Source organism: Spinacia oleracea, chromosome 5, assembly GCF_020520425.1.
Source record: "Spinacia oleracea cultivar Varoflay chromosome 5, BTI_SOV_V1, whole genome shotgun sequence".
Taxonomy (NCBI): Eukaryota; Viridiplantae; Streptophyta; class Magnoliopsida; order Caryophyllales; family Amaranthaceae; genus Spinacia; species Spinacia oleracea.
In genome coordinates this window covers 79500400-79565670 of record NC_079491.1, presented here as the reverse complement: position 1 = coordinate 79565670, position 65271 = coordinate 79500400, and the positions used below count along the sequence as shown (strand labels likewise).

At 38.3% G+C, this 65271-nt stretch overlaps 3 protein-coding genes and 1 pseudogene across 3 annotated transcripts; 3 read left to right on the top strand and 1 right to left on the bottom strand.

Annotated features, from left to right (window-relative positions):
• Positions 1–24762: 24762 nt before the first annotated feature.
• On the top strand, positions 24763–25882 carry LOC130460889 (uncharacterized). Its single transcript, XM_056828649.1, has 2 exons — positions 24763–25034; positions 25323–25882. Exon 2 carries the CDS (start codon positions 25324–25326, stop codon positions 25771–25773), a length of 450 nt encoding a protein of 149 aa, XP_056684627.1. The 5' UTR covers positions 24763–25034; position 25323; the 3' UTR covers positions 25774–25882.
• Positions 25883–26161: 279 nt separating this feature from the next.
• On the bottom strand, positions 26162–31107 carry LOC110788469 (uncharacterized). Its single transcript, XM_021993109.2, has 5 exons — positions 30652–31107; positions 27965–30128; positions 27734–27877; positions 26725–27591; positions 26162–26621 (listed from the first exon to the last, which is right to left on the bottom strand). Exons 1-5 carry the CDS (start codon positions 30729–30731, stop codon positions 26349–26351), a joined length of 3528 nt encoding a protein of 1175 aa, XP_021848801.2. The 5' UTR covers positions 30732–31107; the 3' UTR covers positions 26162–26348.
• LOC110800044 (senescence-specific cysteine protease SAG39-like) lies at positions 30822–49199 on the top strand (annotated as a pseudogene).
• Positions 49200–50198: 999 nt separating this feature from the next.
• LOC110800043 (uncharacterized) lies at positions 50199–50633 on the top strand. Its single transcript, XM_022005330.2, has one exon. The coding sequence runs from the start codon at positions 50199–50201 to the stop codon at positions 50631–50633; it is 435 nt and encodes a 144-aa protein (XP_021861022.2).
• The last annotated feature ends 14638 nt before the right edge of the window (positions 50634–65271 follow it).

Genomic DNA, 65271 nt, shown 5'->3' with positions numbered 1-65271 from the left:
TTTAATGATTCATAAATTCATATTGTTTCCCAGTTTTTGTAACCTTAATTAATGGTGATTAATTTGACTTATAGAAAATCTCGTGGAAACAGAGATGGAGTACCAATCTACCATGGAGATTTCGTGCATGCACGTAGTTAACCACTGAATTCAATTCTTAATAAAACGCTGGTGATATGATAAGAGTTTAACTTGTAATTGTTCTGTTATGGTGCATTTGTTCAACCCGAACCCATAAAAAAGGTATCTAATAGTAAAAAAAGGCGTTATAAAAAAAGGCGCTAAAAAAGCTTTAAACCCGTTGGGTCAACCCGAACCCGAACACTCTGGGTCCTGAACAAGCATTCGTCAACCCGAACCCGAAAGTGACCGACCCATTAAAATCCGAACCCGAAAGTGACCGACTCTGACCCGACCCGACCCGACCCGTTTGACAGGTCTACCGATAATCCATTAACAGTCCCACCTATGAGGTATTCCTAACTGATCCAAACTTTGGTACCCATTTTCTTTCAACAAACCCTTTTACCGGTTACCTGAAAGAAAAAGTCAACCAACTTATAATTGACTCAATTAAGATTGCGTGGCATTTTCTTTTTTTAAGTTTTATGCTGACTGGGAAATAACCCTTCATTTCCTCCCTTTCCCTCTCAGTATCTGATATCCATAACCATGTCTAATTAAGCGTCGAAAATTCGATAATACTGGTAAAATGAAAATTCCAAATTTCTACTCCACTCTACAAAATTGGCAACCAAAAGAGGGAACATCCAGGAGAGAAAAACCCAAAGCCCTTAATTCTGAATTTCTCCAGCCATGTCATCAACCGTAATAGTCCTCGACTGGAAGCCTTGGTACTCAATTCAGTTCTCGTTTATTACAAGGACATAACCCTCTGTTAAAACTCTGATCCTTGTATGTGAGGACATATTCCTATGTTCTGAATCGATTGTCATATGGAGATCACTCAACCTTAGTTTTCGGCTCCTCGGTTTTTTGCTTGCCCTTCCTATATCTCCCCTGTTCAGATTCTGGTTATTTAAATGAAGAAAAGATAACTTGTGATAAGTGTAGACACCTACTTTTGTCCCCATTCCCGCAAGGGAAAGGTTCGATGATGAAAGTATAAAAACTCCACTTGACAACGCATCTCCTATAAAATAAACGAATCTCGATTCCCCATTTCATTTCACCCGAAACCTGCTATTTATGGAAACCTGCTAAAAATAGTAACTGCCGTAAAAGGTAGCGTCTAAAAGTGGCAAATCATAAAAGATAGTAACCTGTCAGAATTAGGTGTTGCACTCCAACATAAATACTAAATGAGATAGAAAACTGCTAGAATCCTATTCCTAATATGATTCGGAAATAAGAGTTACGTATTAATTGAAATCCTAATGAGCCTAGAGTTCGTAACGGGCCCAGACGCATTCGGTCACAAAACTAATACGCGCTAAAAGACTCGAATTAATATCAAACTCTACGGATTTCAGGAATCCGAATCCGACAAAGAATTCGGCCCAGACATTACTTTCAACGCCCAGAGCTGGGCGCCGAAATCTTTGACGCCCAGCCCTGGGTGCTGAAATTGCATGGATCTCTATTTTCAACGCCCAGCCCTGGGCGCCGAAATCTTTGACGCCCAGAGCTGGGCGCCGAAATTACATGGGACGTGTTTTTTCCTAATTCTTTGTGGATTAGAACTCTGCAATTCTATCTTTCCACGAACTCTTACCTATAAATAGGCCCCTAGTTTCAACGTGAAACAAGACACAACAACACATAATATATTCTGAGTATTGACTCTAAACCCCTTAGCCTAAGCCTCTCGCTGCGAAACTGTTCACGCGTTCTGTCGCAATCGATCCATAAATCGAACAGAACGTATCCTGTCCCATAATCGAGATTCGATAAATAAAAAGGAGAAATAGCAAAGTCAAAGTGGTTAGTTTTCTGAGAACTGTGACGCACCTCTCAAGGGTGGGTCGTAATGTGTCCCTTTTCGATGATTTAACTGCATTCCTTGCCCTTTTTATGAACTTGTTAAACTAACCTAATTTGAATGTTCTATCACGCCTAACAAATATAATATTTTGGGAAATCGGATTATCATGCTAGGTCCCTTAATGCTATTTAAATCAGATAATCACGATCGAATTAGTATTATATGTTGCACATTGCTAAAATCAACTCAGATTAGTTTAATAGTTAACGCATGCCCCTTCAATTATTTATCCTGAGCTAGTAAGGATATCCTGCCTCTGGAGTTATCGACGAGCGAATTACTCCTCTCGGTAGTTACAGTCCCCCGAACCCTCAATCTCTACCTTGCGGGTGTATATTGAGAGATCCCCACACCAGGGATCACAAGGGAACCTACGGCCATCGTGGTCAAACATAATTGCACTACCTTTATGTCACGATAACCGGGTTTTGTCAGTTTTTCTCATTGTCGTTAAAAACTGAATGGCGACTCCTATATTACTAGTCAATTGAGTGTATACTCACAGGAAATCCAATTACACTTGATTGAATAAAAAGAATCGTCACACCCACGAGGGACAAGGTCACGCATTAGCCTTGCTCTTTTTCGACCCCCTCACAGTGGCGACTCCACTGGGAGAGTGAATGAAATACTCGTGCTTGTAGGTAATCAAAATAGCCGAAGGGTGAAACGATCCTACCCCGCGTTTATTTCCCCATCAAGTTGGGACGACCTGAAAATCAGCATATTAATGTGAATGGGCAGAACATCATAACGAATCTCGGCTCCCTCGGGAGTTGGGACTAAGGATACCTTTTTCGCCAATAGGGGGGTGCATACGCCGCGCATGTTTCCCACTCGGTACTTGTGCAGGTAGTACACCTATCCCGAACCCAATCGCTCGCTCATTAGGTCCCTCTCGCCTGCATGCCCCCTTGGCTTGCACTTGCGGGTTGGCCTCTTGAGCGAAATTCGTCTGTTGAAGACACTACCTCGACCGGGGCATGTGTTGGATCTACGATAGAAGCGGTACCAAGCCAGGCGTAAATAAAATACCCATAGAAGCCTATCATAGACTACGTGGCATATTTAATTTTCAAATCCATGTTTGTAATGTAGTTATGTGTAACGAAATATGTGATTGTGTGTGACAAACTATCCTAGAAAACCAACGACCTTAAAAATTTCCCAAACATTCATAGACTAATTTGCCAAAGAGTTATACCGAAACACGTGTTCCGCAAACCCGAATGATCGCCACAAAAATAAGCGACGCTCGGGATGGCCTGTAACAAATCCCAAAAACGCTGCACAACGCGTAAAGGACGTTATTAGGCAAGCACGCAAAATTAAGTCGCATAAAACAAAAGAATACACACGAACAGAAAACGAGTACCAGTCAGGGACGCATTTTCAGCGCCCCTGGCTGGGCGCCAATATTTCTCACGCCCACTGCTGGGCGCTGAAGTTGCTGCCTGGCCTTTTGGTCAGGCACATCAGCCTCGGTGCCCACGCATTAAGAAAATACGTAGCAAAAAAACAACTTTTCGTAAAAACAATTGCTACGAGGGCGTATGAAAAAGCACTCGATTCTAAAAGCGACTTGTAGAAAATAAATAACTCTTTGTGTCATTGTTAGGCCTCCTACGACGACGATGTTCGGCACCAAAGCCGAGCATGCTAATTAAACCTTGAATGTCACGTGGGCGAAGTATTCAAAAAATAAATGTTCGAATAAAGTCTTCAAAAAAAATAAATGTTCAAATAAAAAAATACATAAATCCGAGTCTAGACTAGGCTATGCCGAAGTACAATCTAAATCCTAAGTGTTAGTTGTGTTATCCATAGAATGGGTCCTAATACTTGGTGTTGTTCTGCAAGCTAAAAGGTTAAACCATATTGAGTCTCCCTTCCTAACATTTAAATCAATAAGCACCCATATGTAATTGTCATCCCTTGCTAAGAATCCACGGTCTCAATACTCTCTCTCACCAATAAAAATAATATTATAGTATTTGCAAAATGGAAACAGTCACATTCTGGAAATCATCCCCATAGTCGCACAACCCCAAAGGGAACCTAAGGTGTCAATACCGTTGGCAAGAAAAATTAATGGCCTCAAGGCTTGTAATCACATTGGGTCACGACTATCATAGTCCTCTCGAGTCACTCGCTCCTTGAAATACTATTAAGTACGGACTAAAAGATTTTTCATGAATGCAACATGACCAACCATGAAAATACCCAAATCGGCATACCAATAGGGCTACCATTGGGGTAAAGCAATACACACTAAGAGAGAAGCCGCACTAATGATTCTAGTCTTGCAAAAACAAAAAATTCGATCTTCCCAATTAACTACCTTGCCAACATTAAGCAAAATGGCGCATGACAAATGAACACCCAAGGGTTAAAATCTAAAGTGTCAACCAACGAAAGTTATGGTCCAATTAACCTAAGTCTGAGAGTCGCTTGGTCAAGTATTATAGGCTTACGCCACGTCATTATTTTGAATCTAGGCCACCTCCTTATATTCATATACGGGTTATAAACAGAAAGATTAATGAAAGTTCGAGTCTAAATCACAACTTCCAATTAAATCCCGAAAATTAGAATCTGAAAAGAAGCAAAAAAAATTATTTTCGATGTAATTCTTTCGTTAAATTTCAATAAGGTAAAAACAACATTTTGAATCTACGCTATTTGCACATTTTAAGGAACGACTAAATACGCTTGCAAAGTAAGACAATTTAAAGGTCCACCCTAGGCCTACTAAAATTAAAGGTCCACTATAGGCCTACCAAACGAGGCTCACTCAGTCTCGCCTCGTGACTCAAAGACCACAACCATCTACCTTTTAGCCCAAATAAAAAAATTATGTTGGGGAGAAATCCCGAGCAAAAAGAAAAAATAGAAAGAGAAAAGGGAGAGCGAAAAGAGCGAGCCATGAAATACTTAGCCCGTACCTCCCAAAGTGCGAAATTTACCCAAGTAAACGAAAGAAAAGAATTGAGTTAACCAATCCAAATCATAAAATTCTACGATGTCTACCCTTTCCAATCCTTATGCTCTTAGACGCCTTCGCTCTAGGGTCCCTGTTCAACTCATTTAACCGATCCATGTTCTCATTGCCATAACCCAAAAAACATTACCTCAACTCTTGTTTTTTGAACTTGTTATCAACCGCAAACCACGCACGGCCATTGACACGTGCGTCATACCCGTTATTTCCAAAGCCCAAACCTGTTCTTACACCACCATTAGCATAATGACCATATAACTTGTGTGGATACATCCTGTTGATATCCCTTGAGCCGTCCCCATGCTACTCATTGGCCTTGATTGATGTAAACTCGTGACACTAGCTTGAGGCTGCAAATTGTGAGCGCTAGCAGATATAATCCTCATGCTTGACCAATACCTATACAACTTATCCTATCTCATTCAACCCGTCTTTCAAACCGTCTTGAGTCACGAATAAAAAAGGAAGACAAATGAAAAGTACAAAAAAGTAATAAATAATAAAGAAGGAACTTTGCAAAGCGCCTCTAAAGAAAAAGAAGCATTTAGCGCACCAAAAAAGATCCGCCCAGAAAACATTTTCAGCGCCCAACGCTGGGCGCCGAAATCTTTAGCGCCCCAGCCTGGGCGCTGAATCTCCCTGCTTGCTAAATTTTGTCCAGAAGTGCTCGTCATTTTATCCGCACATGCACGGAAAAATAACGAACACTTGGAGGGGTACATCACGTATTCAGATATACGTACCACCAAAAAATATACATGTACTCAAAAAAAAAAACAAATAAACAAAATTTTGGCCTATGGCAAAGCAGCAAAGGGACATAATAATAAACTTAACTTATTCCACCGTTTCAAATAATATGTTTCCACCTCAGAACGTACTTGTTTAAAATCGGCATTCTAAGAAACCATTTTCTAGGCTAAGAACTACGCAAGACCTGATTCAAAATTAAATCTATTTAAGGCGGATACGTAGGCAATCCATGATTCGGTCCAACCAATTTGTGAAAATATTAAAGCCCATAGAATAACAAGAATAAAAATAGAAGTCCCTTATTGAAATTTAATTACTTGCAACCCAAGTCGAAAGAAAGATTTAAGTCAAAAGAAGAATCCAAGTCATAAAGATGCAAAAATTAATGAGCACACATCGAAAAATAATAAGGGCACGTACCCTTGCCAGAAGGAGCACTCACACTCCTAGGCACTTAGCCAAGACTCAAAAGATCGCTTTGCCTCAATTGAATGGGGGCTAGCGCAAGCGTCCATGACCTCTAAAGTACTCGACTTGACCCCCCCCCCCCCTAAAGCGGACTAACTCACTTAAAGACTTTCTTTCACCACTAGACATAGTCGTTCGCTTAAAGACCTTCTTTCACCACTAAGACACAGTCATAATCGCCAACAAGTAATAAGGGCAGTAAGCTTGCAATAAAGAGGATTGTTCTACGGCGTCGCCCCATCGTTCCTTCGAGCTCAGGGCACCCGTTCATGGTAACTCAAATGCTCGCGAATCCCCTTTGAAAAAAAAAATCAGACATTGTCAATAGGACTTGGCACTTAACCAAGGCTCACCCTACTCAGACATATGACACGGGCATCTAAAATCAAAATCTGAAAGCATCATTAATGGGAAGACATAATAGCAACTGGGGGCTGAAAAATTGAAATAAAAGAGCTAGGGAAAGAACTAAATATACCTTGACCTTTTGTACGGACATACACCAAGTAAATCTAAGTCAATTTGAAAACGGTTTATATTCCCGCAATTCTGGAAAAGATGGCCCTAAAAGCCTAAAGCATATGCCAAACGGGCACAAGTATATCTTGACGCCTGCACCCTGGCTTCCAGCAAATCCTTAGACAACATTCAGAAAATCGTAACAGTATTTTGATTCACTCATGTAATCCTGTACGAACCCTTCTATAAAGTCAACCTACTTAGGACACCTCGGATTGTACATAGTAGGACTCGGATTTTAAATAATTTTCAAATGATTTTTGAAGACTTCTTCGAACATAATAAAGTGTCGTTGGTTTAAGCTTAGTTAGTCAAAAAGATTTTTAAATATGATTATGGGTAAAGAAAGGCACCTAGCTTTTGGTCAAGGCACACTTCGACATGTGACTACCTTGACCATGGCAATGTCGCACAATACGACATTTACAAGAGAAGCAGCAAAATCACTACTCGAACATACCTCGCACTAAACGAGTCTGGTTCAAACTATTCATGATACGTGTCACCATGAATGCATAAAAACGTATGCAAGGCATTATAGCACCAAGCCAATCCCGGAGCTACAGTTGGGGGCTTGAGAAAAACACTCTAAGAATGCTCGAAATGACGATTTTATCGCAAATTCTCGACGCTAATGCTATACATACATCATAGGGGCACAATCCTAAGCTTTAATCGTGTAAGACGAACCTTAGAATGGCTACAACCCCTCCCAAATTCTAAGCGCTACTTAGAATATATAAAGTCACCCCACTAACAAGGGTAACTGAAAATCGCGAGTCACCAAAACTCCGATCAAACCACTGCACATAACGCTCGCCCTATAAAGCGCCTGTTACACAGTCTACATCGTTCCAAAGAAAAAGCGAAAGAAAAAAAATCAAGGATAAGAACTGTCAAAATATACCCAGAAATCAATTTCAACGCCCAGGGCTGGGCACCGATATCTTTAACGCCCCAGCCTGGGCGTTGAATCTTTCTGCTAGCCAAGTTTCGCCCAGATATAAAAATAAGAAAGAAACACCTATGAATCCTCGCATCGAACGAAGTAATAAGCCGTGCAAACCCACGCAGAAGGTGCTACAATTATTCGAGCACCTGAGCGAGGCATGATGAAGTACTCCAATGCAAAAATAATAATGATATCCTAACGCTTGGAGGAATGTTCTAAGACACGCCGTTAGGCCACACGAGCCTACGTTGCACCATAAGTTCAAACATCCCATGATACAAGTCTAAAAAAGAGAGTAAGGCACATTGCACTAATGCAAGCACGACCAAGAGTAAGAGGCAAAGACTACTTATCGCCCAAATGCAAGTCACACGACTTCTACATTAAGGATTAAAGGTAGCAAAACATTACCTACCACGGAAGGGATAGCTCGCACCTACACGAGCGAAACCCCAAGGCATCTTTCTCGAAAGAACCTACAAAATCGTACGCCAAAAGGAAGCATCCCAACATGCATACTTGGGGGCTCCAAGCTACGAAACAACCACAACAAAATAAAAAATCTCGAAGCAAATGTTTGAACAATCAAAAGGGCACGATGTTTGAGACCACTTCATGAGTGGACCTGACCCCTATCAAGCTTCTAAGCAAACTATTCAAAATCAGTCATTGCTGGAAAAAAAAATGATTCAAGCAAACTGATTAATGGACCGCACACAACGGCCATTCTATGAACGCTCGTTCGCACATACATATCATCATTCACGAACACGTTCAAAAAATATAAGAGCGGTCAAAGTCTTACACCTCAAGGTATGTTCCTCGAACCATATAGACTCGCCCGACTATTGCAATAACTGAACACCTTAAGAGCAACAGTTCCTTAAAATAATTTCCCCAAAGAGACAAGCACCGTAGTCCACCAATCGGCTACGGCTTCTCAAGAAAATCATCACGTTCTAAAAACAAAGAAAAAAACAAAAGAAAAGAGAATACATAGAACTTCCAAGTGAAATAAACGAATGAACAAGAGGCCAACTGTGTCATCAAAAGACCAGCCCAAACAACACTTTCAACGCCCCACCTGGGCGTGAATTATTTCAACGCCCAGGCCTGGGCGCCGGAAATGAAACCAGGCTCAAAAAAGGCTCTAACTTCTATTGGGCCTTGCCGCATCCATTCGACTCGAAAATTGCTGATTTCCTTACCGAAAGTCGCACCTCACGACTTTGTCAAGAGTAGCACACCACTACAAAGATCGCTCGCACATACGAGCGTGACCCCAAACATGATTACAAGATACAAAAAACAACCGACGAGCCCCAACGCTTGGGGGCTCGCAAAAAAAATGGACTCCCACAAGGAGCGCGCAATCAAAATCACATTCCCAGACTGCGCCACACACCATATCATGTTTGGATATCTCAAAAAAAAAAAAAATTGTTAAACCAAAAATATACACAGTGTGGACCCACTTATAGGACACATCTAATCAGGAAATATTACGACCCACCAACAGGTTGTAATCGCCAAATGCTCTTCTACATAGGCAAAATAAGAAATTCAAAATGGGCTCGCCCACCCTCAGCGGGCGGGGTCTGCGTCACTATCCGCGCAGGTCCTCAGTTTCGAAAAATAAAGTCTTCAAATTTAAAATAGGCTCGCCATCTTCAGCCGGCGGGGTCTACGTCACAAACCGCGTAGGTCCTTATTTTCAAAAATTTCAAAACAGATTCGTCCACTTCTATCGGACGGGGCGTCCACCCTCAGCGGACAGGTTCGCCACCTTCAGCGGGCGGGGTCTACGTCACAAACCGCGTAGGTCCTTATTTTTAAAAATTTCAAAACAGATTCGTCCACTTCTATCGGACGGGGCGTCCACCCTCAGCGGACTGGTTCGCCACCTTCTGCGGGCGGGGTCTACGTCACAAACCGCGTAGGTCCTTATTTTCAAAAATTTTAAAACAGATTCGTCCACTTCTATCGGACGGGGCGTCCACCCTAAGCGGACAGGTTCGCCACCTTCAGCGGGCGGGGTCTACGTCACAAACCGCGTAGGTCCATATTTTCAAAAACATCAAACAGATTCGTCCACTTCTATCGGACGGGGGGTCCACCCTCAGCGGACAGGCTCGCCCACCTTCAGCGGGCGGGGTCTGCGTCACTAACAGCGCAGGTCCTTAGTCGCTGTAGCGATAACTTTTATTGGTTTTCCCTTTTTCCAAAAATTAAAGGATTGGTTTGTTGGATTTTCCTTCGTTTTACGTCCTATAAAAACAAGGGGGTTTTCTCGTTTAGCTAGCCCTGAAAATGAGAATCTTTAAAAACGTTTTACCTCGTGATTGGGCTTGGCCAGGCCCAATTACACTTTACAACTTTAATTTCGAAAACATCTGTAGTTACTCCCAATGACAAAGTGAGGGAGTTTCTACGCATCTTTAGATCCTTCCAATGACAAAGTGAGGAAGTTTCTATACTATCAGTTGACAAATCCCAATGACACGTGAGGGATATGTAGACACTTCAAGTGATGACCCTTAAGTCAAATGTTATCACTCGGGGGCTCGTGAGACCCTCGCAAAACAGGTCACATACACCATGGCTTGTGTGACGCACTCCGTCTAATACTTTGACCATCGTCTTACTCCAAGACTCAGTCAAAGTGGGGGCTAACTGTAGACACCTACTGTTGTCCCCATTCCCGCAAGGGAAAGGTTCGATGATGAAAGCATAAACACTCCACTTGACAACGCATCTCCTATAAAATAAACGAATCTCGATTCCCCATTTCATTTCACCCGAAACCTGCTATTTATGGAAACCTGCTAAAAATAGTAACTGCCGTAAAAGGTAGCGTCTAAAAGTGGCAAATCATAAAAGATAGTAACCTGTCATAATTAGGTGTTGCACTCCAACATAAATCCTAAATGAGATAGAAAACTGCGAGAATCCTATTCCTAATATGATTCGGAAATAAGAGTTATGTATTAATTGAAATCCTAACGAGCCTAGAGTTCGTAACGGGCCCAGACGCATTCCAACACAAAACTAATACGCACTAAAAGACTCGAATTAATCTCAAACTCTACGGATTTCAAAAATCCGAATCCGACAAAGAATTCGGCCCAGACATTACTTTCAACGCCCAGAGCTGGGCGCCGAAATCTTTGACGCCCAGCCCTGGGCGCTGAAATTGCATGGATCTCTATTTTCAACGCCCAGCCCTGGGCGCCGAAATCTTTGACGCCCAGAGCTGGGCGCCGAAATTACCTGGGACGTGTTTTTTCCTAATTCTTTGTGGATTAGAACTCTGCAATTCTATCTTTCCACGAACTCTTCCCTATAAATAGGCCCCTAGTTTCGACGTGAAACAAGACACAACAACACATAATATATTCTGAGTATTGACTCTAAACCCCTTAGCCTAAGCCTCTCGCTGCGAAACTGTTCACGCGTTCTGTCGCAATCGATCCATAAATCGAACAGAACGTATCCTGTCCCATAATCGAGATTCGTTAAATAAAAAGGAGAAATAGCAAAGTCATAGTGGTTAGTTTTTTGAGAACCGTGACGCACCTCTCAAGGGTGCGTCGTAATGTGTCCCTTTTCGATGATTTAACTGCTTTCCTCGCCCTTTTTATGAACTGTTAAACTAACCTAATTTGAATGTTCTATCACGCCTAACAAATATAATATTTTGGGAAATCGGATTATCATGCTAGGTCCCTTAATGCTATTTAAATCAGATAATCACGATCGAATTAGTATTATATGTTGCACATTGCTAAAATCAACTCAGATTAGTTTAATAGTTAACGCATGCCCCTTCAATTATTTATGCTGAGCTAGTAAGGATATCCTGCCTCTGGAGTTATCGACGAGCGAATTACTCCTCTCGGTAGTTACAGTCCCCCGAACCCTCAATCTCTACCTTGCGGGTGTATATTGAGAGATCCCCACACCAGGGATCACAAGGGAACCTACGGCCGTCGTGGTCAAACATAATTGCACTCCCTTTATGTCACGATAATCGGGTTTTGTCAGTTTTTCTCATTGTCGTTAAAAACTGAATGGCGACTCCTATATTACTAGTCAATTGGGTGTATACTCACAGGAAATCCAATTACACTTGATTGAATAAAAAGAATCGTCACACACACGAGGGACAAGGTCACGCATTAGCCTCGCGCTTTTTCGACCCCCTCACAATAAGAAGCATAAAATTTACTCACACTATATCAACAAAGAAACGCAGCTAAAAATCTACAAATAGAACAACACTAATCAAGCGAAAAAACAAAACAAAATAGACTACTAGTTTACTACTTTAATTAAATCTAAAGCACCCTGCAAATAGTCACCTACTAGCACACAATCAACCACCCACTCGACTACAATGCTCATGACCCGCTTGCCTGCAACCTTTAGCTTTCCCAGCCAACACCTAACAAACACCTAACAAGCAGCAAGGTCGATGTTGTGTTGATTTACCTCGCCTCAACTTGACCTACGACTGTTTGATGCAACAATGGCTAGTTTTAAGAGTAGAATCATGATTAAATGCAGGAAAAACACCAAGCTAAGGAGAACAAAACTCTCCCTGATGTTAACCATAATAGGCTTGAGAAAACACCGCTCAAGAAAATCTATGGAGCAGGAAAGAGGAGACTATTCTCAAAATATTTCACCTATTCATAGGTGCCACAGGCAACCAAGACTCTATTTTCAGGGGAAAATCATGGCTCGAAGTAAAGCTAATCAATCATCTCAATACAAACACATAGATGAGGAAGAATTAAGAATTTTGGGCTACTCATGGAAGGTGAAAATATAGATATAGTAGTACATATTTTATCGTTCATTTATTTTAGAAGTAGATAAAAATCTTAGAAAAGTAAAAAATATAATGAAATTAAACAATCATAAAATAGGAGAATGTACAAATAACAAGCCAAACTCCATTATTCTCATCTCAACCTTGTAAACCTGAAGTAACAACATAAACTACCTCATATTAGTTGATCATTCAAAAATTTTACCATAAATGTTTTGTAAATAAAAAACAAAAATATGTAAAAAAAACAAGAAAAAACAGATTAAAACCCTAAAAACTAGAATGCTAAAAATTCAACATTAGAAAACCCCCATTTTAGATACTATAATCGCAAATAATGGTACAAATTCGCAAATTTAAAAGCATAAATTAATTCCAATACTTGTTCAATTAAACATTAATTCAACCAAAACAAAACTGAATCCCTAAGTTATTGACAACATTTCGATACAAATCAGAACTTTAAATCAAAAAATCGAACAAATTAATTCTTGAAGTTCAACTAATTCCTGCGCGACTTGAGAGAGAGATGAAATCGCAAGAACGTTAAGCAATTGCAGGAACAAAGAAAATTGAAGACATTGAAGAAGATGAAGTCGGTCGAGAGAATTTCCAGGAAGAGAGAGAAAACGAGAGGAAGAGAGAGAAAGAAAGAAAACTGAAAATCGAGAAAGAGGGGATGTCATTCAAATCGTAAAATTACCAATCTACCCTTATTTTTTGATTTATTCGGGCGAGATAATGGCCGTTGGATTGAATTGATCAAGGGCTGAGATTAGTTCTCAGTTCTCATCTTAAGGGGTGGTTCTCACCAGATCCCGATTCTATATATATATAGAATCGGGATTTGGTGAGAACCACCCCTTAAGATGAGAACCGAAGGGATGTGTGTGTGTGTGTTTTAAACTCGTAGGAACCGAAGGGATGCAGTATTATTATTATTATTGTCATGAAAATTACTACCTTACCCTAACAACATTTACAAATAAAGGGTGCGTACGTTATATTTACGTACTGTTCACTAATCTGATTTTAACTAAACTAATTTGAACATATTAGTCATAAATAAGTGAAAATATTGTAAAACACACTCAGTATATATTCTCCTCTTGATGGGTGCGAAGTCGAACCAGTCTTATACTACCTCAGTTTCAGAAAGATCTTTACCGTTACAATTTGCAGAAATATTAAGACAAAAGTACAAAGTTGGTTGAATATAATAAATGTGGATAAAGTAAAAGAGAAATGTATAAAAAGGTAGGTGGGTATAAGAAAAAAAAGAACAAAGTAAGAGAAAGTAAGTGTAAAATTGTAAATATTATGGGGTAAGGAAGGGGGTAGTAAATTTTCATGTCCAAAAATAGAATAAATCAAAGTCTAAATAACATTATGAAACATACTAAAACATAAATTGTAAAGATCTTTTTGAAACGTATGTAGTATTTAATAGCTTCAAACCATTTACTCCTAATTATACTCTCTTCTCAAACGTACCTTAATTAACAAGCTAAGACATGATGAGAGTATAATTAGGTGTAATTTGTTTGAAAATGGTAAAAACTACATTTTTAGTTATAATTTTAGCCCGTCTCGAAAACCTCGATATTTAGGCCCGAAAATAGCGGGTTTGGGCATGAAAAAACCGATCCGGTTTTTGACCCATCTCGGGCCGACCCGACATACAGGCTAATTTTTAAGCTTTGGCCCGAACTCGATCCGACCCGCCTTTTTAATCCGGTCTACTCTCTTCTCAAACGTACCTTAATTAACAAGCTAAGGCATGATGAGAAGAATGTTCCAACATAATTTTCTGGTCAAATGACCTTGCAACTTACGCCCACTCGTCAATAAGTCAAATCCTGTGTATGGTGTATGCAGTTGCGCTTAACTTGTCAAACAATATTCAAACATTGGAGAATATTTTTTTTTTGGAAATTTTGTGCAACACTACCTTTAAGTTTGGACGTTTTGTGAATTACTACCTGTTATTCCAGTAGGAACACGCACAAGAGGGGGGGGGGTGAATTGTAATTAGAACTTTGATAAAGTTTCTTGCGGAACTTAAGAAACAATCAAGAAACTGAGAATAGAGAAGACAATAACAATAATTGTGAAAACTTCTTGATACTAATCAAGAAGAGAATTCTTTTATTATGGTAATGCCTCGATTACAATAATCTCTCCAACACAAGTTCCTCTCAAACTCGTGTTCCTCACAGTAATCTACTTCGATTACAACTCCTTGACTTCTCTCTCTCAGACTTAAACTCTAAGTCTAAACAGGATAACTCTATCCTTACTAATACAAAATATAATTCGTGTTTGGATAACTCTAGATATTAATAATGCTTTTGTGTGGATATAAGGAACTTAGGAACTTTGATATTAACTAGGACACAAACTGTTTTAGAAAATCTTAGACAAAACGTTTTTAGGAAAGCAAAAACTCTCAGAATGTTTGTGTGCTTTAAACCAAAAACGATTTCCCTTTTATAGTGTTTATCCTTAGGGTTAGTTCCCTTCAAAACCTCAACTGCTAACTGCCAGCACTTTGGTCTCCACGTCCCTTGACTTGAGGAACAAGGGGAAGACCACTTCCCACGTTCAGCCACAAAGCAGTTGGTGGTTTGACTCAATCAAACCCTAAAATATTTCTTTAAAACAGATTTTATTTATCTACAAAAACTTAGGAGAATATTTAGGAAAATAAGTTTTGTTTAAATAAAAATGTAAAACTTGTTTTTTATTTATGAAAATGTTTTCCATAAAAATCGCTTCCAATAAAATAAATGGCCTAATTAAATCATAAGTTCCTTGAGTACTCTATATACCATTTGCATAATTAATATTTACATAAAATTCTAAGTACAGTGGACTACCTAGACTTTATGTCTTCCCTTTGTCTGGAACTTGCAACTCAGAAGCTTCAGACGTTCCAGCTAAGGAACATTGATGAGTTCCTCTCTTGCTAACACAGGAACTCTTGGCTATGAGTCTGTAATAGTTCTTGTGGATATTCGGAACTCTTGATATGTAACTGTGTTGCTCCTCTTGTGACTTCAAACTGGAACAGATACAACTTCCAGCTCTGAAACTCCATTGACTGTTCCAAGTGTACCTCAGGAACTTCACCAGTTTATTCAAGTTCCTATCCTAATAGAAACTTGGGCATATGCCTGTTCAAAGTCATTTAGCAACCATAATCAGGAAGTTTGCAATATGTGTGTGTCATCAACCAAAACTTAGGAACAACAATATTCCCCCTTTTTGGTGATGACAACACTTGCAAACTTTTTACAAAGAGAGTAAGTACAAACAAACAAGAACTTATACAGACTATTGTGAAACAGAAAAAAAAACAAAAGAGAAAGATTAGAGAGAAGAAAGAGGAGCACCCTTGGCTTACAGAGAGATTCAGAGAGATTGATTCAGGAACTGGATTGAGTGTGCCTTGGAAGTTTGCACCCATGACTTCCCCCTGTTGACATCGACAAAAAGCATAGCACGAAATATAGCCATTCCAAACACAGTGCCCCACGATCAACGTTTGGCAAGTTAAGCTAGCCTCAAAGTATTAAACCAACTCATACAATAAATTGAAAGCAAGCAGTAATGATCAAGACTAGAAAGCATAGATATGTGTAACCAAGCAAGTCAAAATAAGATGGAACAAATACCCAAGTTTGAAGATTATACAAACCGAAAGCAAATTAAAAAGATTGTTCCATGGCAAAAGATAAAAGAAACATGGGATAGGGTGATTTAGGCTTGGGATGGGGAACCAGAACCAGCAGTTTCTTCTATCACAGTCTCCTCAAAAGATTCCAGATTGTTGATCTTGGTGAGGATTGTGGCACGAGTTGCATTGGCTTGTTCTGAGTAGTGGTGAAGATCGTTTTGGAGAGTCTTGACACTTGTAACCAATGCACCTATGTGGGCCTGCATTGAGCTAATCCTGTGATCTGTTCCCTCCTGTAGTTCCACCAGACGAGCAACTGTTGCCTTTAGCTCCAATATCTGATCATCCTTTGTGTTCCAGGCACCCCCATGATCTTGAACATGTTCCTGTTCAGATGGAACACGACGAGCTTTGGACTTTTTGGAGGATCTGGGTGTCCTTTTTCTTGGCCCAACAGTTTCAGGCAGTTTCTCTTGATTCAGTGGAACAGCATCCTCCTCTATGGGCATCTCCTTGACATCCCCTTCCTCATTTATTTCCATGAAGACAGGCCCTCTTTTCTTGTTCTCCTTCATTGCCACCCTCATGCTCTTTCTTTTTCCTACACTCTTCCTGTTCCCTCGAGGTAAAGGGACCTCTATTTGTTCGAGTTCCTCCTCCTCCTCCACTTCTTCTTTAACTACAGTTCCTTCCTGATCTTCCTCATCTTGTTTCTCTTCCTTTCCAGCCCTTATGACTTTACCCTGAACCACTTTAAGATTTAATAGATGGAGCATTTCAAGTTGAAGGATTTGGGTGGATTTTAAGGGAATCACAAAGTATGGGCTAAGGTCAACTGAGAAGCTTTTGAAGATTTCTGTAAGAAGGGAGGAGTATGGAATTTTGAATTTGGGGATACAGGTGGATAAGTGTTTGATCATGATTGCAGGGAAGTTTATGGGAATTTTCCTTTCAAGACAATACATGAGACATGCATCAAACAGACTTGCTATGTTCCTCTTCTGAGTTCGAGGAACTACACCTCTCCACACAATATTAAACAGTAATTTTTGAAGAGGTGAAAAGCAGTTGTGTGAGGTGGAGGTGGATACTTTAGAATCTCCTCCAATGGAACCAACTATATCTTTCTCATCTACATTATCTATGGTCACTGTGATTTGACCTTTGAGCCACATATCAAAACCCCTATTGGGTGTACCAAACAGCTGTTCCAGATAAGAGGCATCAAATTCGATGCGAGTTCCATTCACTTTACTTGAACATACATTATCAACACATGCAAAGTTCTTGCAGAATTCTTTCATAGCTTCAGGAATTAAGGGGGATTTGGCATAGGTACTCAACAGACTTACCCACTTTTGTTGTTCAAGGATTTCCATCAACTCTTTAAATTTCGTGGCTTCACACCATGTTGAGTTGATTGCGAACCCCTCGACCAGATTGTTTTCCTTTGCAGTGAGTTTCTTGGACCCTTTTGCTTCCCCCTGAGTTTGAGCATTCTCCTCTGTTTCCTCGATGTTTTCACCAGAAGCTTCCACTCGTCGTTTTTTGGATTTTCTTGTGGAGGATCTAGGGTTTGAGATTGGGGATTTCATTTCGATGTCAGTGTTGGTTTGTTCCCCCTGAGTGATTGCGAGCATTGGATTGTGGGATCGAAGAGGAATTGGCGATTGAATGGGTGAGGTATCCATGGGAACAGGAGATGAAGGGTTTCTCTTTCGTTTGAGGGATGTGAGATCAGTGTTGTTGCTTGTGAGCACCATGGTGGGGGTTTTTATAGGTGGAAGGAGAGGTGATGTCAGTGGAGAAGGCGTGTGAGAGAGAGAAAGGGGGTTGCATGGATTGATTGTGGAAAGTGAAGAGTTTCTCCTATTTATTGCCAATGGAACCGTTCCAAACATTCTTTGAATATGGGTATTCGGTTTTTAATTTAAAAAATAAATAGATAAAAATAAAAGGAAAATGAAAAAAAATTGTGTTTGACTTTGACTTGCTTAATTTCGTATCTCTGACTTAACTAGTTTGAAAGGAACTGCTTACCTTGCTCATTTGAAGTGTGAGTGAATTTGCCACGATGGTAAGCTTCAACTATGTTTGCACACAAGATTTTGTGTTTGTAATAGTCTATATGTACCATGATTTTTGCTTTTGCCTTAGAGGAACTCCAATTTGGCAATTACCTTAGCTTGATCATTCCGAGTTCCATTCTCATTTTCTCATGTTTCTCTCTGTTCAAAGGCTTAGTTAAAATATCAGCAATTTGGTGATCAGTTTGGCAAAAATCTAATTTGATCAAACCTTTCTCAACATTATCTTTAAGGAAATGGTGTCTGATGTGGATGTGTTTGACTCGGGAATGATGAACCGGATCTTTTGAAATACAAATAGCACTAGTGTTATCACAATAGATAGGAACACAATCATAGATAATACCAAAATCTCTTAGCTGTTGTTTTATCCATAGAATTTGTGAGCAACAAGCTGCAGCAGCTACATACTCAGCTTCAGCTGTGGATAGAGCAACAGTATTCTGTTTCTTGGAACCCCAAGAAACCATGCATGGACCTAGGAACTGTACCATACCTGATGTGCTTTTTCTATTCACTAAGTCACCTGCATAATCAGCATCTGCATATCCTCTTAGCTCGAAGGATCCACTTCTTGGATAGTAAAGGCATAGGTCATCAGTTCCTTTGAGATATCTTAGTATTCTTTTCACCGCAGTTAGATGGGACTCCTTTGGATTTGATTGAAATCTTGCACATAGTCCTACACTAAAAGAAATGTCAGGTCTACTGGCTGTTAAATATAATAGAGATCCAATCATACCTCTGTATTTTGTTTGATTCACACTTTTCCCATTTGGATCAGTGTCTAATCTGGTAGCAGTTCCCATGGGAGTGTGATTTACTTTGGCTGATTCTAGCTCATATTTCTTTAGGAGTTCCTTCACATACTTTTGTTGGTGTATCATGATTCCCTCCTCGGTTTGCTTGATTTGTAAACCAAGGAAGAAGTTGAGTTCCCCCATCATACTCATTTCAAATTCACTGCTCATCAAGCTTGCAAAATCCTTGCACAAATTTTCATTAGTTGCTCCAAATAATATATCATCAACATAAATTTGAACTACTAACAAGTCAGTTCCTCTAGATTTTAAGAATAAGGTTTTGTCTATTCTACCTCTTTTAAAATCATTTTGAAGGAGGAACTTTGATAATCTCTCGTACCAAGATCTAGGGGCTTGTTTTAGTCCATAGAGAGCCTTATCTAATTTGTAAATGTGATTTGGAAATTCGGGATTTTCAAATCCAGGGGGCTGTTCCACATAAACATCTTCCTCTAAGAAACCGTTTAAGAAAGCACATTTAACATCCATTTGATAAAGTTTAAAACCCATGAAAGCAGCAAAAGCAATTAAGATTCTAATGGCTTCTAATCTAGCAACAGGTGCAAATGTTTCTTCAAAGTCAATGCCTTCCTGTTGATTATAACCTTTGACCACTAACCTTGCTTTGTTCCTTATGATTGTTGCATGTTCATCTTTCTTGTTCCGGAACACCCATTTTAGCCCTATCACCTTCTGGTGCTTTGGTTTGGGTTCCAAGTGCCATACCTTGTTTCTTCTGAATTCATTTAATTCTTCTTGCATGGCAATGATCCAGTCAGCATCTTCCAGAGCCTCAGTGTGATTTCTTGGCTCAAATATGGAGAGGAACGCGTGGAATGCGCAAAAGTTCCTTAGTTGTGACCTTGTCTGAGTTCCTTTTCTGATGTCACTCACAATGAGTTCCATTGGGTGGGACTTTAGATGCTTCCAAGGTTTAGGTTGAAATTGAGCTACTGGTGTTGTGGCATTTTCGTCAGTTCCTTCTATGACCTGAGTTCCCTGTTGGGGTTCCTCTGGTGTTGTTTCTGGATCTTCTTGGTTTTCTGCTTGTTCCTCTAGTACGGGAACTTCTTGATTTTGTTGAGCAGTTCCTCTTGCTGTGTGTTTGCTTATTTGGAACTCCTCATCATTTTCTGCAGCACGAGATAAACCAATCTCGAAAAATTCTTGTTCCTGTACTATGTCAGTTTTGTTAGATTCATCAAATATTATATGTACACTTTCCTCAACACACATAGATCTTTTGTTATAAACTCTATAAGCCTTGCTATTTAAGGCATATCCTAGGAACACTGCCTCGTCGCTTCTTTCATCAAACTTCCCCAAGTTCCTTTTTCCATTGTTGTGGACAAAACATTTGCTCCCAAAGGCTCTAAAGTAAGAGATGTTGGGTTTTATACCTTTTAGTAGCTCATAGGGGGTTTTGTTTAGGATTGCTCGAATCATAACTCTATTTATAATGTAACAAGCAGTATTGACTGCTTCAGCCCAGAAGTTCCTAGGCAAGGAACTGGCTATTAGCATGGTTCTTGCCATGTCCTCTAGGGTTCTATTTTTCCTCTCAACAACTCCATTTTGTTGTGGAGTTCTGGGAGCTGAGAAATTGTGATCCATACCTTGTTCCTTGCAGTATTCATCGAATTTGTAGTTTTCAAATTCTGTTCCATGATCTGATCTTATATGGATCAGTTGGTGACCTGTGGTTTTCTGGATTTTCTTTGAAAATGTAACAAACTCATCAAACGTTTCATCCTTGCTTGTTAGAAATATGACCCAAGTAAAGCGAGAGTAATCATCAACAATAACTAATACATATTTTTTCCCACTTCTGCTTTGAATTCTCATTGGTCCACATAAGTCCATATGGATGAGTTCCAATGGTTTTGTGGTGCTTACCAATTTCTTAGATTTAAAGGAACTTCGGACATGCTTGCCTTTTGCACATGCATCACACACTTTATCAGTTAGGAACTTGATTGAGGGGAGTCCTCGAACCAGTTCCTTTGATCTTAGTTTGTCAAGCAGCGAGAAACTAGCATGTCCAAACCTCCTGTGCCATAGTAGGGAATTTTCTTCAAGGGCACTGAGGCAGGTTAGATTGTTCCTGGGAACTGTATTGAGATCCACAGAATATGTGTTCCCTTTACGAGTTCCTTCCAAAATAACCTTCCCAGTGTTATTGTTTATGATTTGACAGTTTTCAGAAGTAAAACTTACAGAGTTTCCTTTGTCACAGAATTGAGAGATGCTTAGTAGACTGTGCATCAAACCCTCGACTAAAAATACATTTTCAATGGCGTAGGAACTTGACCTTCCAACTTTTCCAATTCCAATAATTTCTCCTTTCATGTTGTCTCCAAAGGTCACAGTTCCTCCATTGTAGGCTTCTAGTGAGAGGAATTTAGATTTGTCTCCTGTCATGTGTTTGGAACACCCGCTGTCGAGATACCACGAGCTGTTCCCCTTCACTAGAATCTGTAAAGAGATCAAAGGTTAGTTACAGGAACTCGGGTTTCCTCGAGTTCCTTTTCAACTATAACTTCAGACTTCTTAACCCATTTTTGCTTTACATAATTTATGTTTCTTTGATCCTGTTCCTTCATCTTGGAACACTCAGTACTTATGTGACTTCCACTTCCACATGAGAAGCAGACTTTTACACTAGGAAGATCCACATACTTCTTCTTATGACTATTTTTATGGTTAAAGCCCAATCCTTCTGTTCTCTTAGATTGAGCATTCTCAATCCATTTGGGAGGAACTTTAGGTGGTTGTCTCTGTGCCCTGGCCATGGATAGTTCCCTTTCCAGTTTCTCTTTTTGTTCCTTTGTGGTGATCAGATCTTTGTTTAAATTTTCTAAGTCGATGTTAAAAATTCCCATGTTGATTTCCAAGGATTTTGTAGGATCTAAACTTAAATTAAACATCTTATATTGACTGAGTTGAACTTGTAGAATGATGTTTTCATTTCTAATTTTTTCGAATGACTCATTAATAGAGGTATTTCTATCTAGTAATTCAAAGAACCTGCCTTGGACATCAGATCTAATATTGTTCAGATAATTTATGTGGTCTTTACTGAGTTCCAAGGCTCTATCACTTTGTGCTTTTAATATACTTAGCTTTTTGTAATCATCTAGAGTTTCTAGCAACAGTTCAATTAGTTTTGACTTTGAGAGACACTGAAGAGTGGAGGAACTTACTTCTTCTGATGGAACTTGATCAGTTCCTTCTGTTCTAGCCATAAGGCAGAGATTTGCAGTTTCTTCATTTGGTTGTTCCTCATCGTCTTCTGAGTCTGTTGCTTCGCCCCATGCAGCTATCATGGCCTTCTTGAAGTTTGGTCTGTTGAAGGTAGACTTGTTAAAGCGATCTTTGACCTGTTCCTTCCCTTTTCCTCTGGTCTTGTCGTTCTCCCACAGAGGGCATTCACGAATTTGATGATCAGTTTCTCCACATTTGAAGCAACCTTGCTCAGTTTTGGAACTAGTGATTTTCTTGGCAAAGTTCCTTCCTTTCTGGTTTCCTGGTTTGAAGTTCCTATAGAGCTTTCTCATTCTTCTGACCAGCATGGCAGCCTCTTCTTCATCTGGTTCAGATTCATCGAGTTCCTCAGCCTTTAGAGCAAGTCCTCGACTTCTTGAGCTCTCGGGAACAGCAGCTCCAAGATGCAGTTCGTGTGTCATCAAGGAACCAGCAAGTTGTTCAATGTTGAACTTGGTGAAGTCCTTGGTCTCAAACAGTGCAGTGACCTTTGTTCTCCAGCGATCATCTTGTGGCATGCTTCTTAGTATTTTTCTTACCTGTTCATCTGTGGGAATGATTCTACCAAGAGAAACTAATTCATTGGTTATGTTAGTAAATCTAGTGAACATTTCTTGAATAGTTTCTTTTGGAAGCATCTCAAATCTTTCATATTTAGACATCAAAAGGTCAATTTTGGAACGCTTAACTTCATTAGTTCCTTCGTGGGTTACTTGAAGTAGTTCCCAAATCTGTTTTGCGTTCTTGCACCCCATGACTCTGTTGTGTTCATGAGGTCCAAGCCCGCAATGCAAGATTTTGACAGCCATGGCATTCATCTCATATTTATCAAAGTCTTCTTTAGAAAATTCAGACATTGGTTTAGGAACTACCTCGTTTTCAGCATTGGTCTTTGTTACCTCGAAGTCTCCAACTTCAATTACACGCCAAACTTGGTAATTTTCAGCTTTGATGAATATCTCCATTCTATTCTTCCAGTATGAGTAGAACTTGCCATTGAACATAGGTGGCCTTTGTGTCGAGTAACCTTCTTCCAGTTTCTCTTGTGAGTTCATACTTTCAGGAACTTGACTCAAACAGGGTTTCCTGTGTTTTAGTGAGTACTGGCTCTGATACCAACTGTTATTCCAGTAGGAACACGCACAAGAGGGGGGGGGGTGAATTGTAATTAGAACTTTGATAAAGTTTCTTGCGGAACTTAAGAAACAATCAAGAAACTGAGAATAGAGAAGACAATAACAATAATTGTGAAAACTTCTTGATACTAATCAAGAAGAGAATTCTTTTATTATGGTAATGCCTCGATTACAATAATCTCTCCAACACAAGTTCCTCTCAAACTCGTGTTCCTCACAGTAATCTACTTCGATTACAACTCCTTGACTTCTCTCTCTCAGACTTAAACTCTAAGTCTAAACAGGATAACTCTATCCTTACTAATACAAAATATAATTCGTGTTTGGATAACTCTAGATATTAATAATGCTTTTGTGTGGATATAAGGAACTTAGGAACTTTGATATTAACTAGGACACAAACTGTTTTAGAAAATCTTAGACAAAACGTTTTTAGGAAAGCAAAAACTCTCAGAATGTTTGTGTGCTTTAAACCAAAAACGATTTCCCTTTTATAGTGTTTATCCTTAGGGTTAGTTCCCTTCAAAACCTCAACTGCTAACTGCCAGCACTTTGGTCTCCACGTCCCTTGACTTGAGGAACAAGGGGAAGACCACTTCCCACGTTCAGCCACAAAGCAGTTGGTGGTTTGACTCAATCAAACCCTAAAATATTTCTTTAAAACAGATTTTATTTATCTACAAAAACTTAGGAGAATATTTAGGAAAATAAGTTTTGTTTAAATAAAAATGTAAAACTTGTTTTTTATTTATGAAAATGTTTTCCATAAAAATCGCTTCCAATAAAATAAATGGCCTAATTAAATCATAAGTTCCTTGAGTACTCTATATACCATTTGCATAATTAATATTTACATAAAATTCTAAGTACAGTGGACTACCTAGACTTTATGTCTTCCCTTTGTCTGGAACTTGCAACTCAGAAGCTTCAGACGTTCCAGCTAAGGAACATTGATGAGTTCCTCTCTTGCTAACACAGGAACTCTTGGCTATGAGTCTGTAATAGTTCTTGTGGATATTCGGAACTCTTGATATGTAACTGTGTTGCTCCTCTTGTGACTTCAAACTGGAACAGATACAACTTCCAGCTCTGAAACTCCATTGACTGTTCCAAGTGTACCTCAGGAACTTCACCAGTTTATTCAAGTTCCTATCCTAATAGAAACTTGGGCATATGCCTGTTCAAAGTCATTTAGCAACCATAATCAGGAAGTTTGCAATATGTGTGTGTCATCAACCAAAACTTAGGAACAACACTACCTTATAAAAAAGTTTTTTAATTTTGCTACCTTATAAGTTTGTTTAGTTTGAGTAACACTACCTTGTAACAGTTTCTGTCAAATTCCTCCGTTTGTGGGCCCCACCTCCAACGGCTATATTCAACTGCTTAACTCCCTTTCCCCCTTATTTAAACTTCCTGTAAAGTTTTATCAACCACATTCAACCAATTTTTCGGAAAAACATCAAGAAATCTGGGCAATTTTTTTCTCAAAGCAAGATTCGCAATTTGGTTGAGGAATCGAGTAACCTAAAGGTGAGTGCATTAAATTCGTTCTTGTTCTTGAATTTCTGGGTTTATTTTTTCAATTTAGGGTTTTTGTTCTTGTTCAATTTTATTAAATTCGAATCCTTTTGATAAATTTAGCGTTTGAAACCTTTGAATTGTCATGTGAAAACAACTACATTGCAAAATTGGGTTCTTGAATTGACTAAAAATGTGGGTATTCGTGGTTTAAAATATCAATTTTGATCGTTATTTGCAATTTGGGGGTTTTTGATTGAGAAATCAAATACTAATAATTAGTTGTTTTAACTGTTGCAGGATGTCGAGTGGGTCTCCTTGTGCTTCAAAAAAATGTTATTGTGGCATTCCATCCAAGATGTTGACATCGTGGACAACTGATAACCCGGGGAGAAAATTCCTGACTTGTAAGTTCTCTGATGTACACACTGGTAGGAAAGGATGTGGTTGGTTTTATTGGGTTGATCCTGATGTTGTGGAGTGGCAAAGAGTCGTGACGAATGAACTGGTGGTGGAGAAGAGATTGCTGAAAACAGAGTTGAGGGTCATGATGACAGAATTGCAGAAGTTGGAGGATGACAAAGCCCTTCTTGTTGCTGCCAATGAGAGGCTTGAAAGGATATGCAATGGTGGAGTGGCTGGAATGAAGGGGACAAAGGATAAGGGCCAAGAAATTGTCCATTCTGTATTTTGGTTTGTTGTAGGATTAGTTGTTTGTTGTGTGTTGAAGTTTGTAATGAAGTTCCTCTAGTGTAAACGCGACAATGGAACGGGAAATTGGATTTCATGTAATGTAATGTAATGTTGTTGACATTAGTTGACTCTAATCATTTAATAATGGTAATTCTAGCTTATGACAATATCTTTTTGCATTAACTTGTGTTCGATTATTAGCTCCGTTTAATTGTGTACCGATTAAAACTTGGTTAGTATACGTGCTCGTTTCACCTGTCATTCACCACAGAGGATAAATCTATAAATTAGGTAAAGTCCTTGAAGTCAACGGGAGTCAACTTTGGTCCATTGACTTAGTTTAAATGGAGGACAAATTTTTCTCAAATGAACCACACCTGAACATCATATATTCATAACAACAATTCAACAAGTGAACAACAAGAACAACAACTTGTTAAACCTGCACTTAACTGAAACGAGCCACGCGTGAGCCGAGCTCGAACGTCAAATATAATTAAGGGGCAAATGAATCTTTACACAGTGTTCCAATGTAAACCTTGCACCTAATTACAATTGTCATTGCCAAAATGTAACCTTGTTGCTAATTAGAAACCTTAACTACTTGTTCAAAGGAATTACAACCAACAATACTTAAATATGCCACACTGGTTTCTTTGTTGTCTGCAATTTGGGTCTGAGTTTTGGAGGGAGTGATGTTTGAGGCTGATGAGTTGATGTTTGGCTGGATGGACCTGGATGCTGACTTGCTGTCTGACCTGGTTGCTGACTTGAGGTCTGACTGAGTGGAGGAGGTTGATAACTCCCTGTCTGACTGGATTGAGGTGGAGCATTAAATGTCTGTTGCATGGTAGCTGCACTTGAGTTTTGTTGCTGTGGTTGAGTGACTGATTCAGCATTATACCTCTGCATACACAACAGAAACACATATTGTTAATGACAATAGAAACACAGAAACAGATTCAGCTCTAAACAACAGAAACAATGTAAATACATGACAAAAACTCACCCTTAAAACTCTTGCAGCCCTCTTGTTTCTGTCAGCAACAACCCATGGGTTCTTGGAGGGATCCCTCCCTGGTTCCTTGGGCTGAATAACACCAGGTGGATTATTGCACTTTCTCTTGTTGTGGCCTGGTTGTTTACAGTTTGAGCAGTTATTCGGCTTTTTCCCTCGCTTCACAAACCTCTCCTCAGCATCCTCACCTGCTTCTTTCTTTCTCTTATGTGACTTAGGCCTTCCTGGCATTTTCCTTAACAGTGGAGGCAAAGGTCGAGGCAAATCTGTTTTCTTCCACTGCTTCATCCCGGGCATTGGCTTGATATGAGGCGAGTAAGTTGCTAAGTATTTGGCCTTTGAGTAACACTCATGAACAAAATCTTCAGGCCTCCACCTCTTCTTCACAATACATGCATAAGCATGTGGACATGGTATTCCCGTTAACTCCCACCTAAAGCATGTGCATGTCAACTCCTTCAAATCTACCACATGCCTATCAAAAGCAGTTTCCACCTCCCACTCATCTAATCTAGAAGGACAGACTATACAATTCAAAGATGCTTCATAAACCCAAGCTAAAACCTTCTCAACAAATGGCATAAACCTCCCCTCATACTTTTGAATACCCTCCCACTTCTCAGCATTCCTTCTCATTACGTACCTCCTAATCCAATCTAGGCAGGTTATTATTGGTTTATCCCTAGCTTCCCTTATCACAGCATTAAATGTCTCACAAAGGTTGTTGAGCAACATGTTAGACCTAGAATTCGATCCAAATGCATGTCTACACCAATGAACAGGAGGTATGTCACTCAAGTAGTTATATGCATCCTCGTTTAGCTCTTTGATTTCAGCCATGTAAGAATCATGCCAATGCTATACATGTAACAAACAAAAACAAGGATGACATCAACAAACAATAACGAATCCATTATAGGCTGAAAGCAACTAAATCTAAGAATACGAGTCCATTTCTAACATGAAAGCCTAAATGCAACCAAGTTGAAGAATAGCAAACCTTAGTTGTTGATCTTGCTGCTGCCCAAAACAGGTCCTTATAGGCTGTGCCACTGAATTTATTCTTGAAGTTAGCCCATATGTGTCTAGCACAAAATCTGACCTCGGCTTTTGAACTCACAACAGATATAGCATCCAATAGTCCCTGAATTGAAACAATAAACAGAAACACAAGGTTAGTAAACCATCCAGAAACTGTACCTCATTGAACAAAAGAATAAAACTATATTACCTTTTGCCTATCAGACATAAGAGTCAATCCTTCTCCGTCATGGTGTCCTATGTCCTTCATCAGCAAATCAAGAAACCATGTCCAACTGTCAGCATTCTCAACTTCCACCACTGCCCAAGCTACGGGAGAAATATTGTTATTTCCATCTTTGCTCACAGCCACTAAGATCATTCCTGGATGAGCCCCTTTAAGGTGACAACCATCTACTCCAATCAGGGGCCTACATCCATTCTTAAAACCCACTTTGAGAGCCTCAAAACAGACGTACAATCTTTGAAAGAACGGAGTGGGGTTGTCTCTAATCTGGCATTGTACATAGGCTGAAGAACCAGGATTGTATTGAAGAATTGCATACCCATAGTCATACACAGCAGCATACTCATCTGCAGCATCCCCATACAGAATCAATTTGGCTCTAGCCCTAGCAAACCATGACTTGTAGTATCCAATATGTAGCCCCGTTTCCTTGTAAACCCTTTCCCTAAACTTAACAAGCCTCCAATATGGTTCTGACCTCCACTCCTCCAAATACTTCTCAGCTAACCACTCCGATGTGATTTTAGAACTTGAATGAACCACACCACAAGTATGCTTTAACCTTAAAGACTTGATCTGAAACGTTTCTTCCATCCTTAGTTTCTTCACATGAATCTTAAACCTACACTTATGTGGATCATCACACACACACTTTACAAGCTTTGCATGCTTTTTATCCCATGGACAACTACATCTATACCTACAATACACACTCACCCTCTTCCTTCCATTATGAAGAAGGTAGTAATCGTAGTGGTTCTCGATCGAATGATACCTTATCGCTTTCCTAACAGCATGAACACTCGGGAACTTTAAACCCAAACTGAGCACAATCTTTTTCTTGAAGTCTGACTCTGGATTAAAGGTAGGGTATGGATCTACTTCATCATCTGAACCACAAAGACTTCTAAGCTCCTCTGAATCATAATCCACCTCATGTTCTAGATCCACTTGTTCTTCCACCTCAGGTGCTAGATCCACTTGTTCTTCCACCTCAGGTGCTGCAACCTTATCTACCCTCTTATTTCCCCTCAACACAGTAGACAATGGCTCACAGAACAACTCATCCTCCTCTAGTTGTTTTCTGTCCTCTTCCCCTGGTTCAAACTCCACATCTAAATCTGAAAAGTCTGAATCACTTTCAGACCAATCACCAAACTCATCATTTTCAAATAAACAGTCCCCAGGATCCTTTTTCTTTCCTTTCCCCTTTTTCTTCCCTACTTTTCCTGCTTTTCCTTTGACCTTTTTCCCCTTCTGTGCTACACTCTTTCTCCTAGGGGTAGAGGTCTTCAAATCTGGACTAAGAAGAGGTGGGTTTGCAGGCAGAGGTGTTTTTGAAGGTTTTGTGGGAGTGGTGGTGGTATGAGGAGGGATTTCTGTTGGTTCTGTACTTGGAGTGTGAGGATCAACTGAAGATATATTTGAGGGAATAGGTTTAGGAACACTTGCTTTGACAGTGGCTGAAGCAATTGGCTTTTTTAATTGGGTTTTGTTGGGTTCTTTTACAGTGGATGGATTCTCACTTGGCCCTGTACCCTTTCCCATGTAAATCACATCAGGATCAAAACCAAGCCTTGGGCTTCTCCTAACTAGGGAAAACTTTGACTGAAGTGGTTCCATTTTCACTTGTTTTAGGGTCACTGTTGATGGGCCAGCAGGTTTGGTTGTAATGGGCTGGGTCAGTGTTCTTTGTGGCCCAGAAGGATTGCTTTGTGTAGCTTGTTTCAGTGGTCTTGGTGGTTTAAAGTTGGCAGTTTGGTAGGTAACAGATGGGCCAATAAAAGCTGGTTTGGATTCCTCAATAATGTACAAAATCACCCTGTTAGACCCATCTTTTGTCTCCAATAACCTCCCTATATCATCATGAGTGTGTATAATCTTCCTACCCTTAGTCAAATTCATCCCATGTAGCCTAAACCATACACTGAAATTCTCAATAATCCTCCCTATAGTTCCACTCATCCCTTTCATTACAAGCTCCCTCAAACTAAAAACAGTTAACTCATGCAACCACACTGTCAATCTAGTATACAACTTCCCACCAACATAATCAGTTTCCCCCTTATTGAAAACAAACTTTCCCCCCATCCATATTGCAAGATCAATGTAACCCAACTGCTCATTCCTACAATTTTAATTACCACAAAAAATTAACTGCAAATCAACAGTGATTACAAAAAATTTAAAAAATCCCAAATCGAGTACATGTCCAAGTCCCAACTCGGGTACGTGTCCAAGTGTTCGACTTGGTTACACAACACGAACAAAAAAGTAACCACATGTAATCACTGTAAACTAATAAACTAATCAGTTATACTAATCTAATTTTTCCAATAATAAACAATTATTTCACAACACTAATCCAGAAACCCAATCCAGAAACCCTAGACATTAAAAAATTAGGGGTTTTTCAATTAAACAATCAATTAATCATTATTCACATTAAACAATCATTTAAACAATCATATTAAGGTTTCCAACAACATTAAACAATGAATTCGTGGATTTCAATGACAATAAAAAATTAGGGTTCTTGATTCAAAATTTCACAGTGCAATTAAAAAATTAGGGATTCCTAATTAAACAACTAATTAACCAATAATATCACATTAAACTACTAAAATCGCATTGTTTTAACTGTTTAATACCTGATTTGGGATCCACCTTGTCGGTTCGTTGGCATTATCCCCTTTCCCTTATCCTTTGGACCACTTCCTGTCGTTTTCATCTTTCCAAGATCTTCTTTTGGACCACTGCGCGTAATAAAGAGAAGAATCTCTTGACTTGAAGAAGATTCAGAAGTGTAGCATCATCAATTATGGCTTTAGGGTTTGTGGTTGAGATTGAAGGAGAGAAGAATAAATGTGAAGCAGAGGAAAAGAAAAATGACAGAGGAAAGAGAAAGGAGAAGATAGAAGTTGGTGGGAAAGCAAATGGAGGGAAACGTTGGAGGTGGGGCCCACAAACGGAGGAATTTGACAGAAACTGTTACAAGGTAGTGTTACTCAAACTAAACAAACTTATAAGGTAGCAAAATTAAAAAACTTTTTTATAAGGTAGTAATTCACAAAACGTCCAAACTTAAAGGTAGTGTTGCACAAAATTTCCTTTTTTTTTTGACGTCAAATTTTCGAGAATTTAAATAGGTTTCATACTATCGTTAGGCGATGTATACTTAAATTTGTACACACATACAAAGTACGTAATTAACCATAATCTTGTACCCCATAAAGTAATACTACATCTATTTTAAAAGGAAACTTTTGTTGTGAATAAACAAGAGAGATAAGAGAGAGAATAGGGTTGTGTCTATTATTCCATATAATACTGGGTATATATAGGATACAATAGTTAGGGTTTGACTGAACCCTAGAATATTCCGGAAATACTAATGGGGGTATAATGGGCATCCATATTATATTTTATAACACTCCCCCTTGGATGTCCATTATACAAAAATAAAATTTCTCTCTTAAAATAAAATATTTCCTAATGCGCGAACAATGCTGCCTCATTAAAAACCTTACCAGGAAAACCCAGTGGGAAAAACCCATGGTTAAGGGAAAAAGAGTGCAGCGCGCATCTACTCCCCCTCATGATTACATAACTTGAGATCTTTGATACGACGCAATCCAATCTGGTAAACTAATTTCTTGAAAGTAGCAGTTGGAAGCGCCTTGGTAAATAGGTCTGCCAAATTTTCACTTGAACGAATCTGCAGAACCTGTACATCACCATTCTTCTGCAGATCATGGGTGAAGAAGAATTTTGGTAAAATGTGCTTTGTTCTATCACCTTTGATGTATCCATCCTTGAGCTGTGCAATGCATGCTGCATTATCTTCATACATAACTGTTGGAGCTTCTTTCCCTGTGGAATGCCACAATCTATTCGTATATGTTGAATTACAGACCTTAACCATACACATTCACGACTAGCTTCGTGGATAGCTAAAATTTCTGCATGGTTAGAAGAAGTAGCTGCAATAGGTTGCTTCATGGAACGCCAAGAAATGGCAGTACCAACCACAGGTAAAAACATATCCTGTATTTTCAAACGTTCACTTGTATGCACTAGGTGAGTATTTATATCACCAGACTTTTGACAATAATACCTGAAATAAATATATTTTCTTGTACATAATATTACAAAATGTATCCTTAAATATTGGACATATATAAACCTTCTTCTGGAGGTTATAAGTAGTAGTAATCATCAATGTTGATCAAAATTTCTCTAATCATACTTTCATGATAATACATGATAAATAATAATATCACTGTCCAACTAAGGGTATAATGTAATTTATGGTTCTTCTGGACCATAAAATAAACTCAATGTAAGGACATTACATACTCTTATCTTAAAATTTTGAATCAACTCATATTTGTACAAGAATTCTTCCGTAAATAAACTAATATGTATATTTCATAATTCTCAAGTACTCAAACTATTGGTTAGACGACAGTTCAAAAACACTCTTCAAGAGTTTAGATAATATTTGATCAATGTTATGATATTCATATGTAAAACTTAAATGTGTAAGTACATCATGTATAAGTTCTTCAGGAACTCTTCTTATTGCATGATTCATAACATGCTATTAAATCAATATCATACATATACTTCTTTCGCAACTATTCGCCCATTGGAGTAAGAAACTCCTCTTATAATATTCATAAAGATGCAAATCCGTCTTACCATTCTTTGGATGCATATTCATATATGACATCATAATAATTTTGAAACATATATAACTTGATAAATGAAAATCAATCATGATAAAACACAAAACAAACTAAATGTATGATGAATGATGCATTTACATATTAACTACACATGTAAATGAATGTAAGACTCAAAATGCAAAACACTGTACAGTGTGGATATTTTAAATCCATATCTTGTTGGACTTCAGGTCCATGAGCTCATTTAATCATTATAGTTATGTCTACGTAGAAATAGACATAGATTTACGATCCCCTATTCAAAATCCATTATTTCTCGCATATGCATTATATTTCGGTTCCATCATATACCGGTATCATCAAAATTCTTCAAACATATATTGTGCATGCTATTCATTAATGATATCTGAATATTTATTCAATAGGTACCATTCTTCTTTTCTCATGGGCCATCTATTATAGTTCAGATATCTATACCACTGCAAGGGTATTTCATACACTATATAATAGTGTTTTCTTTCTTTTCAGAAATATTATCAACTGCATTATCTTGCCTTTTCATATAAATAATTTTGTAACTCATCATTATGCTGGAACCATATATATTATCTACACTTCAGGTGTAGAGATTTAAATAAATATTGGCAAAATATATTTCTCAACACTTACTATGTCTAACATCGATAACTATGACTAACATATACATTTATGTCTCTGAACATGTAAAACTTAATATAATTAAGTCATAGATATTTATGTCCAAACATACTTCCAGGACATATAGTTGGCATTTACACTTACTCATATGGGGATCAATATATTATCATTCAATTTTGCCAACTTATTCTAGCTCGTCTCCCCCTAAGTTGGGAAAATATTTTCAATATGTTACGGGGCATAAAAAATTTCACCAACTAAATAATACACTTTTCAACGTGTATTTTGATAAATACTACATCTTTTTGTTCTCTTCTGGAGATCAACATTGATTATGGGGAGTAGATATAATATGCAGTTGTTTTCTTCATATTTTCTCTTTTCGTGCTGACGTATGATAGCCCCGATCAAGAGATTTATGATGCTTATTTATGATACTTAAATCAATCATAAAATACTTGTAAACTTATTGGTGATCTTCAAGTCACCTACTATCATTCTGGTGAACTTCGGGTCACTTACTGTCATGGTGAACTTTAAATCACCTATCATTATACAATTTTTCAAAATCATTAATATCTCTTGTATTTATTTTCTCAATCAATTCATTATAACTATTCGATTGAAATACAACTCAACCTCATCATTGTCCTGCCTTTGAATATATACAACATACGAGGGAGTGTCAGCACATAAAATTTTATTTGACAAGAATTTTCAAATTCTCATAACGGGTGTTCTTAAACCCGGATGGCCTGGATTATCACATCATGCGCATATAATATCATATAAAATACTTCATTCGATAACTGCTGGTTATCTTCTCAAAGTGATCACTGTAATTATAGAATACTATAATTTGAACATATTGTGATGTGATATAACGACACAAACTGGTGTCCCAATTATAACGGCAAGACAATCTAAACAAAACTTATGAAAGATAGCTTGTACTCTTCAAGAGTATCCATTACAACTTTGGTACATATCACAAAAGTATACATCTTCAGAATGTAGTATATTACTCATGCTCATAAAGCGAGTCAATAACACGTGATCAAATATTTGTACCAAGTTTAACATATTGTATTATAATCCTGATCATATACTACTAATTTTATTATGTTGAGAGCTATCTCCCCCTTATCCTTGCATGTATATAAATTTGGTTCGGAGGGCGTGCTACAATGTCTATTAGACATATATTTTCATTATCTTTATACACCATGTTTATCTATAATTTATTCCCTTGTGCTGAGTACTAATAAAGCTCGACAAGATGTTTTGGTGTAATGGGCCCAACTTTTATTTAATATTTTCTCCGCAACCAACCAAAAATATAAAGTTTGAGTTTTCTCATCATTAACTTTTACCTGATTTTCATCATTTACAATCTCACTTCTTATGTGTATTTTGAAATTACATTCATAATCATTTATTCCGCCATGATTATACTATGTTTTACTTTCACATTCGTTCTCGATCATGACTATTGACATTATCTTTACCATTTTATTCATACATTTCTCATTCACTTCTGGGAATGGTTTACCTAGTTGAATGTGAGAATAATATTTTTCTTCAGGATTTCGGTATTTTGGTCTCATCCACCAAAAAGATAATATATGAACTATGTTTCTCAAAATTATCGTGTCTGCAGGACCATACTAGTTTCATGAAAGAAATGTAGGGTATCTTGACAACAAGATTTAGAAACTATTATAGTTTTCTAGGTCATATTTTCTTGTACTTCTCCAAAAAGGTCTACGGGCCTATTTTCACTTGTAAACAACAGTCAAGGGTATATTCGCATTTCAACATATAACACCCTTGATAAATAATTTTCTTCAGGGAAGAGCAAGACCACATATTTCAGTTCTTCAATATTATCTAGTAAATTCTATTATAAATTCTACTTGTTTTAGTAGATCAATACCCTTTTTCTCCATAGCGGTAACATACATTGGTCAAGTATCATTTTTATCTTGTTCTTGTTTGTTGACATCTTTGTCCCACTTCTGGTGGGGATATGAGTTATTTAGAGAGCCATCTCGGCCTCAAACTCGACCATATTCGTATTCACGCCCACGTCCATGACCACGTCCTCGACCACTTTTGTTGTGTGGTTTTTTCTTTCCCATTATGGGATGTCACATTCGCTTCAGGGAATGTAGCGGGACCAGTTGGACGTGAATCTTAATTTTTAATCAATAGCTCGTTATTATTATTATTTTCAGCCACAAGGAGACAAGATATAAGTACAAAATATTTCTTAATCTCTTTCCACTGTATTGTGTCTGCAGGACAACTTATTTGAGTGAAAGTTAGAATAGATTTTCTCCATTATTTTGGCATCAATGATTTTCTCCCCACATAATTTCAACTGTGAAGTAATTCTGAAAATAGCTGAGTTATATTGAGTTACAGACTTAAAGTCTTGTAGTCTTAAATGTAACCAGTCATAACGAGTTCTAGTATTATCACAGTTTTCTGTTGGTCATATGTTTCCTTTAGGTTACTCCAAAGGACTTGTAGATCTTTTACATCAAATTCTCAATTTTAAGACTCTAATGGAGGTGATGGCTAAGAAATATCATAGCTTTTTTCTGGTAATATCAAGGGCTCGAGTTTTGTAAGATTAGACATAACTCACTATACAAAATATTACAAATTAGGAATTATCTACAACAATAAATTAATTAAAAGAGACTTGTGTTTAACCAAAATAATGCAATATATCTTACAATAGCTGATCAGTTAAACAAAACAAATACGAATTAAGTCGAATACTTATTGCATATATAGCAATTGCGACATAATACAATTGCGGCAAAGAGATTATTGTGTTTGTGTTCGACATATATATTGCGCATAATGCAAACAATTACAGCAATATAACATCCCAGATTAAACAAACTAATAATGAAAACAAAGCACAATTAATAAATCAGCCATATACAAAAGTAATATGGGATTAACTAATCTGGGATTAAGTAAATAAATCAACCATATGTTAAGCATGATTTATAATAATCACATATGCCATAATCGTATATGTGAATATACAATTGCAGCCATATTAAACAATAGGTTATTGCTCCAATCGATTAACTTCAAATCATTAAAAGTTCACATAAGCAAAATAAATCACATTATTAAAAAGTAAAAAGTAGTAGAGCCGCAACCAAACCAAACATCAACAGTAATAATATCATCAAAAATAATCACATCAATCGAATAGCCGCAAGGTACTCCAAATTTTCAATCGCATGTATACTAATCTAATCGCATATAGCCGCATGTACATTATATCAATCTAAAATTTTCATTAATGATATTAGCGAGTATAATAACATTTACCTCAGTGATAGATGCATTCTTTTGTTTTTTGTCTGCTCAGTCGGTTAGGGTATGGTGCTGATAACGTGTTGTGAATAAACAAGAGAGATAAGAGAGAGAATAGGGTTGTGTCTATTATTCCATATAATACTGGGTATATATAGGATACAATAGTTAGGGTTTGACTGAACCCTAGAATATTCCGGAAATACTAATGGGGGTATAATGGGCATCCATATTATATTTCTTAACAAATTTGTAATTATTAATCCAATTTTTGCCCGATTTTCTTTAATTAAGCCTACCTATGCGATATTTCTAAATAATCCAACCTTTATGACCCAACTACTATTATTAAGTCTAACAAGTAACTAACCTGCTATAGGCGGTATTCATGCTTACGTGGCATATAACAATTATACTTTTTTTTTAAAAAAAAATTTCCCCTTATTTTCTTTAATTGCTATGGCTGGGGTAAAGCAATTGCCTGTTGGATCTGGATCTTGTTCAAATTCAAGGTTTTTTTTTCTTTCTAAATTTTCAACAAGACGACAATAACCAAAATCCCTCAACAAAAAAAAAAACTATATTATTGCAACAACTCGGGTTTTTACGAACTGACCATCAAGGAAGCCCAAAATTCAAAATTTACCAAAAAAGGAACAAAAACGCTAAGGTTCGTAAGTTCACATTCAATTGTACGATTTTGGAGACGAAATTTGAATGCGCGTGGATGAAGTCACCTATTTCCACAAGAAAATCGCTGATGATGTCATGAGCCAGTACAATTGTGGTTGAAGCAGCAGTAATAGAGGAGAGAGGAATTGAAACACGGTACAGAGAAGAGAAGGGTTAAGGGTTTTTTTTTAAAAAAATGAAATTTTTGTTTAGGTGGCAAGTGATGATGACGTGTCCAATATTTTAGGAGGGAAACCAACTTTAGGTTGTCAACGTTTTTAACGTTGACTTTGTAGCACGTAACCGGTCATCTAGGCTTAATAATAGTAGTTGGGTCATAAAGGTTGGATTATTTAGAAATATCGCATAGGTAGGCTTAATTAAAGAAAATCGGGCAAAGGTTGGATTAATAATTATAAATTTTCCTTGACTTTGTAGCAGGTAACCGGTCATCCAGGCTTAATAATAGTAGTTGGGTCATAAAGGTTGGATTATTTAGAAATATCGCATAGGTAGGTTTAATTAAAGAATACCGGGCAAAGGTTGAATTAATAATTACAAATTTTCCATTTCAAAAAGATATTAACATATATTTTACGTTTTAGTTTTCTCATCATCTTCTTAACATTATGCCTTATAGTTTATCCTTGACTTTTAGTTGCAAGATTTGTAAATTTACGTTTGCCAATGTATAATTTAAATAATTCATATATCTAGTTATAGATAAGTAAAATTATAAAATTTGATATTCTGAAAATATAATTTGAGAAGAAGCGTATAAGATTTCAAATTTGTACATATATTTCTCTTACATATAAATCACCAAAGGTGGCCAAAAGGAGTAATTGAGCAGTGCAAAATTTTAATTATATATATGTTTTAAACTCGTAGTAATCGATCGAAGGGATGAAGTATTATTATTATTGTCATGAAAATTACTACCTTACTCTAACAACAATTTACAAATAGAGGGTGCGTACGTTATATTTACGTAATGTTCACTAATCTGATTTTAACTTAACTAATTTGAACATATTAGTCATAAAATTTTTAACTAAGTGAAAATAAGGCGGATAAAACTACGGTTAAATATTATAATTAATCCATATTATAACAATGTAGAAGTATATATTTCTTTTTATGGTGCAAATGAGCCACAGGGGCGGGGATGATATTCGATTCCAGGATCACCTGGAACCGGGTTAGAAGCTCTAACCAACTGAGATATCCATCGCTCTCTACAATGTAGTAGTATATAAGTTTATAGAAATTGGAAATCATATTCTTAGTATGTATACTCAAATGAACGTCTACTTGCTGTAATCTTGTTTTTATATTTGAAACCATTTAAAACGCCAGATTGAGAATCATTGACACTGAATAGTGAGAACATAGATACTCAACTCCGCAAGTTATGGAGGATAATTAGTTAATTACAACTCGAGATTTGACGTCGTAATTTCCATGGTTTATAATTGACAACGTAGAATTTGGTTAAGAAAATACAAGTACAAACAAATTAAGGTTGCCTATAAAAGAAATACACATTGAGACCATTTTTTGCATCCATCTTAATTCTTAAGAACATTTACTTGTTTTCATTAAGCTTAATTAACATGGCTTTCACAAACCAACACTTCCAATTCTTATGTTTTTCCATAGTTGTTATCTTAGGGCTTTGGACCACCAAAGCCCTGGCACGTCCTCTCGATCATCCCAAGGCGACATTGTCTCTAAGAGAAAGTGAAGAGATTAATTGATACGGAGTATATTTAAACAGAATACCTTATGTTAAGTGTTTAATAGTGTTTAGGAAAGTAAAATTTGTTTCCTATCCTAATTCTTCTAGCTAGTGTCGTGTGTTGGCAGAAGCCTTTTGGCTCAAGGTTTTTCTTTGTATAAGTACTGCTTTGTTTCCTTCATTAATAAAGCGAGAGAAAATTGTGCGTATCTGTGTGTTTTAGCATGGTACCAGAGCCCTCAAGGCTAAAGAAACCCTAAACCTGTAACCATGGCAATAGATGGTGAAACTCCTCCTCCTACTCCACCTACAAAACTTGACTCATCCTCACCGTTCTTTGTAGGCCCTCAAGATCGCCCGGGCGATTTAATAACTCCTACGAAATTGAAGAGAGACAATTATGAAGATTGGGCAGCAGACGTAAGGACAGCTCTCAAATCTAAGAGAAAGTTCGGATTTTTGAACGGCACATACAGAAAACCGGAGCCTCCATGTACACAAGATGATTGGGAAACTTTACATGCTATGCTTGTTTCGTGGATCATGAACACTATCGATCCTGAGGTAAAAACTAACCTATCTAAATATGATGATGCGTACCTGTTGTGGAATCATCTGAAATCTCTTTACTCTGTGGTTAATGGACCTCGAATTCAACAATTAAAATCACGAATTGCTCGTTGTGAACAAACTGCTACTATGCCTGTGTCCACTTATTTTGGTAAACTCAATGTTTTGTGGGATGAATTAGGAAAACATGAACCTATCATTTGCTGCAAGTGTGGATTGTGTAAGTGTGAATTAGGGGCTGAACATGAGAAACGAAGGGAAGATAATAAATTGCAGGAATTTTTTATGGGACTTTATGCTCCGTATTATGCCCAAATACGGTCTAATTTGTTGTCTTATGATCCACTTCCTACCCTTGAGAAAGCTTTTAATCAAGTAATACAAGAAGAGAGGGTGAGATGTGGTGATGCTGATGAGGACACGGTGGAAAAGAAGCCCGAAGTGGTCGGCTTTTTCGTGAATACCCTTGGCCGTGGAAGAGGGCGAGTTGAGAAAGTAGATAAGTCTGGACTAATGTGCTCACACTGCAAGAAATCAGGCCATGAATTGGTCAATTGCTTTGATCTTCTTGGCTACCCTGAGTGGTGGGAAACTCGCTCACAAGGAAGGGGTAGTACAGGAAGGGGTAGAGGTGGTGGCCGCGGTAATTCAGGTCGCGGGCAATCTGTGCGTGCAAATGTAGCTGACACTGGCAGTGGTGCCCAGCCGGTGGGGCAGCCATTGTCAACTCCACCCCATGGATTTTCTGCAGATCAGTGGAAAACACTCGTTGCGGCCTTTGGTAATTCTAATACTTCTACGGATCATTTGAATGGTGAGTTGTTTAGTACATTGTGGATAATTGACACGGGGTGTTCAAATCACGTGACTGGTAATCTGTCATTAATGACAAACATAAAAGACGTAAATTTATGCCCAGTTGGACTACCTGATGGGAAAATAGTCCAAGCATGTAAAAAGGGGGACGTAAAACTCTCTAGTTCATTGATCCTCAATGATGTTCTATATGTTCCCTCCTTTAATTGTAATTTGCTTTCCGTATCACAACTTATTGCTAGCAAAAGTTGCTTTGTCACAATTACTAATAACATATGTGCTTTACAGGACCATCGTTCGAGGGAGCTGATTGGCACAGGTGAACTAAGGAATGGACTATACTATTTTCGGGATGTATCGACTGTGAAGGTGAAAATGGTGGCTGGTTCGAAGTCTTTGGTCTTGTGGCACGAGCGTTTGGGACATCCTTCTCAGAAAATAGTAAAATTACTTCCTTGTGTTAGTAGTAATAGTAAAGAAAGTTTGAATAAAATATGTGAAATATGCCACAAGGCTCAACACTCTAGAAGTATGTTTCCTTTAAGTACGAACAAAGCAAATTGTATGTTTGAGATAATACATTGTGACTTGTGGGGTCCTTATAATACAATTTCTTCAAGTGGAGCTAGTTATTTTTTAACTATTGTCGATGATTTTTCTCGTGCCGTGTGGGTGTACTTGTTAGTTGACAAGAAAGAAGTATTTAAGATTTTTATGTCGTTCATTGCAATGGTGGATAGACAATTTGGTAAACAAATAAAAGTAGTACGAAGTGATAATGGAACCGAGTTCAATTGTTTAAATGACTACTTTGTGGCTAACGGTATTATTTTCCAAACTTCTTGCGTTGGAACTCCTCAACAAAATGGTAGGGTAGAGAGAAAGCATCGACATATTTTAAATGTAGCACGAGCCCTTAGATTTCAAGGAAAATTGCCTCTTTATTTTTGGGGGGAATGTGTGCTAGCCGCGGCTCACCTTATCAATCGCACCCCATCTATGGTCCTAAATAAAAAGTGTCCGTATGAAATGTTGTTTGATGCCTTACCAAATTACGAAGAGTTACGTGTTTTTGGTTGTTTGTGTTTTTCTCATAATCAACGGACTAAAGGAGATAAATTTGCTAGTCGAAGTCGTAAATGTGTGTTTGTGGGATATCCGTTTGGTAAAAAGGGGTGGAAATTGTATGATCTTGATACTAAGGAATTTTTCGTATCCCGTGATGTGACGTTTTATGAGGAAATTTTCCCGTTTATAGATCAAACCACTGCAAATTTTGTGCTTGATAATACGTACGATGCTCCTTTTGCTGGAGGCAATGACTATGATTTTTTAGAAGAATTTAGTTTGATTGGAGATGAAAATGAGGAGTTAAATGGTGTAGTAAATGAAAATGAAAATGAGGAGTTAAGTGGAGTAGTAAATGAATTTAATAATGTAGAAGATAATGTGGAATTTGGTGTATTACGTGCTCACGATCATAATATGCCGAATGCAACAATGCCGCCTATTTCTAGCTCTTCAGTACCTCATACGGATGATCAACCAGTGGTTGTGGAAGCAGTTGGTGAAGAAAATTTGGGGAAAGGTTTACGTAATAAATTTCCCTCTGTGAAGCTACGTGATTATGTGACTCATACAGTATGCCAAAATAATCCATCTCCGAGTTCATCTGCGTCCGTCACTTCCTCAGGTAATCCTTATCCTATAGCATTCTATGTTAATTGTGACAAATTCTCTGTGCTCCACCGAATCTTCCTTGCAGCTATAACTGCAGGAAGCGAACCAAAATCATTTAAAGAAGCGATGAAAGATGCAGGATGGCGTGAAGCTATGCAAAAAGAAATTAATGCCCTTGAAGAAAATGGTACTTGGACCATGCACTAGTGGAAAAAACCCCTATTGTAGCCCCCTTGTTGAGGGGGGCATACATAAGCGCGCCTCAATAACCACTTGGTCAACGCGGGTCAAACATTTTAATAACAGGTTGAGGGGGGCTTTTCGGGTGTTCGCTTCTATAGAAGTTGTTGAAGGGGGCTTTTAATTGCCCCCCTCAATAGACACTAGCTAAAGGGGCGGGCTTATGTTTGTTTGCTTCAACAGGGCTTCACAAGATTTAAAACAATTAAAACATAATTTTCTCACCCTAAACCTTCTATTCCAACGCAAACGCATCTGAAGGAGTTCGAGTTCGCTGCTCTCCTCACCGCGCGGCTCCACCACCACCATCATCACCACCACCTTCCTCACCGCGCGGCTCCACCACCACCTAAAGGCGAGTTTCCCCCGACCGTCGTCTTTCCTACCACCGCGTGACTCTGTTTCACACAATCTGTCAAGGTTAGTTTATATTCGATTCAGTTTCTAAGACCATGAATTCCAGTATTTACTGCTTGAGTGCGACCTACAAATTGGGGTTTTGGCCGAGTCTAATGGAAAGAAGTTGAAGTTGAAATGATGATGAGTATATATATCTTAGGTCTATGTTGTTTTTTCAATCTTCTTTTTGTAGATTTGGGTTCTCATGTTTCTTAGATCTGAACCTGATGTTCATTGAATATTCGCATTTTGCTAATTGGTTAACGCTGTGTATTTTTGTTTATGAATATAAGCGATGGAGCTTATTAATTTTGTACTATGCTTTGCCCTAATTTCACTGTGTGTAAACACTGAGGAACAGGTAGTTTCTGGTATTATATTAGAGTACTATATTACTCTTGAAGCAACTGATGGTGACAACTGACATGAAGGGAAAGTGTGGCTGATGAACTCTACCGAAGTGCAGGACTTCAAGTTTGTGTGTGATGCTGATGTCCTGGAAGAGGGTTTTAGCAGCTAGGTATACACCAATACTACCACGTTTTCCCCTTGACCTCTGCGGTTTAGAATTTACTCTGCACTTTCTCTTGTCTCGTATTTTGGAATTATGCTTCATTAATTTCTGAAAATGTTATCAAATCTTTCGATTAAGTGTTTCCAAGAGAAATTTGATGCACGGTCAACATCCAGATAAAAAAAAATACAACCTTTTTGAACTTTTGAATTCGTTCCCATTTTGCAAATTGGACCGCCTTTTATGTACAAAATTTATCTAATTTGTTGTTCAATGTCTCACATTTTATTGCGATTTTTGACATATTGTCCTGATGATTAACTTTCAAATTTGGTTGTGTTTTGGCCTTCTAAATTTCGTTTAGATGCAAAATATGGTAGTGTTTGATTGGTAAACTTTTAATTCTCAGGTGATTTACGTGATTATGATCATAATGAGGGAATTTGGCATGAACATGGCGTATGGACCGTGCATTGGTTGTAAATTAGGATTAAATCCTCCTAAGGAGGTTGAAAACCTTTTAATTCAGACAAGGTTCACTCTGAGTCGTTATAGGATGGCCGTTTTTATCGTTGTGAGACTGCTGTAATGGTTGATGTCATCTGAATCCACATTTTCGACAGATAAGTTTTAGAGGTAGATGATGATCCTGCTCTTAAAATAATTGTGCAGTTCTCAGTGATATTAATCACTGGTTTTAAGCTTGAATATACAGCTTTTGATCATTGGTTCTGTATTCCTGAATGCCCGAAGACTGTCAAAACAACAATAGCCTGTAATTTTTGATGAAATTGATTATATTTGTCTTGTTATCGCGGCTTGCTAATAGCATCTGATACCTTCATTGAAATATTCATTTCTGAAATGTTTTAGTGGCAGGAGTGGAGTAAAGAACACTCCAAATTTAACAAATGCTAGTTTTGCATTCCTTTTATGCAGAATATGGAAACTGGAAGATGAGCTAGTTCCATATCACATTCTTTTATGTTTTGGAACTATTTATGAATACAAGTGATGGACCGATGGAATGTTTTATTTTTGCAGAATGATTTGTTCGAAGTTCACACTGTTGAAAATGGTTACTGCTACGATATATCGAGTACTATGTTACTCTTGAGGTAACTGTTGGTGACAAATCTGAGAACTGAGATGGAGGAGGTCTATGAAGCGAAAGTGTGGCTGATGAACTCCATGGAATTCAAGTATGTAGGTGGTGATGATGCCCTGGAAGAGCTGCAGAGGTGTTTTAGCAGCTAGGTATGTACTTCCATGACCCATCCGACTATGACTTGAATCTCTGAGTCTGGTGGTTTTTTCCAACTCCACTGTTAAACATGGAGTATTATAGATATTGTTCCACAGAGTAATAGCCATAAATATACAGAGTATGGTTTAGATTAAGGAAGTACAGTAAAGAACAGAATGTTCAGTAGTTGATTACCGCAACCTCTAACTTGCTAATTGTTCAATCACGGATCACTCGTCTTGTCAAAGTATCTGTATTTTTTTGTGGTAATTTCTCAGTGCAATTCAAATCTGTCTTTGTTACACTCGATCTCTATGATCTGAGGCATTTTTTCGAAATCCGAGACTGGTATATTTCTGTGCCCGAAACCATTCAAAAACACAAAACTTTTTTTGTGTTAAACTGGTCATCATTAACTAGCAGAAAAAAATACTAGTGTTCGCTACAAAAGAATGTGGGATCTACGGGTTGGCGGTACAGCCAATCGTAGTTAAACTCACAGGCTCCAGGATTCTATTTCTATTTTAAAGAAAATACTGCACTTAGAACTAAAGAAACTAAGGACTCATTTGATTCTTATTACATGACTAATATGCATTATTTTAACTTTCTAAAACTCATTTGAATCTATTTATGCACATTTAAGGCTCATTAGGTCGTTACAGGTCATGTTTAGAGCTAAAATGACATTTCCGCTCTCAACTTTGAACTAAAGAACCTAAGGACTCATTTGATTCTTATTACAGGATTAATATGCATTAGATATGTCTAAATTAGAGTTGTTCCACCAACTAATCTTGGTTTGACAGGCATCAGCTTTCCCGGACACTAGCTTGAATGCTCACAGAGCAATTAGAAGTACATGTTTAGTTGCATGGTTTTCAACAACTTAATTATCTCTATAGTCTGCAACTATATCTTTTAATTTTATGCTTCAGTGGAATGTAAAGATAATATCGGGAGTGTAAACTTTGGTACTCATATATATTCTCCTTCCAATTTCAGGGATCGAGTCGATTGGAATAAAGTCAACACGGCCTTAATTAAGCTTTGTAATGCATGATCTAAAGGGGCCTAAGTGGTTGGATTAGAGAAATTTGTTAGATTAGCTCTCTAGCCTTTTGTCTTTAGTTGTTAATATTAGTTGTAATTTGTTAGACTAGAGAGGTGTTTAAAAATGGTAAACGTACGTACTATATATACGCTTTGCTCTGTTGGGTTAATGTAAAAGAAGTTAATGTAATGATTTATTATATTTATCAAAGATAAGCAGATTCGTATCTTTGCTATTTTGGTGTTGATTGGTGTACAGGTTTCAATACTCAATGGAGTATATATCTAGATTTGGTTATTGCCACCTATTTTATATTTTAAAAGAATTTGAAAATAAAATTAATGTTGTTGAAGGGGGCTTTTAATGTACGCCTCAACAACATATGAATTTATGGCGCCAATGTATGGGTATTGGCGCAAAAATACAGGTCTGTTGTGGGGGGCATTTAAGAAGTGAGCCTCAACAGAGGTGTCTGTTGAGGCGGGCTTTTGGTAATGCCCCCCACAACAGGTCCTTTTTTTTCCTTTGGATTTGGGCTGTTGAGGGGGGCTTTTGAAAGCCCCCCACAACAGATGAGCTGTTGAGGCGAACAAAGCCCGCCTCAATAGCTCACTGAGCTGTTGAAGCCCCGTCTGTCGAAGCGGGCCTTGTTCGCCTCAATAGGCCCAAAATGCCCCCCTCAACAGGTATTTTTTCTACTAGTGATGGAGTTTCTTCCTCCAGGGAAGAAAGCCCTTGGTAGTCAATGGATTTATAGGATAAAGTTTCATGCAAGTGGTAACATTGAGCGTCTAAAAGCTCGATTGGTAGTGTTTGGCAATCATCAGGAAGAAGGTATTGATTATAATGAAACGTTTGCGCCTGTTGCAAAAATGGTTACAGTCAGGGTTTTCTTAGCCATTGCAGCATGTAAGAATTGGGAGCTGCATCAAATGGATGTTCACAATGCCTTTCTCCATGGTGATTTGGAGGAAGAAGTGTACATGAAACTTCCTCCAGGCTTTCAGACTTCAAACCCTAATATGGTGTGTCGACTTCGTAAGTCCTTGTATGGGCTTAAGCAAGCCCCTCGTTGTTGGTTTGCTAAACTTGTGACAGCTTTAAAGGCGTATGGGTTCCTGCAGTCGTATGCCGATTACTCGTTGTTCACCTTTACAAAGGGGAAAGTACAGATGAATGTGTTGGTGTATGTTGATGACTTGATTATTGCAGGAAATGATTCCGCTGCGTTGAAGGCCTTTAAAGATTATTTGAGTACGTGTTTTCATATGAAGGATCTTGGCGCCTTAAAGTACTTCTTGGGCATCGAGGTGGCTCGTGGCCCTGAAGGTATTTTTCTTTCTCAAAGGAAATATGCTCTTGATATTGTTGCAGAAAGTGGTTTGTTAGGCGGTAAACCAATCATGACACCAATGGAACAAAATCATAAATTGGCTCAAGCTAGTGGTGAATTAATTCATGATCCGGAGTTATATAGGCGCCTAGTTGGCCGTCTCATTTATCTTGCAGTCAGTAGGCCTGATTTGGCCTATTCTGTCCACGTCTTGTCTCAATTCATGCACACCCCTCGCCAAGAACATTGGGAGGCGGCATTGCGTGTAGTACGATATTTGAAAGGTACCCCGGGACAAGGTATTTTGCTTCGGGGGGATAGTAAACTTAGTCTCACTGGTTGGTGTGACTCGGATTGGGCAGCTTGTCCCTTAACTCGTCGCTCTCTCACTGGTTGGTTGGTGTTCCTTGGTAATTCCCCTATCTCTTGGAAAACCAAGAATCAACCTACCGTGGCTCGTTCGTCTGCAGAAGCGGAGTATCGTTCAATGGCTGCCGTTACTTGTGAACTTAAGTGGTTAAAAGGTTTGCTCCTTAGTTTGGGTGTTCACCATCCAAGTGCGATTAATTTGTATTGTGACAGTCAGTCTGCTCTTCATATTGCTCAAAATCCTGTGTTTCATGAACGTACTAAACATATTGAAGCAGACTGTCACTTTGTTCGTGATGCAATTCAAGAAGGTCTCATTCAACCTTCGTATGTCCCTACTGAAGTTCAGTTGGCAGATATATTTACAAAGGCGTTGGGTACTAAACAGTTTCAGTTTCTCCTTAGCAAGTTGGGCATTCTAAACTTACACGCTCCAACTTGAGGGGGGGTGAAGAGATTAATTGATACGGAGTATATTTAAACAGAATACCTTATGTTAAGTGTTTAATAGTGTTTAGGAAAGTAAAATTTGTTTCCTATCCTAATTCTTCTAGCTAGTGTCGTGTGTTGGCAGAAGCCTTTTGGCTCAAGGTTTTTCTTTGTATAAGTACTGCTTTGTTTCCTTCATTAATAAAGCGAGAGAACATTGTGCGTATCTGTGTGTTTTAGCAGAAAGACACGAGCTTTGGATGGCTCGACATGGACGTGTCTACAAGGATGAGATGGAGAAGGAGAAACGTTTCAACATATTCAAGAAGAATGTGGAACGTATAGAGAATTTCAATGGTAATAATACATCATCAACTAAATTGTACACATTGGGTACTAATGCTTTTAGTGATTTAACCACTGAGGAGTTTGTAACTTCTCACACGGGTTATAAGCGGCAATTTCAGTCAATGACAACCGGGTTTAGGTATGAAAATCTTAGTGAGGATGACATGCCGTCTTCAATTGATTGGAGGGAAAAAGGAGCCGTCACTTGGATTAAGAACCAACAAAAATGCGGTATGGAATTAATCTATCCAAAAACAAGCTTGAATTTGTTCGAAATTATTAATCTGATTGTTTAAACAAAAAATACAGGGTGTTGTTGGGCCTTCTCAGCAGTGGCAGCAGTGGAAGGGCTTAATTACATTAAAACAGGACAATTAATCTCACTTTCAGAGCAAGAACTCGTTGATTGTGTTTATGAAAACGGTTGCGATGGTGGCCAGATGACGAGAGCTTTTGGATTCATCCAACAAAACCAAGGAATTTCAACAGAAGACGCGTACCCATACAATGGATTTCAGACTCAGTGTGAAGCAACAACTATTGGCGGAAGTGGTGTGACAATTAATGGGTTTGAATCAATTCCTAAACGATGAGGCATCCTTAATGAAGGCAGTTTCACAACAGCCTGTCTCAGTTGGCATAGATGGAAGCGGGTTTGAGTTTATGTACTACATGGGAGGAGTCTTCCAAGGGGAGTGTGGCGAGGACATTACTCATGCTGTTACTGCTATTGGATATGGTACCGACACAGATGGGACTGATTATTGGTTGTTAAAGAACTCATGGGGAGAAACATGGGGTGAGAATGGGTTTAGGAAGATTATCAGAGGTCAGAATAAATGTGGTATCACATTGTTTGCTTCTTATCCTACATGATTTACTAATATGCAATGCATGGAACTTAAACGATTATCTCACCTACTAGTACTAGCTAGTTCTATGTACTAGCTATACTACGTATGTATAATGTATTATTTCAAAACTCCCATTTTGGACAATGTTTTTTTTTTTAAATTAATCTATACATGATTTTATTGTCCTCACTTTAAATTTATGTGAGGAGTATTTGAATTTGGGTGATTCTACAATGGTTGAATACAAATACAACATTTTAAATGAATAGACCCTATTAATCTAATATACATATATAAAGGAACCATATTTGCTGAACTATTAGAGCGCCACCTAGGATTACTAATGGTTTTGGCCAATGAAAATTAAGATTTCTAATTTATTTTTGAATTAAAAAAATCGAGTGCCACGTAGATAATTAATTAGGTGCCACATAGATATTTTAATTAATTAATTAATTACCAATATATACAATTCCATCCAAAATCAAACGCTCTAATAATTAAAAAATAAATCTAAAATAAAATTCATCCAAAATCAAACACTAATCTAAAATAAAATCCAATCCAAAATCAAACACTAATCCAATATTAGAGCGCCACGTAGCAAATCTAATGGTTTCAGCCAATGAAAAATAAGACTTCAAAATTATTTTTGAATTCAAAAGTCGAATGCCACGTAGATAAATAATTAGGTGCCACGTAAATATTTTTATTAAATAATTATTAATATTTCTTATATACGATTTCATCCAAAATAAAAAACTATAATAATTAAAAAATAAATCTAAAATGAAATTCAATCCAAAAAAAAAAAAATCAATTTATTCTAATATATAAAATATAACAGTTGATATATGTAGAAGTTTTATTTTAACGTAACAATTTAATAGAAACCGTGCATCGCACGGGCTAAAGTCTAGTATTTAATAGATTAGATTATGTTAATATTCGAATTATGTTAATTATGTACAGCTAAATATTCTGTAGAATAGTTACTTATGTATAGCGTATATTCGGTAGAATATGGGCTCTAGGGTTTAGCCCTCTGTACTCTTGTATATATATTCCTAATCTCTCAATAATACGATGACGGAGTGATCACTTCTATCATGGTATCAGACGTTTAGGTAAACACAAACGCTAATCCTCTCCCTAGCCCTAGCCGTACCCTAGCAAGAACAACTCCGGTTCTTCTTCTTCATCTCTTCTTTCTCTCTTCCATTCCTCTCTGTCGAACACCATGGGTGAGGACACCAAAACTCAACACCCTGCTCTTAATGTCAGCAATATCAGAACCTTTATTCTTGTAACCCTTGAGATGGAATCATCTCAATATGTGTCTTGGGCGGAACTTTTTCAGATTCATGCTAGGGCTTTCCTTGTCCTTGATCACATCAGTCATTCCACCACCGCTGTCACGGAGGACGAGACATCCAAGAAGGTGGACGAAGCTCTCTGTTCTCGCCTCGACGCCATTGTCCTCCAATGGATTTATGGCACAATTTCAAATGACCTCCTCCACACCATCATTGAACCAGGCTCCACCAGGTTTCAGGCATGGGAACGCCTTCGGCTTATCTTTCAAGACAACATGAATGGCAGGGTTGTTCATCTCGAACATGAGTTCTCCACCATCTCTATGGCCAACTATCCTAATGCCACCGCCTATTGTTAGAGGTTGAAGATGCTCGCTGACCAGTTGGACAATGTTGGTGCCTCGGTTTCTAACTCTCGTCTGGTTCTCAGGTTGGTTGTGGGTCTCCCCGGCGAGTACCGCAACGTTGCTTCTCAAATCCAACACAAGGACCCTCTGCCTCTTTTTTTTGTTGCTCGGTCCATGCTCCGGTTGGAGGAGCTCTCTCTGCAAGATACTGAAGGAAATAATTCCCTTGGTCCAAGTATGCATTTAATGATAAGTCTAATAAATGCGGTTCAGTATTAATTATACAAGTTAATAATTCATTGAGATCAAGTGAACTGTATGCCTAGCTAGAGGCCGCTTCAGTTCAAGTGGATTAATGATATTAATCCACAGCTTACTCTTGACTGTACCCGTAGGGTCACACAAATAGTACGTAAACAGATCAAGTATTTAATGACATTAAATACTCTATCTAATCAATATTCGGAATCGACGGATCTTGGTTTCAGTGGGAGCTGAGATCGTCCAAGGCAAGTAAATGAATACTCCGGAAACGAAAATATGGATCGTATCGGAAATATAAATATTATCCAAGTTGTAGATGTTGCCGGAAACGGAAACATGGTACGTATCGGAAAATATTATCGGAAATGGAAATATTGCCGGAATCGGAAATATTGCCGGAAACGGAAATATTGTCAGAATCGAAAATATTATCGGAATCGGAAAATAATTCCGGAAACGGAAATATTAAATATTTGTTCGAGACGGAAATCAATTCCGGAATCGGAAATGTTAAATATTGTTCGTATCGGAAATAAATTCCGGAATCGGGAAATTAATCGGAAGCGCGTCGTACGAATTAGCATCGGACGAGCTTGCTAGACGAAGGCCCAACACGAAGCCAGGCCCACGTCCAGCAAGGCAATCGCGCGCCACAACACGCCAGCCCAAGGCTGCGCCAGGCCCACGTCCAGCAAGGCAATCGCGCGCCACAACACGCCAGCCCAAGGCTGCGCCAGGCCCACCGCAAGGCAGGCCCAGCGCGCGCCCAAGGCTGCGGCAGCTCGTGGGCTTCGTGGCTAGTGGGCTGCGTTGTTCGGGCTGCGCGCGCGCGCATGGCACCCCTCGTGGGCTGCTGTGCGTGCGTGTGTTTTTGTGTTCACATACGAAACCTAAAGCGTGTAGGATTCGTTTGATGATTAAATTTCCTAATCCTAAAAAGATAAATTAATTAATTTAGAGTTCTGCTAGGATTCTAGTTTAATTAATTCGTATCCTAGTAGGATTCGATTGCTTATTCCATGGCCTATAAATATGAGTTCAAGGCTCATAATTTAGAACGAGTTTGAAGTATTCAAAGGTAAGAATTTGAGCAAAAATTCAGCCAAACACCTAGCCCAGAATAGCAGAATAAATTAGTACCTTAAGGGCGATTCTAGTTGGTCAATCTTAAGGCGGATCCAGACATGCTGTGGACTTTCTACAGAGGGACGACACTTGGAGTCCTAAAGACTTGTTCTTGTTCGGTTCGGGCGCAGCAAGGGAGGGCACGCTACAAAGAGTATGCATCCTAATTATGCTAATTGTTATGTTGCAATTAATTTGGAATCCTGTCGTTTATGGTTTTTCCGCATGATTTATATTCGTTTATATGTATCATAACCTAACAGATACGGCGGCTCTTGAGGGTGGTGCCGCTATGGTGGCGGCTGCTGATGACGCTACGGCGAATGACAACCCTCACCACCACAACAACAATAACCATGGTGGGTCTTCGAACGGACGGAACAACCGTAACTATCACCACGGTAAGAAGGACGGTGTAGGTCGTGGTGGTGGCCGTGGTGAAGGAAATAATGCCCTTGGTCCAAGTATGCATTCTATGTTAAGTCTAATAAGTGCGGTTCAGTATTAATTAACAAGTTAATAATTCAGTGAGATCAAGTGAGCTGAATGCCTAGCTAGAGGCCGCTTCAGTTCAAGTGGAATTAATGATATTAATCCACAGCTTACTCTTGACTGAACCCGTAGGGTCACACAAATACTACGTAAACGGATAAAGTATTTAATGGCATTAAATACTCCATCTATGGATATTCGGAATCGACGGATCTTGGTTTCAGTGGGAGCTGAGATCGTCACAGGCAAGAAATGAATGCTCCGGAAACGATGATATTGCCGGAAACGGAAATATGGATCGTATCGGAAATATAATATTATCCAAGTCGTAGATGTTGCCGGAAACGGAAACATGGTACGTATCGGAAAATATTATTGGAAATGGAAATATTGCCGGAATCGGAAATATTGCCGGAAACGGAAATATTGTCAGAATCGGAAATATTATCGGAATCGGAAAATAATTCCGGAAACGGAAATATTAAATATTTGTTCGAAACGGAAATTAATTCCGGAATCGAAAATATTAAATATTGTTCGTATCGGAAATGAATTCCGGAATCGGGAAATTAATCGGAAGCGTATCGTACGAATTAGCATCGGACGAGGCCTGCCAGACGAAGGCCCAGCACGAAGCCGGGCCATCGCCCAGCAAGCCAGCGCGCCACAACGCACCAGCCAAGGATGCGCCAGGCCCACCGCAAGGCAGGCCCAGCGCGCGCCAACGCTGCGGCAGCGTGTGGGCCTCGTGGCAATGGGCTGCGAGCTCGCGGGCTGCGCGCACGCGCATGGCGCCCCTCGTGGGCTGTTGTGCGTGCGTGTGTGTGTTTGTGTGCTATACGAATCCTAAAGCTATCAGGTTTCGACATATGATTAAATTCCTATACCTAAAAGGATGAATTAATTAAATAAGAATTCTATTAGGATTCTAGTTTAATTAATTCGTATCCTAATAGGATTACAATTCCCTTTCCATACCTCTATAAATAAAGGCCTAGGGTCATTATTCTGTATAGAGAATTCAAGTATTCAAAGTGATTTTTGAGAGCAAAAATTCAGTCATATAATTGCCTACATTAGCCGAAAATTCTAAGTACCTTAAGGGCGATCCTAGTTGGTCAAGCTTAAGGCGGATCCGGACGTGCTGTGGACTATCTACGGAGGGACGACATTTGGAGTCCTAAAGACTTGTTCTTGTTCGGTTCGGGCGCAGCTAGGGAAGGCACGCAACAAAGTGTATGCATCTAAACTATGCTAAATGATTATGTGTAAATAATATGCTTTCCTGGCTTTATGGTTTTTCCGCATGATTTATGAATTGTCATATGTATCATAACCTAACAGTGGTATCAGAGCCTCTTATTATTTTCATAATCTAAATTGCATGAACATGGTTAAATATTACAAATTTGCAAGAATTAAAAGGGGTGATTAATTTTCGTAATTGTTAATTAATTGCAAATTGCGTTTATTTAATTATACGTACGCAGTTTTTCGGCAGTTTCTTCGTTACTCATCCAAATCGAGTGATTTTTGTGTCTATTCCGCATGTAAAAGGCATTCTAAAATTTTGACAAAATTAGTATTTTTCGGCCGAACCCAGAATTCTCAAATTCGAAGCCTAACTATGACTTTTCGGAGGTTTTAGTTTTTCGAATGCAAAATTTCGTAAATTTAAGATGTTAAATTAAATATTTGCGATTCTTGTTGATAAATCTTGAATTTTTGATTGACCTACTGTATATCTTTAACAAGTTTGAATGCCTAGCCTTGTTAATTATGCAATCTAATTTGTAATTATGATTAATTTGTTGAAAATTGGAATAATTTAGAATTAATTTGATTTTCATAATTAGTTATAATTTAATTAGATACCTATGATTAAAAACCACCATAAAAATTGTAAATTTATGTTAAATTTTAAATTTTTATGACCTAGACTTGAATCCATGTTAATCGGAAATCAATTAAATAATAAGTTTTCAATTTTTCGCCCTAAAATTATGAAATTAATATTATTTATTAATTTGTCATTAATTTTGAATATAAATTTTAAATTTTTATGCGATTCGCTCATATAACTTGCACGCACAAAGCAATGGACGCTACGTGTTACCCTTAAGGGGTGTTGTATAGTGCGGGCATGTGACGACGAGCAAGGGAGCTTGTCGCCCATGCGGTACGAATGCAATGAGCAAGGCCATGGTGCACGAGCACAAGGCAGCAGCCCTGCCTTGTGTCGTGGGCTGTGTGCGATGGGCGAATGGGCGAGGGCGAGAGCAAGGCACGAGCAGTCGCGTGTGGGCAGCAAGCGAGCTGCGCCACAACGCGCACTGCCTCGCGCAAGCATGCGGAGCCTCGCGCGCAGCGAGCGCTAGTGTGCGTGCGACGAGCGCTGCGCCCAGCGATGGCGTGCAGCGTGCTTGTTGCGACGTGCGACGAGCGCTACGCCCAGGGATGGCGTGCAACGTGCTTGTTGTGATGTGCGACGAGCGCTGCGCCCAGCGATGGCGAGCAGCTTGCTTGTTGCGACGTGCGACGAGCGCTGCGCCCAGCGATGGGCTGCGGCAGCATGCTTGTTGCGTCGAGCGCTGGCGCGCGCAGCGACCACCAGCTCGCGTGATGCCTTGCGATGGTGAGCAGCAGCGATGCGACGCAGCGCATGGGCTGCGCGCACATGGCCAGCGATGGCTGTGTGCGTGTGGCCCATGGGCGTGCGTTGCGTGGGATTGTTGCGTTGCGATTAGATCGTTTTGAAATTTTAATTTGAAATTTTCAGTTTACGTAATTTTAATTAATTTTAAAATTAATAATTTAAATTATTTTTTTGGATTTTAATTTTGAATATTGTAATTATAATAAATTTTATTTATTCTAATTATTTTACTAAAATTAAAATAATGAATTAATTTAAGTACGACTGAAATTAAATTAAACTTTTTGGATTCAATTATAAATTTATATGAGCTTTAAATTTTAATTAAATTTGTATGTTTCCGGTTAGACTAGAAATACATTTTTATGTTTAAAATTAGTAAAGCATATGAATTTATTGGTTTAAGTGGGAGCCCTTTTTAGTCATAAACTCTTGATTAGGTCTACAAATCCTTAAGGTTAAAACAACTTGATTAGAATTAATAAGGACTGAATAATTTGTAGATTATTGCTGCCCTTGATTAATTGCTGCAAATGTTCATGTGATGCATAATGTGTTTTACTAACCAGCTATGTGGGCCATTCATGATAATGAATGGGTGAATGGTATATATTGTATATGTACTGTTTTGCAGGTTATGAAGTGACTAGTATGGCCCAAATAGGATAGAAAATATGGTCTGCGTACCATTAATTTGAATGTAATTGGTCTAAAGTACCAAAGTTGTTTTTCAATTCAAATATGGTCTGCGTACCATCAAATAGTTGTAATTAGTTTTAATTATAGCTTATCCTATTTGAAGAAAATGGTGCCTCCCACGGAGATTTTCAAGACGGACTTTGAAGTTAAAGCTTCAAGATGAAGTCGGGCCATACTAGATCACATTTATCTTATGCATGTTTTAAGTTATTTATTGCTTTTAAATATGTCTTAAAATGCATGAGATCAAAGCTTGATTATGTTGCATGATTAAGGATTTTAGTTCACTTAAAATCTAACCAACATAGTAAGAGCCTTAAGTTCCAAACTTAAAAATTGAGTTAAAAGGTGCCATGCCAAAATATACACTTGCTTGGATATCCTTTACATCAATCTAGTAATAGTTTTCGCTCAGCGAGGTGTTACTTATTGGTCCTAAAGGGGCAAGGTACACAAATAATTGTGAGTACATGTTAGTTTTGGTGAAACTCAACGATATAAGTAAGGAGTCCTTTTATGTCGTGGCAAAATCGATAGGTTTACCTAATAAGTTCTTAGACGTACCTATCAACCAAGAATAGTTTCTAGAATATTAGCAAAAGGCTTTTGCTTACCTAAGATGTTTTAGGACTAAGTCGACAAACTGTGCTTAGTTCTTCAATGATTTTAGGATCTTGGAATCATTTTATTCACACATGCCGGAACACATATCTTGAATAAAATGCTTAATGAACATTGAATTATGCATGTATGCTAGAATTTAAGTTTATTAAGAGAAACTGTGAATGGTTATTTATTTGTTTATTCTTTCCAATTGTAGTTTTAAATATGGGAAACAACAATTCATTCAACATTCGATCAATTCTCGAAAAGGAGAAGTTGAACGGGAAAAACTTCCTTGACTGGCAAAGGAACTTGCAAATAGTTCTTATGCAGGAAGAAAAGGAGTATGTCCTAGAAGAGGCGATGCCCGAAGCCGCAGGCGACGGGGTCACTCAGGCAGCCCTCAATCGTTGGATTGATGCCAACAAGGATGTGAAATGTCTAATGCTCGCCACCATGAGTGCAGATCTGCAGAAAACGTTCATCAACTCAGATGCTTTCACAATCATCAGTGAGTTGAAGAACATGTTCCAAGATCTGGCTCGAGTCGAAAGATTCGAGACTCATAGGCAAATTCTTGAGACCAAGCTTAAGAAAGGCGAGCCCGTAAGTCCACATGTTCTCAAAATGATTGGACTCATTGAGAATATGAGTCGGCTGGATCAGCAACTTTCTCAGGAAATGGCTATAGACACCATCCTCCATTCTTTTCATAGCGGGTATGATCAGTTCAAACTGAACTACAGTATGAATAGTCTGGACAAAACGCTCACTGAGCTTCACGGTATGCTGAAGACCGCTGAAAAGACGCTCAAAAGTGATAAGCAGGATGTGCTTATGGTGCGTGGGGGCAAGTTCAAGAAATCTGGAAAGAAGAGGAATGCTAAGAAAGGTGGCAACAAGGCCATCCCAACTAAGCAAACTGGCGCCAAATCTGTAAAGAGGAAGGTCAGTCAACCCACTTCTGAATCCGAATGCTTCTACTGCAAGAAGAAGGGGCATTGGAAGAGAGATTGCTTGAAGCTAAAGGAAGATCAGAAGAACGGAACAGTCGTTCCATCTTCAGGTATTTTCGTTATAGACTGTATACATGCTAATTCAACTTCTTGGGTATTAGATACAGGTTGTGGCTCACACTAATGTTCCAATCCACAAGGACTAAGAAGAAGTAGAAAGTTAAGCAAGGGTGAAGTCGACCTACGAGTGGGAAATGGAGCACGGATTGCTGCATTAGCTGTAGGAACTTATTATTTGTCGTTGCCCTCCGGGCTAGTTTTGGAACTGGAAGAGTGTTTCCATGTTCCAAGTCTTACTAAAAACATCATTTCAGTTTCTTGCTTAGATGCTAAGGGATTTTCCTTTTTAATAAAAGACAATAGTTGTTCGTTTTATTTTAAAGAGATGTTTTATGGATCTGCTAGATTAGTCAATGGACTTTATTTATTAGATCACGACAAACAAGTATATAACATAAATACCAAAAAGGCCAAAAAGGATGATTCAGATCTCACCTATCTGTGGCATTGTCGATTAGGCCATATAAACTTGAAACGCTTAGAAAGACTTCAAAAGGAAGGAATTCTAGAACCATTTGACTTAGAGGATTATGGTAAATGCGAATCATGTTTACTTGGCAAAATGACAAAGCAACCTTTCTCTAAAGTTGGAGAAAGAGCAAATGAACTATTGGGTTTAATCCATACAGATGTATGTGGACCAATGAGTACAAATGCTAGAGGTGGTTTCAGCTACTTTATCACTTTCACTGATGACTTCAGTAGATATGGTTATGTCTACCTAATGAAGCATAAGTCTGAATCCTTTGACAAATTCAAGGAATTTCAGAGTGAAGTAGAGAATCAATTAGGCAAGAAGATTAAGGCACTGCGGTCTGACAGAGGCGGTGAATATCTGAGCTATGAATTTGATGACCATCTGAAAGAATGTGGAATTCTATCAGAATTGACTCCTCCTGGAACACCACAATGAAACGGTGTGTCGAAACGGAGGAACAGAACCTTGCTAGACATGGTCAGGTCAATGATGGGTCAGGCCAAACTTCCATTAGAATTTTGGGGACATGCACTAAATACAGCTGCACTCACTATAAATAGAGCTCCGTCTAAAGCTGTCGAAAAGACTCCATATGAATTATGGTTTGGAAAGCCTCCAAATGTGTCTTTTCTTAAGATTTGGGGATGTGAAGTATACGTCAAACGATTAATATCAGACAAACTTCATCCAAAATCTGACAAATGTATCCTTGTGGGCTATCCAAAGGAAACAAAGGGGTATTACTTCTACAATACATCTGAGAACAAGGTGTTTGTTGCTCGAGATGGTGTCTTTTTGGAGAAAGATCACATTTCCAAAATGACAAGTGGGAGAAAAGTAGACCTCGAAGAAATTCGAGTCGAACAACAAACTCTAGAGAATGCTCAAGATGACATTCAGGATGAAACTCAGAGATCTTTAGAAGAATCTGGTGAGAATCATGGTCAATCTAGAAATGTTACCCCGCGTAGATCGCAAAGATATAGATCTCAACCGGAAAGGTACTTAGGTATTTTGACGAACGAGAGCTATGACGTTCTATTACTTGAAAGTGATGAACCTGCGACTTACAAACAAGCTATGACGAGCCCTAGCTCCAAGCAATGGCAAGAACTCATGCAATCTTAATTAGACTCCATGTCTGAAAACCAAGTATGGGATTTGGTCGATTTGCCAGATGGCTACCAAGCCATTGGAAGCAAATGGGTTTTCAAACTGAAAAAGGACAAGGATGGGAAACTTGAAGTTTTCAAAGCTAGATTGGTTGCAAAAGGTTACAGGCAAGTCCACGGTGTGGATTACGATGAAACCTTTTCACCAGTTGCAAATGCTAAAGTCTATTCGGATAATGTTAGCAATCGCTGCATATTACGATTACGAAATATGGCAGATGGATGTCAAAACTGCTTTCTTAAACGGCGTTTTAACAGAAACTGTGTTTATGACACAGCCTGAAGGTTTTGAGGATCCATAGAATGCTAAAAAGGTATGCAAGCTAAAGAAGTCAATCTACGGATTGAAGCAGGCATCCAGGAGCTGGAATATACGTTTTTATGAAGCAGTCAGTGACTTTGGTTTCATCAAGAACACAGACGAATCTTGTGTATACAAGAAGGTCAGTGGGAGCAAAATTTCTTTCCTAGTATTATATGTCGACGACATATTACTTATCGGAAATGACATTCCTATGTTGAACTCTGTCAAGATTTGGCTTGGGAAATGTTTTTCGATGAAAGATCTAGGAGAAGCACAGTACATATTGGGCATCAAGATTTACAGAGATAGATCTAAAAGGATGATTGGACTTAGTCAAAGCACTTATATCAATAAGGTGCTTGATAGGTTCAAGATGGCAGACTCCAAGCGAGGCTACCTACCCATGTCTCATGGAATAACTCTAAGCAAGACTCAGTGCCCAAAAACACTTGATGAGCGTAGACGAATGAATGGGATTCCATATGCATCATTGATTGGTTCAATAATGTATGCTATGATATGTACACGCCCGGATGTTGCGTACGCACTCAGTGCTACGACCAGATACCAGTCAGACCCTGGAGAGGCGCATTGGACTGCTGCCAAGAATATTCTGAAGTACCTGAAAAGGCACAAAGATGACTTCCTGGTCTATGGTGGAGATGATGAATTAATTGTTAAAGGCTATACGGACGCAAGTTTCCAAACCGACAAAGATGATTTCAGATCACAGTCTGGGTTTGTCTTCTGCCTCAACAGAGGTGCAGTAAGCTGGAAAAGTGCTAAGCAAAGCACCATTGCGGATTCTACAACTGAAGCGGAGTACATTGCTGTACATGAAGCAGCAAAGGATAAAACATTGACTTTTGACCTTAAAATCATTAAAAATCAACACTTTAAAACTTTATAATAAATCTGAAAATTAAGATTGATACCCATAATTTAAATCATCATTAAATTATGTAAATCAATTGCCTATATAGTTGGGATTAAAACCCTAGTAATAAACAATCATAAAAACTATGTTTTGGTAATAAAAATTGACACTTTATTATTATATTAAATATGAAAATAATAACTCTTCTAATTATAATCAACCTCATGAATTCAAATACGAAAAAATCATAATATGGTGTTCATAACCGTTCCCAACAATTTAAATAATCCAAAACAATAATAATAATTTAATAATTTAAAAACGGAATTTGGAAAAGGTTAAAAGTATACGGAGTATGAACGATCAACAAAAACAAAACAAACACACACAACACAATTGTGTTGCGTGTGGGCAGCGGCACAAGGCAGCACTCGTCAAAGGCAGGGGCGAGCCAAGCTCGTGGCTTGCTTGCGGCCGAAGACAAGGGCGGACGGAGGAAAAGAGAGAAATTACTCCGACCGGATTTTAGAACGCTCATAACTTCTAATCTATAACTCGGAATTGATTGGTTCTTGAGGCAAAGTTCAATAACCTTTCGAGATCTACAACTTTGAAGAATCAACGTTTTTCTGAAAACGAACGCAAGTAGGAGAAAAACGGCCAAACATAAGTTCGATGAAAGAAAGAGGAATTTAGGGTTAGGGTTTTACTTTTAGGTTTAATGAATAATAGTGAGGAATTTTGAGGGTGAACACTTATATTTATAGGCTTAGGAAACTTAAAGATGGGCTAGGGTTTAGGATTCCCTTTCGGGCTTCATTAAACATAAGATGGGCTTGCTTAGTTTGTTTGGACTTGAACTTGGAATTGGATTGGGCTAGATTAATTTAAAATCGTTTTACTTTTGAAACCCAATTAAATTCCCAATGAAATAATAAATTCGTTTAATAATTAATTAAAATAATAAATATTCTAATTAATTAAAAATACATTTAAATAATATTTAAATGCGATATAAATTCTAAAAATCATAAAAATACTTTATAAATATAATAAAATATATATTATAAATATAATAAAATATATTTATAAAGACAGAAAAATACGAGGTATTACAGGTATACTTGGGCCAGCTCCACCTCAGGCTTATGCGGCCACGGCTCCTTCGTACTATCCGACGAACATAAATGCGGCAATGCACACTTTTTCAGTCAACCCCCCGGATGCAAATTGTTACATGGATACCGGTGCCACCTCTCATATGACATCCAATCAAGGTACTCTTTCGTATTATTTTAATTTGAGCACTAATCGTAATATTGTTGTTGGTAATGGTCATTCAATTCCAATTCGTGGTTATGGTCATGCATCCTTTTCCCCTCCCAATCCACCCTTGTCCTTAACCAATGTCCTTCGTGCTCCCCACCTAATCAAAAACATAGTTTCCGTTCGTAAATTTACTAATGATAATTCAGTTTCTGTTGAATTTGATCCCTATGGGTTTTTTGTAAAGGATTTTCAGACGGGGAGACATCTCATGAGATGTAATAGCACGGGCGACCTCTGTCCTATCACCACCACATTCTCAACTCGTTCTACCTCACCATCAGCTTTTGCCGCTCTCTCATCTACCTTGTGGCATGATCGTTTAGGGCATCTGGGAACTCCTGTTTTTGATTTTCTTAGGCTTAATAAATTCATCTCATGTAATAGAATTAGCGGCACATCTGTGTGTCAGTCGTGTGTTTTGGGGAAACATATTCGTTTTCCTTTTGATGCTTCCTCTTCTTTTACTAGTATGCCATTTGACATTTGTCACAGTGATTTATGGACATCTCGTGTTTTGAGTTCCATGGGCCATCGTTATTATATGCTTGTTATTGATGATTACTCTAAGTTTCTTTTGACTTTTCCCATCTCCAATAAATCCCAAGTGCATGCTATGTTTTTATCTTTTCGTGCATATATTCGGACTCAATTTGAGAGAGAAATTAAAATTTTTCAATGTGATAATGGTAGGGAGTATGATAACGGTCCATTCAAGAAATTTTGTGCCGAAAATGAAATGTCTTTTCGTTTCTCATGCCCACATACTTCATCCCAAAATGGTAAGGCCGAACGAAAAATTCGCACTACCAACAATATAATGCGAACTCTCCTCATTCATGCCTCCTTACCCCCCTCGTTTTGGCATCATGCTTTGCATATGGCTACCTATCTTCTCAACATTCTTCCAAGCAAACTTCGTGCTTATCAATCCCCGGTCAAGATTTTGTATCAAAAAGATCCTTCTTATTCTCATCTCAAGGTGTTTGATTGCTTATGTTATCCCCTCTTTCCTTCCACGTCTATTAACAAATTACAAGCCCGGTACCATGTTTTTGGGGTACCCTTCGAACCATCGAGGTTATAAGTGTTATGACATGTCAAACAATAAAATTATTATTAGTCGGCATGTTACTTTTGATGAGTATCAATTTGAAAGAAATAATGCCCTTGGTCCAAGTATGCATTTAATGGTAAGTATAATAAATGCGGTTCAGTATTAATTATACAAGTTAATAATTAAGTGAGATCAAGTGAACTGTATGCCTAGCTAGAGGCTGCTTCAGTTCAAGTGGATTAATGATATTAATCCACATCTTACTCTTGACTGAACCCGTAGGGTAACACAAATAGTACATAAACGATCAAGTATTTAATACTCCATCTATGGATATTCGGAATCGACGGATCTTGATTCCAGTGGGAGCTGAGATCGTTAAAGGCAAATAATGAATACTCCGGAAACGATGATATTGCCGGAAACGGAAATATGGATCGTATAGGAAATATAAATATTATCCAAGTCGTTGATGTTGCCGGAAACGGAAACATGGTACGTATCGGAAAATATTAACAGAAATGGAAATATTGCCGGAATCTGAAATATTGCCGGAAACGGAAATATTGTCGGAATCAGAAATATTATCGGAATTGGAAAATAATACCGGAAACGGAAATATTAAATATTTGTTCGAAACGGAAATTAATTCCGGAATCGAAAATATTAAATATTGTTCGTATCGGAAATAAATTCCGGAATCGGAAAATTAATCCGAAGCGCATCGTACGAATAAACATCGGACGAGCTTGCTAGACGCAAGGCCTAGCACGAAGCTAGGCCCAACGCCTAGCAAAGCCCGCGCGCGACCAAACAAGCAAAGCCCAAACGCGAGAGCAAGGCCAGCAGGCGCGCGCCCCTCATGGGCTGCAAGCACTTGTTGGGCCTGGACTCAGCGCGCGCGCGCATGGCGCCCCTCGTGGGCTGCTGTGCGCGCGTGTGTGTTTGTACTTGCGTACGAAACCTTGACCGATTAGGATTCGTATAAGACTGATTTCCTAAGTCTACTAGATAAATTAAGTGATTGAATTTTAGATTAATTCAGATTCACTAAATCGTTTCCTAGTAGGATTCTAATATCCGATACCCATGCCCTATAAATAGGTGATCAATGCTCACAATTTATATCGAGTTTTTCAAGTATTCATTCAAGTTTTATGCTTAAAACTTAGACTTTTAATTGCTGTAAAATCCGAAAATATCATAGTACCTTTGGCGCAATTCTAGTTAATTAAACCTAAGGCGGATCCGGTCGTGCTATGGCCTATCTACGGAGGGACGACGTTTGGAGTCCTAAAGACTTGTTCTTGTTCGGTTCGGGCGCAGCAAGGGAGGGCACGCTACAAAGAGTATGCATCCTAATTATGCTAATTGTTATGTGGCAATTAATTTGGAATCCCGGTTTTTATGGTTTTTCCGCATGATTTATATTCAGTTATATGTATCATAACCTAACAGTGGTATCAGAGCCTCTAATTAATTCCATAATAATTGCTTAACATGGTTAAATTTTATAAATTTGCAAGGAATTAAAAGGGGTGATTAATTTCATAATTGTAATTAATTGCAAATTTGCGATTATTTAATTATATGTTCGCAGTTTTTCGGCAGTTTCTTCGTTACTCAACGACATCGAGTGATTTTTGTGTCAATTCTGCATGTAAAAGGCATTCTAAAATTTTGACAAAAACATTTTTTAACGGCGAAACCCAGAATTCCCAAATTCGAAGCCTAACTATGACTTTTCGGAGGTTTTAGTTTTTCGAACGCAAAGTTTGTAATTTTAAGATGTTAAAATAAATATTTGCGCTTCTTGTTGTTAAATCTTGAAATTTTGATTGACCTATTGTATATGTTTAACAAATTTAAGTGCCTAAGCTTGTTAATTATACAACCTAATTTGTAATTGTAACTAATTTGTTGAAATTCGAATAATTTAGAATTTGATTTGATTTTCATTATTAATTGACGATTTAATTAGGTATCCATGATTAAAAACCACCATAAAAATTGTTAATTTTTGATAAATTATAAATTTTTATGACCTAGATTTGAATCCATGATAATCGGTAATTAATTGATTAATAAATTTTCGATTTTCCCCCCTAAATTTATGAAATTATTATGATTTATTAATTTGTCAATAAATATGAATTAAAAAGTTTTAATTTTTTTTATGAAATTTGCTCATGAATGTTGCACGCACAAAGCATAGGACGCTACGTGTTACCTTTAAGGGGTGTTGTATAGTGCGGGCATGCGACGACGAGCAAAGGAGCTCGTCGCCCATGCGGTATGAATGCAGCGAGCAACAAGCAATATATGGCGCGCGCGCGAGGCAGTGGTGCTGGGCTTGTGTGCTGTGCGATGGGCGATGGGGCAAGGCATGAGCCGAGCGAGGAGACGCGTGTGGGCAGCGAGCGTGCTGCGCCATAGCGGGCGCTGCCTCGCCCAGCGAAGAGACCAGACGCGTTGAAGCAAGGCGGGCTGCGCGCAGCGTGGCCTGGGCTGACTGCGATGC

Excerpts from the sequence above, each read along its gene's own strand:
- LOC130460889 (XM_056828649.1), top strand. The coding sequence starts at position 25,324 with ATGTCGAGTGGGTCTCCTTGTGCTTCAAAAAAATGTTATTGTGGCATT.
- LOC110788469 (XM_021993109.2), bottom strand. The coding sequence starts at position 30,731 with ATGAAAACGACAGGAAGTGGTCCAAAGGATAAGGGAAAGGGGATAATG. Across the intron at positions 27,592-27,733 it reads CAGCAAGATCAACAACTAAG|CATTGGCATGATTCTTACAT; the intron begins GTTTGCTATTCT and ends TTACATGTATAG. Across the intron at positions 26,622-26,724 it reads GGGCTGCAAGAGTTTTAAGG|AGGTATAATGCTGAATCAGT; the intron begins GTGAGTTTTTGT and ends TTGTGTATGCAG.
- LOC110800043 (XM_022005330.2), top strand. The coding sequence starts at position 50,199 with ATGGGTGAGGACACCAAAACTCAACACCCTGCTCTTAATGTCAGCAAT.